Consider the following 72,089-nt stretch of genomic DNA (forward strand, 5'->3'; position numbering starts at 1 on the left):
ATATTTATTTTCTTTAGAAATTCATAGAATCTGTGCGAATTCAATATCGAGATGTTTGCGGGTTATTGGTATTATGCGCGGGCGCAGCGTTTTGTGCGGTACACAAAGGGAGCAACCCTTTGGCGACACAATGTGCGTCACTAATCTAGATCAGTGCACCATTGTGAGCTATTGTGCTGTATTGTCGGCCACATTCACGTCATACCCCCCTTCCTCTCCGCACACCCCGCTCGCCGTAACTCTCAGCGGGAAAAGAGCGTCGTTTCTGGATATCTCACTCGATGTCAATTTATAAGAAATTACTTCGCCGCCGCGGGGGCCAGGTAGCTGCTCCCACGGATGTGCGAATAATGCAAAAACTACGCTCTCAAAAATTTCACTCACCAAACAGGAAATGAAAAATATTATTTTTACACTTCCTAATGCTACCGCTTCAACGTTGTTTTTTTTTTATTCGGTTTATGTTAAAACTTTCGCTGCCAGATAAAAATATGTCAAAGAATATCTGGTAAATACTCATTCGTTTACCTCCCGTCAATCATTAATACAAATGGAACAATTATGTAAAAATATTGTAACCAAGCTCATGTGCAATTAGCCTTTTATTATTGGGTATCTTCCGGCGAAAACTAACGGTAGGATAGCTCTTGAGTAAGAAATCTGTAGAGTAGAAATTAGTTTTTTAATTTTAAACTTTTAATGCATTAATTAATTAAAACACAATTATTAATTAAAGTTAACAATTAATTAATCATTGTGTTTCAATTAATAAATAAGTCTAATAATTAATAAAGGTGTTATAGTACTTAGAAAACATCCTATGTCAAGTTTTATATTTGTTTCACCGTAATGAAAACCATAATTTTTTTACATATATTTCTATGTAACTGTGAGTACCTATTTTAAGTAAACTAAAATAAATAAATATATGTAATATTTAATAATCTTGGAAGTCACATCGAATATCAAAATAAACGTTTTCTCTTGCACGCTCTGTGCAAATAAAAGACACGCGGAAGCCCTAAGGATGATTTTGGGTGTCATCCTGCTTTGGTAATTATTTTATAACTCACTTTATAAATACTGGTTTTATAACTGTATTTCAGAGAAAATTATACAAGGATATATTATTATATTGTGTTACTTTAATTCGCTTCATGTTTGTTTTGAATGTATAGGTATGTACATTTAATAAAACAGCTGTATTGAAAATGAGGTTAGCCTCGAATGAAAAATCGAAAATACAAGAAAGATAAGAATGTGGGTAACTTACATTGACATACTCGTAATATTTTTGTTTGTAATTGTTTATGAGCGTTAAGACATACATATTAAGATAAATGTAATACCTACCCTTTACCTTTATGTGGAATTCATGCAATGGTGTTAAATTGTACATAAAATTACTCAATTTTACGCAATTATAGTACATGAACATGAAGTTTAGGGCATAATTTAAATACAAACACGAAAGTATTTTTTTTACTGTAGTAGCACGTTAAATTGTCATAGACGGAAGGTATATTTCGTGATATGGTGTTAAATTTATAACAACTTGTTTATATTGCGAGCAAAGGTGTGAATGAAAGATACTTATCTGATCTTGTAAGACAGATTGTTTCCACCTATGTCACTGAACATCTTGTTTTCTAATTCATTGATTTATATCAAAACGTTTTTAACTAATTGGAAACCAACGTTTGACGGATTTGCAAAGATGTGGTGATCGGAAAAATAATAAAATATTGACTTTTTAAATTCTCTACGATACTTTATTTTCTTCTTTATTTCGGTTAAGCCTAAAAATCAATGGTCACTTATTAAGATACCTTTAGATAATCGAATTTTTTTTAGCAATGACTTAATTGCTCATATTTCTATTTTTTTACATGAAACATCTAGAAAAAAAGGTTACTTCATGATTCCTGTGACATTTGAACTGGTTACTGAATATTCTTTGTCAGTTGACTACGCAAGCCTGCGGGTTAGACGCGTCCTTTTTATTTTACCTTTGTTACGCTTGCCGGAGAATTTATTTCTCTTTCGCGCGTTGAGTTTCGCTTCCTGGGCGGTTGTCGGTAGCCGCCGGCACTTAGCACCGACACATACGATCATACCTCGGTATACTTTTCGCTTCAGCATTTACCCATTTTATGAGAAATATTTACTACACATCAATGTTGCTACGGCTCAAAAAAAAATATTAACACATAAATATCAGTGTAGGAGCGCCGGTGGCTCAGGGGTTAAGCACTTGACTTGCAATCTGCAGTTCCTAGGTTCGAATCCTGCCATGTACCAATGTGTTTTTCTATTTTCGATTTACATATATACATTTTTCCGACGTTCTTACGATGAAGGAAAACATCGTGATGCAACCTGCACATATCTGAGAAAAAAAATCAATGATATGTGTGAAGTCAACCAAACCGCACTTGGCCAGCATGGTTGACTTATAGCCTAGTCACCCCTAATTTAGGGTAGGCTCCGAGCCACTCAGTGGGGACGTATAGTGAGCTAATGATGATGTTGATGAAATAACATTGTAATCTATAATAACAAAGCAGACACTGACTATGGGTTATCTTAAGCGAACCTATTGACGTAATATAATGTAACAGTTTAAAGACAGAACGCTCATGTTTACATATGAAATATTTGGGTACATATTGTTTATGTATGTAGCTTTAATACAAGTTTTCAACATACCACATAAAACTAGTAATTAAAAACGTTTATCTTTGCAGATAATAAGCGTGAGAATAATTTATAAGATTTTACTCGTACTTCCACTTCTATAAGCCAAAACATCTGTGCCATTTCGATACGGTACATCACATGTTACTAAATTCTAATCCGTCTTAATAGGATGCAAATCTAAACTGAATACTAACGAGTTGTCCAGACCTATTGCGGTGGTTTTGTATAATAAATCACGTGAACGAGATCTTACGGATAGGGCATTTCTCTCATAAAAAATATTCTAAAATGTGGGTTAAACAGTGGCCCTTATCCCATAACCTGAGGCTAACAATTTTTGTCTTTACTTTTTCTGCCCTTTCCGTAATGACTTTTATGTTTTAAAGTTGATTGTGTACGTTATTTATGAGATATGCTTTGAGATGAACTCAAAGGTTCGAGTGTTACTGCTATTTAGAAATGGACATATATCATACCATTATTAGGCATTGGTTAAGGATTGTTAGATAAGATTTACACTCACGAACTCTTTGTTTTACGATTTGCAAAGATTTCACATTGTGCATTGTCTGTTAAAAATATCACTGGCACACTGAATAAAAAATAAAAAAACCACAGGCTTTTTATCCATTTAGACAATTGCTCATTTCTGTTAACTTTAAGTATGGTAAATTTCTGTAAAGTTTTTTTTAATCTGTTTAATATGAGGTTACACTACGGTTGAGACAATTTAAGATATGTTTTAATATTAAGATAAAGAAGAAGCATTAAAATAGAAAAAAGAGGATAATAAATGATATAAATTATATTTGTATTTTTTTAAATGAAAGTAAAAAATGCTTAATATTCCTTTACTATTCATGCAATCCTAGTTTGCCTTCAAAAATTAATGAAATTATACTTATTTTGTTTGGTAAAATATTTTATTATCAATCATTACAAATTCAGTGATTTGTTACAGCAAGTACTGACACATCATTACAGTATAACTTACCGCCTCATTGTTCCATTACGTAGTCGTAAGTGATTTATCACATAAAATATAACTACAGACAGCTTCCAACGTATTCGGACGCACATAATTACCACTTTAACTGGCATAAATCTTGCGTTGTTGTTGTTTGATTTATAATCGTACCTTATGGCGATCGCAGCTACGAGACGACTTCCCACGTTCGCTTTAACATCATCGATTGCTAAAGAGGTAGATTGAAACCTTAACACATATTGCTCTAATACTATATTTTTGTGTACTGGAAAATTTGTTTATGAAGCTCAATGTCCTTGGCAAAAACAATGAGTATTATTTCGGGTCAAATTAACTCATTATCAACATGTAGGAATTTAGTAAATTTTTAAGTTTGAATGATACAAGATTTCTCATTGTTTATAATGTTGGCTTGTCTATTTAAGTTTATATTATATATAGTTTTAAAGATCTTATAAACAATAAGTCCTGTCTAAGTCATAAATAAAGGCTTAAACAACGATGTAAATCATTTATTATTGGTACTGCTAGTGTCTTAATTATTATGTAAGTTTATTTTCAACATTTATTACTTAACGGTCGCAAAATAAATGGACAAAAGCCAGGGTGGTCTGAAGCATAATATTTTTAAAAACCATTAATTAGAGGGCAAAGCCAATAGATTTTTTGCATAAGGAATCCCGTTCTATAGGAATGCCCTACGGTTACGTTCGATAAAGATGTCTCGACTGTTATCAAGGGCCAAGCTCTTTCAAGAATTGGCGCCACACAGATTAAGATATCTTCGCATTAATGTGTTAATTAAAAAAAGAACTTTTCTTTCTTACAAACGTTATCGACCACTTTAGCAAACTAAGATATGAATTTTTATACTATCACAATTTTTAACACTTCACAATCATTAGTAAGATATCTAATTCTTTTCATGGGATTTATGTTTCATACAAAAATATTTGCGACTACAAAATCAATTGTCTTCTGTAAAATAAACACTCAGAATAATAGATTCAAATTACAAAATACGTTTTTATTATTGAACTCGATCCATATATTATTTTACCTGATTATTGTTTTTTTTTTAATTACAATGATATTATGTCAAGTCTAATTTTCTGTCATTAAATCAAATGTATCTCAGGTTTGTTTTTAACAAAATTTACTTTTTTATAGAAAACTTAATTTAAATTAAGTCTGAGCAAGCAAAAGTATATAAAAATATATAATGAATTCTTGTTAAAGTAACCTTCTACTTAACCAGCCTACTGATTAAAAGTGATCGGCGTAAAGGCGATGAATTCCTTTGCGATGTAGAAAAATATATATTTTTTGCTTTGCTCTCTTGCGAATCGGTGCCTTTATCTTCTTGTGGTTAACATTCTAATGAATTTTCAATGTCACATCACAATCTATTTCTCCATTAAGATAACTTTGCTTTAGTGTGTGTAGTTCTTAATGTGTCGGATACATTTCCGCAAATGTTTGGAAGATAGAAAAAATAAATGATACGATTATTTCAACTAACTAAAAACTTAATTTTTATAAGAGCATATGCAACGGCATTTGCTCTTATAAAAATTACTATGAATTGTATAACTGAGACGGCATTACGATTGCTACTTATTGATACAGAAATAATTGAAAGAAAATATTAGTTTACTTGAAACTATTTCTATAGCTTGCATTTTAATAAATAAATGCTAAACCGCAACCCTATCTCTTTTTTTTTGTATGATTTTTTACATTGGCCAAGTTACATCTTTTAATAACGCGAAAATGGTTCTAGTATGGTGTGATTCCTACTTGATTTTTGGCAAATCTATATCTATAATTACAATAAAATTGGTATGTCTGTATGTAACAGACACCCCAAAAAGACACAAGTTTGCGCGTTTTCCGCCAAAAAAGAACCCTTTGTCGTCAACCTTAACTTTGAGAACACTCCCCTGGTTGCCTCAGCCAGCATTGGTATCCTCGGCGTTGACATATCGAGTGACGTCCAATTCCGTGGTCATCTGGAAGGGAAGGCCAAGCTGGCCTCTAAGAAGCTTGGTGTCCTAGGGAGAGCGAAGCAGTATTTCACGCCAGCCCATCGCTTACAGTTATACAAAGCGCAGGTTCGGCCACATATGGAATACTGCTCGCATCTCTGGGCTGGAGCTCCTAAATACCAGCTTCTTCCTTTTGACCGCGTGCAACGACGTGCCACTCGAATCGTCAATGACCGGGGTCTTACCGATTGGCTTGACTCACTGGCTTTACGAAGGGATGTCAGTTCCCTTTGCATCTTCTACCGCCTTTACCACGGGGAGTGTTCCAAAGAATTGTTTGGAACCATACCTGCCGCCGAGTTCCGTCATCGCACGAGTCGACAGAGCGCCAAATTTCATCGCTACCATCTCGATGGGTGGCATTCCACAACGACGAGGTTTTCACGAAACTTTCTACCTCGCACAGCCGCGTTGTGGAATACTTTGTCCTCGGCGGTATTTCCAAACAGTTACGACTTAGGGACCTTCAAGAAAAGAGCGTATACCTTCCTTAAAGGCCGGCAACGCATCTGCGATTCTTCTGGCGTTGCGGATGTCCACGGGCGTCGGATCAAATAATTCTCGGTCCGTTGCTCGTTTGCCCCCTTCTCGTATAAAAAAAAAAAAAAAATGTAACAACGAAATAAAAAAATCATATTTCGTGTACGTGGTGTTTTGCTTTATCTATAGCGAAAAATAAATTTTAAAACGTCACGTTTGCCGGGACTTTCACTGGAAGGTGGAATTGATGTGAGCAGGCATGTTAAAGGCTACTTATTTTTTTAATACTGCGCTGACGAAGAAATTTAACTTTATTTCATTTCATTTAGTACAATTCATTGTAAAACATCTATCGTATCGATGGAGTAATAATTCCATTAATTTTATTTCCAAAAACTTCTCTTTACTGCAACATCAAAGATTTATATTCGTTCACAAAGGTTTTATAGGTATACCGTCGTTATCACCGATGTAAATGTTGGGAGTCAAATATTCGAACCTCGGCCAAGTGTTTACTTTACGTCCGTGTTATTGTCATATAAATGATGACGTATTAATAAAACGAGCTATTAATGTTTGGGAGTTTTGATTTACGGCCATCGTAAAAGTTGTAATCCGTGGCGGTAAGCCACCAACCGTTTGTAAAATACCTTCCCATGCTTTAATTGGAGTTTACTGTTATAAATATGTATTTAATATCAACTTGTCATTCTATCTTTTTCTAATTATAACAGACGGACTGAAATTTTAAAAACTGGTTTTTTGATATAATAATCGGATATACATCATAAGTACGACATATGATTTTTATTTCGTTACCTACACACATTTCAATTTAATATGTGTAGATCGTTTGGTTGAACTTCATAACAGTCTTGAAAACTGTCTGTCTACTATTAAATGGGAAATTAAATCTTTGTTACTTTTGGATAATAGTTTTATTGGAAGAAATAATATGAAAATCGGTATAATACGAATGTCAATTTTCAAAATTTTTTATTCAATTTTATAAAAATTTAGCAACACTTTTTAACACTTGTAACACGCTTATCACTCTTGTATCACTCTTCTAACACTTTGTAACTACTATTCATGGAATATCACATGGAAAACTTTATCTTCCACATACCACATACATATTCATATAGAAAAGCGTTCTAATTTTTTAATAAAAGTATACAAGTGATTTTAATATGTGGCACTATTTTGTTTTATTTTATGATAATAATTACTTTTTCTCATTTTCAAATAAATGTCTTAGTATAACAAAGTTTGTGAGATGTGTTTTTATCTGTCTAGAATTTACGAATTAAAACCAATGTTTCTTTTTTTCATCATCATCATCATCATCAGCTCACTGTACGTCCCCACCGAGGGGCTACCCCAAGTTGGGGTGACTAGGCCAAAGTCAACCACGCTGGCCAAGTGCGGGTTGGTTGACTTCACACATATCATTGAATTTCTTCTCAGATATGTGCAGGTTGCATCACGATGTTTTCCTTCACCGTAAGAACGTCGGATAAATGTATACATATGTAAATCGAAAATCGAAAAACACATTGGTACATGGCGGGATTCGAACCCTGGACCTGCAGATTTCAAGTCAAGTGCTTAACCACTGAGCCACCGACGCTCTTTCTTTTTTTCGCATCTTCTTTATTCTTTCGGTCAAAATTATAGTTTTTATTGCTTTCTTCCTTCTTGTGAAAAGAATACTAAGTAAAAATATAACAAATAGTTTGTAAATTATTATTTATGATTATAGTTAAAGTTAGTCGCAGAATATTGAAGTGTGTCTCCTTTTGATCGAGTTTTAATAAACATCTGGCTAACTCATTGATATAACAAATCTATCGTGTTATTGAAAATGTTTCGAATTACGTGAAAGGAAAGGGTAACAAATAGAAAGTTTTTGCGCAAGCTGTCTTTCGTTTGACCGAAGCGCACCCGTCACATGTTTGAAGATTTCATCCCTTTAATGCACCTTTCCTCGAACGTATTTGTTGTGCAATGGCACGAGCTTTACTATTTGCACACACTCGAATACATCTGCTTTCAAAATAGCAAAAGATTTCTAAGCATATGCCAAAGGATATGAATGATTATGCATGGTTATAGATTAAAATAAAGTTTAAAAAACTTATATAGTTGTCATCGATTTACAGTTTAATAAATGAAAATACAAATTAAGTATTTCATGGTATGAATGCTTGTTAATTCATCAAGATTTAAAATTACTGCTGAAAATAAGTAAAGAGTTGAACAGGTTTAAGGCCTGTATAGATTTGCTCCGCCATCTTGAAAATTGGAGTAAATTTTCTTACCAAGATCATGACGAACTAGTTGCGGGTCTTTGGCGATGATAGATAGAAATGTCGGCGACGTGCGCTATATACACACACATAACAGCGCATTGCGTAAATCGTTAGACACTAAAATTGCCGAGTTTCGAAGATTTTAATTAGCCTTTTGTATGAAAGGCCTCAATAATTTTTATTAAATGAAACGGTTTATTTTTTTGAAATTATGATAAGAGTAGAATGGAACAAGAAGGAAATGCGTGTTTAAATATCAAGTAGTTGCGGATGGGGAAATCCATGTTGTAAGTACATAAATATAGAAAAGTACAGGCAGGTGTTTAGTATCTTAACTAAGTCATAAGTAATTTAATGTATTGTACGCGAAAGTTCTCTGGAAAAATATAAGTAAATAATTGTATTACTTTATTACGCGGGCGTAATAAAAACAATATTATGGGATGAGTACTGTCACATGAAACTGTAAATATATATTTTCATTGATTTTGTTTTACAAATATTAAATTTGAAGATAATTTTTGAAACGGATTACAACTACCTGTTCTAGTTTTCAGAAATACTACAGTTTTCAAAAATAATTACAATGAGTGATATAATGGCAATATAATCTAGGCGATTGATTAAGTCAAAAAATTTGACTTTACACCAATCCTAACATAAGAAAATTGCTTTCAGTAGAAAATTTCTTACCATCCGCAGTGGATCTTTTTGAAAGATAAATTTTTATTTATTTTATATTGAACACTTTTCTTCTTTCTTCACTTTTCTACTCGATTGTACTTTGGCGACAACTTTGTGGCTTGTGCCGACCGACGCGACGTTGGCACCTGAGATCGACAAACACCTTGTCTACCCGCAATCCTTTGACATCTGCCCGGGTGCGTTCACTTCTTTAGTTTAATGTATTACGTATACCCATCGAGTACCCAGATGTAACACAAAGATACATGAAGGAAGACAGTTAACGGGGAAAGCATTGATATTTTATTACTTTGTTTTAATCGTTTTTATTCCAATAACAATATGCTATTGGATTGGCATTCGAATTGACTTAATAAATTCTCGGAATTGTACATTGGCCAACACAATTATATTAAAAAATTGAATTAACTTTTACTGGTTTACAATATTTCGTAAACTTATTAAAACAAATAGAATCAGTTTCCCCGAAGTTGTGATTTTGGTTTGGTCCATGAAACCACATAAATGAGAAATCGGGTGTATGTTTTGTATTGCGCTCTTCAGTAAAACCCATGGCTATTATTTAGCTTATTCCATATCAATAATGGAGCGTCTGGCACAGGTGACCTGCAGGTCCTAGGTTCGTATCTGCGGAGAAATTCAAAAATATGTGTGAAGTCAACCAACCCCCTCAGGGTCAGCTCCGTTGACTATGGCCTAGTCATCCCTTACTTAGGGTAGGCTCCGAACCACTCAGTGGGGATGTACAGTGAGCTGATGATGATGATGAAATCTTGAAATATTGAATTACGCAAGGAACTTATCTATTTTACATCTTAATTTCTTACATTCGATATTCGTTTATTGTTTTAAACTTCACCCGGTGGCCAAACGTCGACTGCGTTAGAACCCGTTTACACTAGCGGAATTAGCCAAAAGACTTTATGCTTGGTGCGGCTGCTATGTCAGTCGGCTTGGACGCGATTGATCACAGTAATAGCATAAGCTCATCATCAAAGTTACTTAATGGAAATGAGGTATTAGTCTGAACCTCTATAACTCAGCCAATGCTACCAGCCGGAAACGGAAGTCTTAGTCCGTTACTTTAATTACTTTACCAGATTTACTTTAACTCTATCTTACATCACTCTCCGTCATTTAGTATATACAAGATAGTAACTCTGAATTATGGGAATTTTAATCTTGAAGTATTACCACGTATTTATATATTGTATATATTAACGTATGAGTGTAATATTTTAATGCATTACTGATTATATTTCAAGTTTTTATACGTTTTTATTTCATTTCTTGAAGGTTATCTTAGCAGTGTTGAGGATTAAACTTGCGAATTTTGTCCATCAATAATAATTTAACTAACAAAAAAAAACTTTTATGTTTTAAATGCTACAAAATACTAAAGAAAAGTAATTTTGTGTACTACAATCATTGACATTTTGTTTAAACACATTTATTGATCACACAATTGTATGACAACAATTTGTCAGTTGAAGCTCGAATTTTGATCTTATCACGATGCTATTGTTGTTTACTTTGGAAACAGATTACGTTTTACCGCATCGGTAGCTCTCTATTGAGATGTATTTAAATTGTTTTGCTTCTGGTAACCACAACACAGATATGAATCAATTTTAATTCTTCATGTTTATTATAACAATGTATAGAAATATTAATACAATAAAAAGAAATAGACCCACTGCAGCGATGTGGTAAACAATATTTTTTGTATTTGTCTAACCCTTTTTCTAGTTTAACGCTTCTGTATGAGTTTTATGTATAGAATAAGATTTTTTCAAGTCCATTATTCAAATCATCATTTTTTTGTACAAATATTATTGTTATGTGCTGGTTACACACATTATTTTTTTTTTAGAAATGCGTGCAAACAGTGATAGACGGTAACAACAACATCAGTTGCACGAATTGGCCGGCTTGAGCGGTGAAATACCACGACCATAGAAGAAAACAGACGTGAATTGAAAGCAATTCCGCGTTTCCTCTGATTCTTAACCTTCTCACCCTTTTCTTCTTAGAAAATGATAGGGGAAGAAGCGAATTTGGCAGAGCTTCTGTATTTAAGCGAATTTACATTAAAACCACGTTATACCTTATACTATAAAAATGGTAAACGGAGATTGAATCTTTTAATGCAATAAAATATGTGATTATTTTTTTAACTAACACGATATTAAACAGACTGAAACGTTTAATAATGAAGTCGATCTCGTCAATTGTATATAGTAATATTAATAACATAACCCAGTTAAAATTAAGCACGACTAATCAAGTTGCGTCTTTACTTAACCTAAGGCCTAAGTCTAAATATGCTTATTTATAATCGTGGCATCGTATTTGTGCCGCGGGCGTGCGGCGTCCGATCCTTTGAGCGCGGCCATACATCACGGATCCTAAGTAGACAGTATATCAACCGATATTCAGAGTAATTAGCCCTTTGGCGACGGACCTCCTGGATTTATTGTAGTAGGGCGTTAATGCGACCGACAGCCGTGATGCCGGCCTTTGTTCTCCCTCACCGAAATATTCAATTGGAATTTAACTACTTACCCGGGTCGCAACCCGACTTTTTATGACCACATCTTATTTCACTGATATCCCGCTAAAAATAAAAGCCTTTAATTATTATCGTACCTCACAGGAATCCATAAGATAAAACGAAAGGGTTAATCTACAATTGTTTTATATTCAAGGACATCAAATTAATTTACGATTTATTTAAAGTCGTCTTCGATGATAATTGTACTATACATCAGAGGGTCCGCTGTAAAATTTACTTATTTTATCTATTCCACTTTATCCTTTATCGTTTAAAAAAACTCATCAAATTAAAATGTAGCACTTTTATGGGTTACGATAACTATTTTGACAAAGGAGGTTGGTAGTCGCACAAAAAGCGGAATCATTACGGCCGGCTACCGCAATCCGTCAATTAATTTACATTTCAGATATGAAAGGCGACAAAGGGAAGGCCGAAAGGAAATCGCCACTGTCGTTTATCTATAAAAATTGAGACATTTTAAAGTAAACCTTAACTCATTGTCTTTTAATCACACTTTCAATGTTCGAGTGTTGATAGTAAAAACGAAATGGCTACCGTAGGCGACGGCGAGTGATAACGCAGACTGGCGCTACATCGTAAAACATCATTAGCGAGATAAAAACCCTAAAAGCTGCCTCGAAGAAACCGAGAGCGCAGGACGTTACGTCGATACATGCTCTTCCCTGCGTACACTGCTTGATTAATATTAAATAAATGCCTTTAATTTGTGATCAATCAAGAGCAAAAAAAAAAGAGAAATGTAACAATTCACAGTATTGACCAATTTTATTGGGAAGCATTTAATTTAAGACACTATAATAGGATGGTGTTGCAAGCTAACAATTTTGTTGTTGTTCACAAAAAATATTTAGAAAACAGTAATTTTCACATATTCACCCATTTTGTTGAACAAACAATCATAAATGAAATTATTGTGTCGAGGAAGTGGCGTGTAAAAAATATGTAGACAAAAGAATGTCCGTGTTAGAAAACTTAATTTTACACCCCGAATCAAAACTTCGGAGCCGTATTGTGTTTGCTGGTGTTAACCAATTTCTCTTTTGTTGTTACCCCGCCTACATTTATTATCAAATGCCTTTGTGGCGTGTCATTTTTTATCAAAACAATAACCTTTTTATATGAAAAAAAAAAACTATCGGGTCACACGTACGATAAGTAAGAAATGAATTTGTCAGAAGCTTTTATAGTCAAATAAAACATAATTTACGTGGAAGTATAAATTAGGAAATTGTGGGAGGATTTCTTAGAAATTTATATGAATGAATAATTGAACTGTTTAGTTAAGTAGTTTTTTTTTTTTGGTAAATTCAGTCACCGATACAAAATATATGGGCATTGGAGAATTCATAAAACTAAGTACAGATTGTTTAATAATTTTAATACTTATAACACAATACTTCTATAATTTTTTTATTTCACTAATGATGTTGGAAAATTAAAACGAAAAAAAAAAACAAATATTTTATGATTGGAGTAAACATTATAAAAATTAGAAATACATTAATCAAAAACAAATTACAGTCATTTGTCACAATAAACCAACGTTATGCGACAAATAAAAAATAATGTCAGTTTATCCACCCACATCGGATATAAATTAATAGAATCTGCCCTCATCCCCGTGACTTATAATAATACTTGATTGGTCTCGTGTGAGGTATTTTTTTCATATTCCTCAACATCTAATGTTGCTAAACATCTATAGGGGCAATATAGATGTCCGTAGAGATAACAATCAACATTTTATAACATCGGTGCTAAAATTATTATATCAAAACCTATCTTATAACTCTTCCGTTCTTACTGCCGCACTTAATGGTTATACTGCAACAGTTAATTAATATAGGGTTTTAACATTAAATCTACATATACTAAGTGTACCCTTTAGTCACTTAACAACTCTAAGTTTTTAATATATTTAAACTTTAAAATTTTAGTTAGAATGCAATTTATATTTTACACCGTCCGCGGGGAATTAAAAAAAACATAATAAGTAGACTATGTGTTCTTCCAGACTATGATCTACACATATGCCAAATTTCATTGAGATCCGTTGAGCCGTTCTGGATTTACCTTCAAACAAACATTCCATCCAAACATTCGCATTTATAATATTAGTAAGTTAGAAACTTTTGCATGGAATTATCATGTTCTTACCGCCTATCTATAAGTTCAGGCAGCTGAGAATAGACGATAATAATTACCATACTAATCTGTGGATTTCATTCAATAACCATTCAGATGAAATAAAAATCCTTAATCAACCCTCTCAAAGATCATTTCTAATCTCTTCGTTTAAGCAGTTTTAGAAAACCATAGATAACAAGGGAATACCTATAAAATCGAAAAAATAATTGAATTTAAAGATTAAAAGAGTGAGCATGGTCTTTATTTAGGATGACACATTTTATTAGGATTGCCGTCAGCTCATTTATCTCGGCAAAGAGAGCTTGGAACCTACCAAAGGGTGACAGGTCATAGTCAACCAGCTCATTGACTTGGTTGATATTAAAGATATCTTTGAATGTCGTTAGAGATATGCGCAGGTTACATCACGATGTTGTCCCTTTCTGTAAGAACTTAGGATATATTTGCGTATGAACTAGGAAAGTTGAGAAAAAAAATTGATACATGGAGGAGATCGAACCTGGATATGTAGGTTGCGGTCCATTCCGGTCAAACGCTCAACAACTGCGCAAAAGACGCTCGATAGATTGTTTTTAGGTAACAGAAATACCGGACGAAGTTCGTCTTTTCCGTCCAGATCCCATGAACTACTGCAATCTTTATATTCTCAGTCCACCGTGTGAGGGACCTATCTATACTTTTTTTAAGCTACATAATTCAAGCTAAATAAGTTCAATTATAAGGAAAGGAACTCCTTAAAATGTATAACATACTAATTTAATTAAGGTTTAAGTAAAAATTTAAGTTCAGAAACATAGTATTTACCCTAAATTTAAATGTGATTTATCAGTTACATTATTTAATTTTTTAGTATAGTTACTAATTAAACGGAAATAATCCCTAAGAAACTGTGAACATAATTTGTATAATAAGGTACGTTAATCTCATTCCTTACTTCTAGCAAGTTCATCGCGCTCTTTGTCTGTAAACTAAACATTCGAATAACCTAGAATACAATAATTCGTTATTTCAAATTTACAATTTATTTTCCGTACTTTTAGTTGGTCATTCCCGTTGGGCCTATTAAGTCCATAAAACCCAAAAATATTCCCATTGGCGAATAGGCCCAATAGGAAATACTCCTTCTAGTAAGTCCATCGTGCAATTTATCTTTAAACCAAGGAAAGAAAGAAAATCTAAGATTTACATAAATAGTGTCATAGTAAGTAATTACGATCAATAAACTTCTAAATTAGAATACAATACTGTTACAGTTGTTATTTTAATCTTTTCAAATTATTATAACAGTATATTGCAATATTAAAAATAATTAATCGCACCAAAAACACGATAACTGGGCAAAAATTAAACACACTGTTAACTTTAAAGACATAGTAACACATAATTATGATAAATACAAATGTCAAATTTTATTTTCCAAACAGCAAAGATTTGAAAGGGAAAAGAAACAAAAGCATTTTTAATAAATAATTTAATATTCTTGTTAAACGACGCCGTTTAATATTTACAATAGTATGAAAACGTCCTCACTTGTTCGCAATAGTCCGCAAGGTAGAGACACTTCGAAACAGTAGTTGGTTTCACTCACTCTGACCTCTTCTACGCTTATTTACTAAATGTCTATTAAGATTAAGGCACTATGGTATGACTAGAAATATCGAGAGTCTTTTCGTCTTCACAAATAATGCGGTACAATTTAATTAATGCACATTATTTCGGAGGGATTCGTCCAAACTTGATTCCGAACGTCGGTTACCTGTGGACAAAAAACACACGTTAATATCTTTCTCCGAGAACAAATTAATAATGCCACTAAAAGTATATTACAACAAAAAATAATTAAAAAATGATACAGCTTTTTAGTTAAAAATGTAAACTTACATGTATGCTATTTTTGTTGCCACCATGAGATGACGTCCAGCAGTTCGTCCTCGTCCATAGGCCCCAGCTGTTGCTGCGTCGAGACCTCGTATCGATCCACAGCTGAATAGGCCGAGGACACTCCAGAAGAACACTCTGAGGGCGCAGGGGAATCGGCTTTTTCAGAACACGGTGAATCATTGCCATAGAAAAATCCGTCGTCCATGTCCAGCGTAGTCGTTGGTTGACTATTACTACTTGGTATGTTCTCTCTATTTTCCTGATCCCGTGTTATTCCTAGAGCAGCGTCACTCTCGTCTAGCAGTTGTTGAAGGTAACGTATGTATTCGACTACCATTCTCAATGTGTCTACTTTACTAAGTTTTTTTCCGGAGCCTCTCCTGGCGCCACCTGACAGCGCGGCGACCACGGAGGCGGGCAGGTGACGTCGCAGCGCGTTAAAGCCGTCATTAACTTGTTTCACACGATTTCGTTCGCGGGCGTTGCGTCGCGCGATAGAAGCCGCCTGCGGCCCTGTGTAAGGATTCGTCCTAAAATGCACTTTCTTCCGATACTGAAGATTCGGCGGTGTGTCGTGTGTGACATAATTTTTTTCCGGAGCTGGAGCGATTGGTACCATTCTTTTCTCCATTGCTGATTTAGTTACGGTCGCTGAGGGATACCCGGATGAGACGACTACGTAGTTGGTTTGGCCTTGAACGAGTTGAATCTCTTGTAACATTTTACGTGTTCAGTGCGCGGCTCGAGTCCGATAAGCGCGCACGACCGGTCCGCTCCGTGGGCGGAAAAGCACTGGCGCGATAAAGGGAGGCTTTGCGAGAGCTTTGCGTGGTGGGCGAGAGCGAGTGGCGAGCGGCGGCAGTGGAGCTTCACGCACAAGTGAGTCGGCGGCGCACGCGCACGCGTTATATCACCTGCGCCGGCTGCAAAAAAATATAAATTTTAAAATTCTCTTCCCCTATTATTTTCCATCATCCCTTCCCTTTTGTACGTACGGGTCCGTACCTGGCGTGGTAGTTAGGGGAGCGCGGGGATGCGCGGGGAGGGCCGGCTAACGCGTGCCCAGTTTTTTCTACACTGACCACTGTATACATAAACAATGTTCTTGAAATATTTTTCTTTTATAGCTGAATAAAAATTCTACTTGAAGTTCCAGACTTTCAAATATGTTTAAACGTTTCGTTCTAATTACGAGCCATGCAAACGTGCGCAATACTAATAACATCAGATGTAAGTGATATAAAATATGTACATCAACTTACAAAGAACATTAAGTATTAAATGTAGACTATAAAATAATAATAAAAATAATGTTGTCAACATTTTAAAGACAGTTACAAAACAACACAGGCAACAAAGTTGTTGCGCTGGTAGCATACCTAAGCCAAAGGTATTATATTATCACACTACATTTCGTATAAAACTCCAATAAAATGCATTCATTACGACTTTGCATTTTTTTAATTTTAAAGAGCATCGGCAACTCGAACATCTTGGAACGTCGAATATATTTCATACAGCAATTAGTTAATTTAAAATCTTCATATTATAAGTTTCGAATCCGTAATGTATGTGAGAAAATAAGTTGAATGCATAATATAGAAGAGTTTAGTGGTTAAGGTGCAGCTGAAACGAAAATTCCGGAATGTATAGTAAATTTACATTAAAGAAAAAACACAATTTTTCAATTAAAACCATAACGAATACGTTGTGAATAACACCTCGTTGTGATAACAATTATTTTTAATATGGCGGGCGTTAGATCAAAAGTTTGTTGCGGCCTCTGTCGATATGACTGCACTAACTTAATAACTCCCATGCAATTCGTTCGGCTCAACTAATTTAAATGAAATGGCGTTTCAAACGGTAGTTGTTTTCATTAGCGGGCACTTAGTAACGGGATTGGGCATTGATTCATTCTGATAAGCACTTTATTGGGCGTAACGGAATTCCATAGGTACTCATTTAGTTTACGAACTTGTTGGGCTTCTGTTTATGAATAATGGGAAAGTTTGATAGAGCTCTGGTACTTGGAAACCCCCATTTTTACCTTAATGTACATTTTGACAATGCGACACCTATTTCATTTTTGTCAAAAACTAACCTACTGTAATTCTGTAATACTCTTACGGCCTTGTGAATCTTCACTAATCTGTTCTACATTTTATTAATTTACAATAAAATATTATGTAAATGAGCATATTTTAACGCAGCAGGTGGAATTCAATCGATTAGTTAAGCAATAGTTTTGGCAATGATATCAGATATTTCATGTGTATTCTTTCGTACCTAGGCTTAAAATTTCAATAAACTTTTAAAATGAATATTTTTCTTATAAAATTTGTGTTAGTTTGAGAATTTGCGATATTAAAAGTTTCATTATAAATAGCTGGAAGCTATGAATGGTCTTTATGCGTGTGTTTCGTAGATTCAAGACGTAATAGATATAACTGATATTTATAGTCGGCTACTTTAGTTTTTATCGAATATTGGATTTAAATTGGTCACGATAACAAGTTATAGTACGAGTCATCACGTGGGGTTGAACCCTGTGATTTTGTACCGGATATGACCTGCGGGGAAGTGTTAATGGGTTCCGTAAATATTTTTTTTGCTTTTCGAATTATTACATGTAATCAATGGATCAGCTCATTGTTCCATTAGGGATGGATGAGTAAGGATATTAGATCAATATGAATACGAGGGGTGTTTCACCCCTTCTTAGTCCTGTTATATAAATATTATAAATTATGGCTAAAAATAAATAGCGCGTTGAATCAACATTAAAGTTAATAAATGACTGAACGTAGTATACGTTGCCAAAATAAAGAAGAAAAAATTTAAAAAAATTAAAGAATAGATATATTATATATACTGTGTTTTTCGACTAAAGTGACACTCATATTGAGACACTTTGTCATCTCTTACATGCTCTTTGAAATAACAGAGACAACGACATGTATCACGGCTGCCGGAACCCACTTACTGCGCTGCCTAAGCGACTTAAAGTGGTTCTTGACCTCCGACACGAAAGATCGCCACCGCCGCCTGTCCTGCGCCGTCTGGTGCCAGACGTTCGCTTAGAGCTCACGCATGTCCATCTCGGCAGCAGTATCTGGATCAGCCAATCGGTTTCCAAAATACGCTTTTTTGTCACTATAATCCTCTTCCACTCCCAACTGGTGGCCTGTTCAGCGAAGTCTCTGGGACCACTTCTCCACCCAACCTTTCAATTTATAAACTTTATCGGTTTCATCGTGTCAGGCCAAATAAATTTTACACGTAAAGAACGTATAGTGGAAACATCTAGACAATTTTCCAAGTACCACTTGGAAGATTAGGTTGCGTGATAAAAGGAATAAATAAACTTCGACGACAGGCGATTAATAACACAAATAATTATGAAACATATTTCATCCGCTAATGCGTGATTAGTTCAATACAAATTACATTATTCATGGTGCTCAAATCCAATAAGAACATTTGAAATAGTCATTGTGTTGTTTGGGATGAATCGCTTAGTTACCACCCACGTGTTTTAATACGCTTGTTAAAATCTCTAGTACAATGGCGTGATCATGGAATGACGTTCTTGTAAGCTATTCTTAACATGTTAATAATGACGTGTCAATAGTTCTTTTATTTTTATCAAACGTGTTATTTTAAATTTGAGTTTATGTCAACCCGAGAATATTTTAAAGGCGTTGCAGCTTATGCGAGTGTACATTGATTTTCAATTGATTAATGATTAAAAACAATTATGTGATCGATTTATTTTTGACGAGTCAGTCGATGTATGTTATGACAGTTTCGAAAGAAAATATAAAACAGTAGTGATATTTCTCATGTGGTTGTTACGAAACGGTTATTGATTTCTCCAACATCCGAAGGGTGTTTGATGCAATAATTTTCGTGTGTCATAACAAACGTCATTTATTCCGCCTCCCGTAGAGCAATTAAGATAAAATAATTTTTCGTTATCAAGCTGTAAATCGACTACTTTATATCCACCACACCTGTTTACCGTTATTTGCGCATTATACCACAAACAGCTGATGCGTAAAAGTGGCATTTTCAAAAAAGACCCGTCCAAATCCAGTCAAACACATCTGTACTCCTTTTTAATTGAAAATCGCTAACTGATCCCTTGTCTTTTGAGTCGCTCCATGTATCTTGCTTGTTTTACTTAATACGTTTGTAACGACTTAAGCGGTAATATACGGTGGCAATAAAAACGAAATTATTGACAAGACCGGGAATTTGTTTAATCATATGGTAATGCGAGAAAGACTTAAAAGTAAATATGTGGATGTTTTTTCCAAAATCAATCGTAACTTTTTAAAATTTTAATTACCTATGTCCCAAAAGTAAAAGGGTAGTAAATTATTTTTTTTTATTATTTAAAAGATAGCATATATTGATTACATTTGAACATTGTATATTTAGTGTGTTAAAGAAAAGATCGATTTTTTGTTTTAATTACTAGTTAAAAGTCAATTTTTTTTTTTTTTTATATTACTGATCAAATTTCACTAGTAAATTAACCTGTGGTTTATAAGTGCTAGCGGTGAGTCTGAATGTGTCTAGTTATAACGGAAATTGTATGACATCCATAGTTGTTTGGACAATTACCCGCTGCATATAAAACAATTACGTTACAAATGACAGAGATGCGCCGTGACGTGGGATTCGGGGTGAGTTGTGTGATGATTATGGGAATAATGTCATCTGTGTACACTTTTATTTACGCTTCACTGGTGTGAGACTAAATTTATAATGCTTTCCAAATAAACAATGTTTGTTTTATTGTTTTATTGTTTTATCAACAACAGTTACAGTGAAATTTACAAATATATTAAATACAAGTTTCAATTAAGATATTTATTTTTAACTAAATTAAAAAAGACAGGAATTAAATTCTACAACAATACAAAGACAGATTTACGGATGTTAGAAGTGTTATATTTAATTGGTGATTAAATTAATTTTATTATTATGTGTAATTCTTAGTAATAGCACTTACATGACTTGCATGACTCATGTTTTATCTACTTAAAAATTAACAAATACATTATTAAGTAGACGTCGTTCGTCAGTAGCTCGTTTACTACCAGTTTCTTGTCATATTGAAATTTCAACCCCCTCATTAATTTCGTATTTAAAAATTACGTTGGTCTATAAATCACTAATGTTAAAGGTTGCCGACGATGTTCACACAATACCACTACCTGATTTGTATCCAATATCGATTGATTAACGATATGTTGAGTGACTCCTATTCATAGCGACGTCAAAGGGTGATGTTTAAACATTAATAGAAAGAATTTTTCACATTTCACCTAAGCTTTACCGCCTTACACAAAGAAACGCCAACACCTAAAATATTCTGAGCCGGAGGAATGAGTTGCGGATTGCTTTTGATATTCCAATGAGGAAAAAAAAAAGTTTTGATCCTCAAACACTTGGTCAAATTTCACACACTTTTTTTCCAACACAAATAAAATGCAAATGACTTGTCGTGTAAACACGTGTTACAAATTCTATCAGGCCATCGTATCTTTGGACTGTTCGACAACATAGCCTACGTCCGCAGTTGAGAGATTTTGGACATTTAGATGTGGACGTTTTTGCCTCCCGCCGTCACTTCGACACCGATTTCGACTGAGATTTGTTACACTGTGACACAATTTAGTATTCAAATCAATAGAAACCGAAGATCGATATTTGAATTTTTAGATACCGCCCAAAATGTAGTGTCAAGAAACACAATGTAGGTAATAATAAATAGCCGCTAAGCGTGAAAAAAAGTGTCGTATACGAAAATACGATACAAATTACTGATGCAAGTAATTAGAGTATTTCTGCCTTATCGTTGGTTTGTCAGACCAAAATCCTTATATAAAACATATTGTTATATCTGTTTTGTCCAAGATGATGAGAGGGATGACGATATGTTTTAAATAAGGATTTTGATCTCAGAAACCAAATATTAGAGAGATTTCGACTCTTGATAGTAGTAATATTTCAGGTTAGGTATTTTTATCACCAAAGTCGATCAAACAAAACTCAACGTAAAAAAGAAGGTTTACCTAACGCATGCCGTCTACCTAATGTTAAACGTACGATCTAGCCGTAATTTTAAGAAATAATTCTTCCGAATAGTTAACTACTTCCATTTTAATTGGACCTTTGCTTAATCAATACGACACTTCTATCATCGTTTTATTTTTTCGATGTATGTACCAAACTTATTTTATGAGGGTGTACTAGTCTATTATTTACTCTATACAAATTTTAACTTAATTAAAATAAATATTGATTGCTGCGATGTACTCTCATAATGAGGAAACGTGTTATATTTACTATATCATAACTCACAAAGGCTCCCACAATACTTGTCACACGTCGTTAACTCAATAAATAAGTCTATTCGAGAAATCTCAAGCCGCTCGCAGACAAACAAGAGTCGATTTATTCGTTTATAGTTTTACAACATCTCGTTAGCAACAACGATAAGATAACTTAAATAGATAATTACTATTGTTTAATTTTTTATATGTATAGAGATTACGTAACAACTTTTTGCGTTTTATTGATACGATGACGGCAACGTTAAACTTTAAAAGAGATCGACGAGATATAACGTTGGACATAAATAAATTTCGTGCGTTGATTGCCAATAAACAAAGTCGATATTTTGTGTCATATAATCAGATACGATATGCAAGAAATGAGGCTGAACATAACTCTCGTTAAATGTTTGTCGAAGTACAAGGCGGCGCGTGGCCGGCGCGCGCCCGGCCGCGGCCGTACGTCGGACGAGTTTGCTCGTTTTAAACCGTGCCTTAATTACAGTGAGGCGTTATCGAGTAAGAATGTGCACACGCGACATTGGTATTAATTTTAATGAAAGAAGTGTGCGCCGGACAGCACCTGCCCAAGTCGTCGGCTTACTGAAAACTGTGGAGGCGGAACAAGAAACTGCGGAGCCGCGATTCTCAATATATTTTTTTATAAGTGCTATTTAATCGTCGATGTTATGTTTTATTCTTTCATTATTGTGTGTTGTGTGTTATATATTTTTAACATATTATATATCTATATATTTTATCAAATTGAGTTTTAAAATTTTCATTTAGTTTATTTTTCATAAAGTATTTTTATATTTATAATTAAAGTGCATTAAACTTCAATCCCTATAAATAAAGATCCAATTAATTCCGTTTTGAAATACGTCTGGCTACTCTTTAACATCTGCGTTCACGTTAAATGTAGGGCCGTTTCCCAGATTCTGAATTACCATTTAAATTATGGTTAAGGCATAATTAGTATGATAATAAAATAAAATTTGTGATGTGACGTGATGTACGCGACCCAGGTTTGTGGTAAAATTTATGACCAATACTTTAGCATTCGGTAATTAAAATAGAATGCATCTGTATTAAGTGGCTAACGGAATTCGTCGGAACGAGCAGACTGACTGGCTTCGTGTGATGGCAAATGCTGTAATCACCCGTGCCATTAAATCTTACTAATGTTATAAAAGCGAATGTTTAGATGGAAGGTATTTCCGGAACGACTGAACGGATCCTAATGAAATTTGACACAGATGTAGAACATAGTCTGGAAGAACACCTATGTTGCTTATTACGTTTATTTGTATTTTAATTCCGCGCGGACGGAGTGGCGGGCGACAGCTAGTACATTTTATAGATTTTACAGTTTAGATTTGTCTTATTTACGAGTTTGTTGTATAACATGCATCTTATTGATAATTTGGTTACATTAACTTATCATGTAAAATATTTTAAATGTAGACTGTTGATTTGAGTTCGAATTTTTAAGACTACACAAAATAAAAGATGGAAGACTGTTCACTAAATTAACTAATATTTTAGATTAGGTACGCAGCTTAGGGGTCATTAATTAAGCAAGTGATGTTTATTCGGAACTTTTTAATACTCAAATTATATTACGTGACGTAAGATATTAGACTATCTCCCTTTTCTGTACAAGAAAAATGCATTCTGTATTATATTATTTTATAGCAATATCCGCCAAATTGTATTTAAATCAATTTGTATTTATTAAAAACGAAGGTTATTAGCCATTCATTAAAGTAGTTTCAAGAAAGAGAAGCTAATATATAAAGTAAATAATAAAGAAAGAGATGTAAACTGCTAAAGGGCAGGTGTCACAGTCCATCTGCCAGTACTTCGCGAGCCTCCCTTACTCCTCGTCATGATTTTTAGATGTTATAGTTAATTATGTATGTGTGACACACATTGATTAGCCCAACGGCTTCTGATTCAACTCTGAATCTTAAATTTTACACAAAGAAAACTTATTTAACTACATGAGCTTATTTTAATTTAATCGAGAGAAACCTGTTCTTTTTGTTAGCATGTATACGACTTTAAATGAAAGGAATTAAGAAAATATGACTGATAATTTCGACAAGTAAATAAATGAAAACGAAACAATCTTCGTCTGTACAATTAATACATTAATAATGCCTCCCGGTTACTGAAAATTGCACCGATTTGTTTGAGAGACGTCTACTTGCATACCTTAAGTGCATGCGACAGGTTAATTTCAAGTATAAATTGACGAGCGTCGCAGGCCGGTCACTTTTATGGTTCGACGTCGTGTTTATGCGAGAGAGGACCCTAATAGAGGTTTATGTTAGTTTCACACGAGGGCATAACAGTACAACAAACAATAGTAGTAGTAGTTTTGCCTCACTGTTATGCTCTAGCATTATGGTTGATCGGTATAGTTGCGATGTATTTACGTCACGTTAATGACCTTTTGAAATTGGCGGTTTTAAAGGTTAGAGAAGGTAGGTCGACTCATTTTTATTGTCCCGCACAAGTGGGTAGTTTCGAAATCCCTGTCCGCTAAAGACGGGCGCGGGCCTGCGAGGAGCTGTTGCGGGGAAGTCGGTGAGTCGGCAGTCGTTAAGAGTTGAGTGTCAGCATCGGATATCGGGAGTAAGTAAAAGAGCACATCGGACGTATCAATTATTTAGCGTACAGGGTTGTTAAGTTTACGGTTCCGCGTTCGGTCTGATAACGACGCGTGTATAGCACGCTTACGTGAAGCGATGCTTCGGGTGCATCAGGAGTGCAGCATTGCCGGCGCTTTTACGGACTGTATGACAGTGACTTATTTGACTCAACTGACACCGAGAGAGTGACCAAGCACCTGCAGGCGGTGAACGGGGCGTCGAGTTGGTAAGTACCACTTCATCTATTTACAATATTACACCATTCACTGCAACGCGTAGTTTAAGGGTGGTTGTGCCGTGGAACCAAACCCTTCGTATACGGCACCATGGTTCGACGTCTTGTTTATGAGAAAGTGAACCATATAAGGATTTAGTGTGCCCTGGTTGGGAATACAGCTCCCTTTGGTCGGAGACATTCGGTTTTTCTGGAAAGTAATTTGTTACAATGTTTTATTGTTGTAATATTTTATGTATTAAAAGAAATTTATTAAATTTATAGTAGTAAATATAAACTAAATTAAATTTTATGCAAAGCTAGAGGAATTCCTTGCTAAATGAAATTATTACAACAAAGAATTATCAAAGTAGCTGTAAGAAATTTAATAAACATAAACATTTTTAGCATTTTAATACACTTGATACGATTATCGTAAAACTGAGCGGCAGATCCAATGCTGATAAGACGACAAAAGTATCAACATGTATATAAACAACTATACTTATGCTGCTATTATCATGAAGAAAATATAATGTGTTGAGAGAAATGCGATCTTAGAGCAATGTACATAAAGATTATACTTAAACAATTTAATTTATTTACAATGTTCTAGGTAACATTGTTGATGTTAAAGTAGTAGATTTGATAGGGATCTCGGCTGACGCGGTTAAGCGCGGACACAACTGAACATGCCTGTAACTACTGATTGTCTTAAATGTTTTATTTGAGAATATTTGTCGTTTTATTTTCAGAATATATTTAATATTGTACGGACTTATGTTACTTATTAAAATATTTATCTTAAAGTTACTAGTTGTTAGTTACTTATGAGTTTAATTGTTAATTTTCTTTGATAAATGACAAAGTGACTTTTTACGCTTTTGGTATTTAGGTATCAAGTAATCAGGAATATTCTTTAAGTCTTAATAATGCTATAAATACCGCAATCAACTTGATAAATCTGTCGGGTATTCAAATAGCGTGGGCCGTTACGCTGCCGACATGTCTATCACTATTCCGTACTTTACATACTGTATAAGTCAATAGTATCATTAGGTATTTAAAGACGTCGATTTAAAATTTGTAAAATGCGATAAAAATACGAAATACATTGTTGTGATTCATCGCAAGATGGAATACAAGCGTATGCGTGATTTTTGTACTTTTGTTCGTATCCTACGAATGTTTTTGTTTTTAATAAATGCAGGTGGCGCTTCCAAGGTTTCGCTTTTGTTTGCATTTTGATTGATTGATACATATTTTATTCAAGGCAGAAATCGTGTTAAGGACACGCTATAAAAATCCACAAATGGTGAATTTTAAGCGGCCTTTGTTCCAAACACTAAGCCAGTTGTATATAATATGCTTGTGTACATTTGAGTCTTTTTTAAACAATGCCATAAGGCGCTATCGAGAGGCGGGAACAATATCCTTTATCTAGATCCGTATTGTAGTACGGCTCAATCCCGGCTCCGGGCTAATATAAATAAAATGTTATCTGCATGTTACCACTTACTTCCAATGTATTGTCTATTTACAGTGGTACACTCAAAAACACAATTTAAAATGTTTTTTTTTATTAAAAAAAAAACTTGAATCGATGTTTTCGTTACCTGTGAAGAATTGGAATTTAAAGTTTCAAAAGTATAGTGTTATGCGAATTATTCTTCTGTAGGATATTTCAATTTATTTAAACTTTGTTTTGTTATATCATTGCCTTATAAGATAATAGAGCTTATAAAACAGATAATTTTTGACTTCACCTCTTTTGAATTAAAATAGACATTTATCAAAGTTTATACATACAACTAATAAGGTATTTTATTTAAATAAAATATAACGTAAGTAATTCTGAACGCGATTTTACCGTACCTTGGGAAAGTAATAAATCGTTTAAAGAAATGAAATATAAATCAGAGCAATCGCAATCGATGAAACCCAGTCTGCGTGCGCTTCACGCAACGGATACGGCAATTTGTACGATTCAAAACAAAAACAATTAGCGGTTTAGCCACACTTACCATTACGTAGATCTGAGATAAGAATGTTACTGAGAAAGTGTAAATAGAATTAACATCGGCCGCGGTCGTTACACCGCGCAATAAATTACATTAAAAAGACAAACGAGACGCAATTTGTTGCGTAATTTTTTTATTTACATAAAATTTATGATCACGCACGCAAACTTAGCAAAGTAACAAGTATGGGTACAGGTTCTGGAAGATGTCCATCGACTGATACTATCAAAAATATGTAAATGTTTTAACTTCAATGTATTCTTGCAAACAGTATTTTCAAGCATTTTTATTTGATGATCACCGCATAATCATTTGCTCAATTAACTTTAAGTATAAAAAAATTAAAGTGTTTGTCGTAACAGCCGAGAGGATTTGGTCTGCATATAAATTTGGACACGACAAAAATTGGATGTTGTAGATCAATTACATTTTTTACTCACGTGTTATTTCGCATATAATACTAGATTTAACTTAGGTTTCTAAGACCAAAAATATCCTTTTTAAATATATTGTTATCTGTGTTTTGTCAAAGATATTGACAGGCATGACGATACGTTTTTATGTAAAGATTTTGGTCTCAGAAACCAACGTTAAATAGTCTGACGGTCATTAAAAGATGCACGTTACTTTTTTTCTTTTTAAACTTGAAAAAAAATCCAATGAATTGATTATTAGACAAGTACAATCAGTTGGTGCAATTTTTTTTTAATTTTTAAATGATTATAAGAACAAAGCCTAATTAATATTATTGTTATCTTCATAATATTGTTTTCTGCTTAAGGCAGGAGTCGTAATGATAACTATAAAGAAGACTATCATTGCGGGATTGAAATGCGAATTTTGATATCTCAATCTGTTGCGGGTCAGAGAGGCCGCGGTCACGACACCCTTCGGTGGTCACGACCAGCGACCGCTTATTAATTAATATCAAACGAACAAATTATCTACATTAAACGGATGTTATACCCTCGAATTCATAGTCTAAACGCGCTTTTGAATTCATTTAAAAAAGTTTAAGATTTCCGTAGTTTACAGCGCGAAGTAATTTAACTCAAAAGCTTCAATTTTAACCACAGCTTTTTTGATTATTTATAATAATTAAAGTAAGATAATTTCATGTCACACTAGCAACACATTTTTCTACAAAAAATAAATTGTTAGATTTCTGTTTCACCTTTTGGACGTTAATTTAAGAAAAAATATTTTTGATACCATTTATATAAGGATATATTTAAACTACGAATAAGGCACTTAACACGCGCAGGGCAAAAGGTCTCGAACTGATATAATTAAATACAGAACACACTTGCCTGCGGCTCGGATGCGGTAAGATGTATGTAATAAGTGATTATTTCGCTTTAATGATTTTACAATAATATCTTTAAAATCCCACTTCTCACATGTAATAAGCAACAAACTAAGAAAAATTGCTAGATAAATACATATAGTGATAATTAGATTATATTAATTCATGAACTCGACTCTGAATTTTTGATAACAGAGTATAAAATTTAATCATGACACAAGATTTATTTTGAAGACGAATGTAAAAAAAACAAAACGTAATTAAAGCTAATGAGTTAGTAATTTGGATGGACGCTAGGGGTGGTTCGCGGCCGGCGGTCCTCCCTTACCTGGAATGGTCCATTACATCATTATAAGATCATGAATATGTGAACGATATAAATTTCTTAAGCCATAGATATCGTTGCTTATTAAGACCAATAAAAATGCATTGAGTATAATCTTAACAAGTTGTCATTACTGTGTAACGAATTCACCAAAATTGAAATTGAAAACTGATAATTTTGATTTTCTGATCGGTATTAACTGTTAATTTTTCTTGATAAGACAGAATTTATTGGACGTTACGAAGTTGTATGGATGCCGAAGCGCCGCGTCGCGTCCGAACCGAACGTCGATTGTCAGATTAACTTTGTCAGATTTGACAATATTACCGAAGCCATTAAGTGGTATCCATTATATTCGTCTGGTAAAGCATAACTTGAAGGTTTTTATCGGTACAGTCATAAAACATAAAAATAATTAATACATTGCAATTATATTTAAGCAGAGTAATTAGAGTGCAGTAGAAATATCTATAGATACTGTATACATATTGACAATAAGACTTATATATTTAAAATCTGGGTCAATGTTTTTACAATTTATTTATTAGTATATTATATTTATGATACATGATGTATAACTTATATAGACAGCTATTGTTTATTAACTAATGTCTCAAAATAATGCTGATAAAATATTAAGTGTGTTTTTGCTGACTTTACTACTGCAAAGTAAACAAGGAAGTAAATGGCAATCGTGTCCCACTAATCTCTATGCAGGGGTGTCCAACAATGGATAGCATTGAGATCAGTTCATTGGCAACGCAGGCGCGTGCCGTCCACCCACGCAACTCAGATAACAAGTTGAATACATCTGCCTGTTCTTGCACGTACGTGAAGTAGCAAGTACCTATCGTCAATAAATTAGTAGCTATTTTAGGTGTCGCAAAATGTGCAAAGAGGTGCCGCTGCGACTGATTTTTAGGGCTGTCACTCGCGACAAACTTTGATATCTGTACATTTTTAATTCTTATCTTTTTATTGAATCGGTTTCTTTGCGTAGTTATAGTCAATTTTATTGTAGTTGAAGCTGTAAATATAAAACCTAATGGACATCTTTGAATTTTAATAAATATATTTAATATTTAGGCCAGGCGAAATTATAGAGATCTTTCAGAATATTTCGTAATATGATAATTTCATAGGATACGTTCTCTATCAACTGTGCGTCATCTTGTATTATACAGGTGGTTTTGCAATAAAAAAAACGTTATTAATGATTCTACAGGATGTTTTATAAGTCAACTTTTAACACAAGCAAAGCGAGAACGATATAATTCCTCGAAAGCAGTCAGGGCCATGCCGAGAAAATTATCTAAAACTTGTGTTTAATTCTATTAAAAGGGTTCCGGTGTCATTATAGCCACTTGATCGTCGTAATTTTGTGAAGGATTTCAATTTACTTTACTATCTATTTATTTATGCGTAATCTTTTAATAATGAGTGATTTCCCAAATTTTGGACAGAGACAACTATAGAGTAGGTGTTAATAATTTATTTCGTAATAGTAAAAATGTTAATGGTTTATGTATTAATGTAACTGAATTTCCATTTAAATATTTACTCAGGCGCAACTCGCGCAAGTGTGATGCAGTTTCACAAACTATCCGCGAAAAATATAAAAGATATTATGACAATTCAAGTGATATAGTAAAATTAATACAGTTTTTAATAATTTAAGTACAATATTTTATTTATTATTTACCAATCCATAACAAATATAAACGACGCATCCATCAAAAAACATTTTATGATCATTTACTACTCATGTCGTTTTCTGTTCGTTGAACAAATACCAAATTTAACTGAACCATTATGTGTATTATGTTTATAGACAGGAATGGACCGGCGTTAAGTGGCTCTAATAGAAAACGTTTACTTTAATTTTAGTTTTACAAAATGTTTGACCTCGCAATTATATGTTGTTAATAGTTTGTCAAGAGATTTTATCAAATAAAGGTTTTATGGGAGAAAAAAAATTGATTTCTTCTTTTGTTTTATTATGTACTAGCTGTCGCCCGTGACTCCGTCCACGCAGAATTGAAATAATTAAAAGTAGAATTAAAAACAAAACTTAATTTAACAAAGATTAATCATTTGAGTACGATGAACTTTATTATTTTAGAAACAATAATGGAATGTGCAAAAACCCCTAACCAAATAAAAATAATGAGTGAAATTTAAAAGAGTATTTCAGCAACTTTTTATATACTACGAAATTATGAGTTTCATTTTACGCAAATAATATACCATTAAAACACAATTTCGCCCGTCAGCAAATATGATGATGGGACTTAATGTTTATGAATTAAGGTTTAAAATAGTGGGATAATTCTAATTTATTTGACCCTTAAAGACATTGTATTACGATGCTGTCGAAAGCCAGAAGGTATCTCAAAAACAAATAAAACGTAATGAATAGCCTTCGTATTTTCATATTCTTTCTAAATTAAATTTGGGCGTGATTAACTCACTCGAGGCGTTTTCTCTGTTCATCAATCAAAATGTAGGCACGTAGAACTGAGGCGCTATTTACTTCCTAACAGCTGTCTCCTTTCCGCTTGCACATTTATGTACTCGTTAGACAGAGACAAATGAAATCTTTCGATTAGACAGTGCGCAATTGTAATTTTCAGAGTTCACACGGCTGCCCCGCAGCGGCCCGACTTCAGAAGCCCTGGTAATCAATTTTATACACAAACGGAGGGCATTAATTGATTTTTTTCTCTCTAATGACCAAAAATAACATCTGCCAAATCAACAGGGTCGGTCGTTAGCGTAGGTGCCAAAAATGTGCTTTTTTACAATATTATACGAGCCACGTTTTGTTTTCTGCTATGCACGTGCCAATATTACGTTATTGGAAATTTGTTTCTTAACAAAGTTATATATAGAAAGCTAATCGCAAACTAATACTGACAACATTTATAACCTTTTATAGAATAGGAAAGAATCGCACGTGGTCGTTTAGTTTAGTCGCGATTATAATAGTACGAACGGGCTAAATATTTCCCGTCACCTTAAGATACTTTTATCGTCGTCTTTAATGTTAAAAAAAAAATACAGTCGAATTGATAACCTCCTTCTTTTTGAAGTCGGCTAAAAATAGGATCGCGGTCTATTCATCATATCCTAACCAGCTACTTACTTAATTCACTTTTGTCGTTCAAACTAAAATAATAAATTAACTCGCCTTAGATTCAAGTTAACTCGCTACTGTACTTGTTAAATAACTTAAATGTGTAAATCTTGCTTAAGAATTAAATTGTTATGTATGATAAAGTGGGAATGTAAAATGAATTAAAATATTCAAATTTGCATTTACTCCGTACTCCGCTGCTCACAAAGAGTCACAGTGGGATAGTGCCCTTGTTTGTTTTAGACCGTAATAAATTATACCCTTTACTATTGGAACCCCGTGCAGATGACACATTTATGAGAGTATCAGGCTTGACCTATGACAAATATCTAAATAAGATCGTTTAGGCGAAATTAGATTAACTGAGATTATTCAAATATTCGATCGAAGGAAATAAATCTTTCTTTATCACTTCCTATCTAAGACATCACGAGAAACAAAAAAAAAATTTTTTTTTCAAATAATTCATTTATAGACATTATTTATTTGCCTGATCTATAATTATTCATATTTATATAAAAAGATTACTTTTATCTAGTTACCATTTATCGATCATATTTAGCTCTTATTAAGGTTTTAATAATACTACAATATAGGTGACTCGCTTTTAAATCTTTTTTAAAGTTTTTACGTCACGGAATTTATGCGTGTCACGTTACCTACATCTTAGCAATGACATATTGATGTAAGATTGGCCTTATTTAAATTTATTACTAATAGTAAATTTAATGTCATCATTCAAATTCGACATAGATTTATATCTGCATATCGATTTGATGATTCGAAACAATCGAGTTAGATAGAAATCATTGATAAAGTTTATATTGTTTTGATTTTCATGGGATACTCAGTTTCATCGGGATGTGTTTTGTTACCGTGAAACTATCGTTAAACTTGTATGGACACATATTGTTGTCCTTGTTTTTTGTAAACAGAATGAAAGAGATGGTAACATGTATTAATAAAACACTGCAGTCTAAACCCGATGTTGAAGCTTGAGACGTCGGGTATCCCGCTCTCCATACGTCGTTACATCAAGATTGCTATCGAAGATAGATTTACAAGAATTGTCGTCGACGAACCGTTTCCTTTGCGTTTTGCGGCCGGTTTATTTGTTTATTATAACTGTACTAAGGATTAGTTTATTAATTCGCTCGCATTGAAATTGTTTTACAGTTTAATATTTGACTAAGTTAGTTTTTTTATTATCTGATGGTGTGAGAGGTATTTTTTTATTAGGTTTTGGTATTTTTTTTATATAAAGTTCACTAAAACAGTTTTTGATAAATTATTACATTACTTTGCGAGCTCGCGATTTTTGTATGACTGTACCTTATAGTCATTTCCTACCATTTCATATAAAAAAACAGGTAACGTGATGATTCCTCATAATTGTTACTAATTCTATTGGTCAGCAGTATTCATGTAACATCGTGTTTCTAGCTCACTTACCTCTTTCTACGATAAAAAGGGTTCAATTTTTTTATATGTATGCCTACATTCGTCTCCATCGATAGTCTGTTTTCAACACCTATGGGTGGGCGCCGGTGTCCCGCTAAGAATAAGGTCAGAAACATGTTTTATGGTTTAATAGCTGTGATAATTTTTATCGAAATTAGTATAAGTTCTAATTTCTATAATATTGAGAATGCTCGTAATTCTCTTCGCAGGTATCGTTTGATTAAAGTTGGTACTATAATTTCACTTTCGAATGTGTATAATTAAACCTATATTATGTTAATTAAGTTTTAATTAAAATATAATTTATTCAAATGCTCCAATAAAATGTTTGATTAATTTTTACAGTGTTTTATACTTTAATTAATAAAAACAAAAGTATTTGTTTAATAAGTTGTGAACTTCAATTATATTCGATAATACTCTTTCGGATGAATTGATGTATCTGGGGGGCAAAGTAATAAGCGAAGTCGCTAATCGCTAAAAGTCAAAAATGTATGGAAGTGCCAATAACTTTCGATATGTCACGTATTTTTCCTATACATTTAGACACATTTTGTGGATTCTACTAGCGAAAGCGATAATCGAATGTTACATTGTCTAGACCCGCAGTTCGCCTTTCAAGAAAATATATAAATTTTGACAGTATGATCGTTTTTGACAGCATGTTACTATGATTTTATTTTTGCTATATTTCTTTTATTTTACAAGATGACATGCAAATTACTTGAATAGGGATCAAAGTAACATTTTTGGAAATTATGTCTTCATTACCAAACGCATATTCGTCTGTCATATTGTGAATAAAACCTTGTATCGTTTAAATATCTATGGATGGCTGATATCCCGCAAGCAATGAGGTTCAATAATTTTGTTTATAACCTACTTACGATAATTTTTTTTTAATGTAAAATTATTTTAATCATTAAGTCATAAGTCACTTCACAGGTATCGTTTCATAAATGTTAATTAAGATATTAGGACTGTAAATGTTAACTACTTTTTAATTACTATATAATTTGTTGGATTAATTCTATAAATTTATTACAAAAGTATATTGACGATGTGACGGTGTAATAAAAATAACAAACATATAAACGATGCCTTGTAGTAAATAATGCTTAGTAATACATTGTTTACTGTAGTATTAATGTAGAAGAGAGAAATTTACGTTATTACAGTTTTTTGTTCTTTGATTACTAAAAAACGAAAAAAAAAAACAATTTTTTAAGTTTTACGACAATTTTTCCCGACATATTATTCGGAGAGGCGATGATCACATAAATAAGAAAGTAATGAAATCGAATGTGAATGGCTACAAAGATAGAGGAACATCTAAGAAATGTATTGTATGTCAGAGGATATACATAAGAAGGGAAGTGAATTTTTAGACGGCTGATAGAGATATGTACATGAAAGAGTAGTACATACTGCTCCCACCCTTCGTAGGGAAAGGCTTAGATACAGTTTTTCCTGTAGTTAATATTCTTGTCTAAAGTAGTTTCAGTTTACACGAATTGTCTTCACTATCCAATACTCAAGAAGACAACTTTCTTTTTAAATATAACAAAGTCGCAGTCTCAAGATAAAGTGCGATAAGCGTAAAATTATGACGTTTCATACAATTTAAAGAGCTCGGTATTCACTCTTTCGTTTTGCACATCATTTTAACAAAAGCATTTCCGGATTGCGAACACCGCTCCATACATTTCAACACAGGAAGTTGAGATGCTTCATTAAACGTATACAAGAAGGTAATATTGTGTATAAATCTTTTTGAATGTACCGACAAAATTACCGTAACTTTAATAGTAATTCCCCAAGATATGGATGTCTTTTACATGTCTTTATTAGTAATAGGATGCACATTTATCAACTGAAGTAATGTCGTCTATGTTTAGATTTTTAATTCGAATGTCAAAAACATACCTAAACTTTTTGACAACAAGTTGTCGGACTATATAGTCATCTCATGGTCTTTTAGACGGTTACTATATTACTACAAAAAATACGTTTAGACACTATTTCGTTAAACAAGTGTTAACCCTTTGACCGTCAGTGATTGATATTATGGATGTCAACGTGGTGATAAATGAGTATGTTTTACTCAGAAATATGTATCACCAAAACTGCTTCCGGTATAAGTTATTTGTTATTTATTTGTCAAGATGGCATTTCGGAAGACTACATAGAAACATATTTTAATAATATTAATTTCTGGTAATATCTAATGTTTAAGGTAAAATGTAATTGAAACACTAAGTTTTATTAAGATTAGATCTTTAATTTTTTGCTAGATATTGTAATGTGTGCATATAATCTTGATCTAAGATAATAAAACCAATATACTAATTTAGATGTCTTAACAAATAAATTCGTTAACTTTGTTGTCACATACAAAAAAGTATCGAAACGCATGTCAGTGTAAAAACAAAAGTGAAGCAGTGGTTGGATCCGCACAAGACGCTTGCGGGTCGTCGTTAATTAAAATGCGGAGGCAGAATCGTTCATCTAGTTCCGTCTCTTACTTTTTGTTCAGTGCTGACTAAATTATGTCTTTATAGTGACGGTGTCTTCTTATCGCCGACCACCATCTCGAGTGATCGAGCCCCGTCTCACTAATTTGTACCCGAATATATATTCAACGCATTTCGATGAGAGTTCCTTTGATATTTATAAAGTTTAAGGCTTATGATACACTGCTTGATAATTTCGAAGAAATTGGGAATAAATTACATAAAGTTATAAATTTAACAAATTAATTTTAATATTAACAAAGTATATTCGTAGTATTCTATAACAGAATCGCACTTTAAAAAGTTAACAGGACTAATAAATACAAACTAAATAAGTTGCATTTTACAATAACCTGATTTACTGATTAACCACGGAAAACGAGATTCGAAAATTTAAAAAGTTAAAAATTTCTATGAAATACTTACTAACTACCCATTTGTTATTCGAATATAAAAAATAATTTTAGTAATTACAAAACCTACAACAGTGTGTCAGATATTTACGAACGCCTCCACCAGTTCGGGAATTCCGTTTCTTGAGACATCTTTTTTATTGAATAAGATAATTTTATTTAACATGGGAACTGAAATTCCGATCTCGATACAAATATGTGATGTATTCTCGTTTGGTAATTGTGGATATATTTAGATAATTTAAAAAGGCTTAAGTTAACTCTATCGCAGGCAGTAAATAACTAGCGTATAACTATAAAAATTAGTGACCACGTTAAACATTTTGAATCAAAACAAAAATAAAATGGACAGAATGGTTACATGAAATTCCGATCGGAGTTTAAAGATTGTTAAAAGGGACGAAGCGAGGTGGTTTAGTGGGTGCCTAAAATGGAAACGGACTTAAATATGTTACGCCAATGTGTTTATCTTACCATCAATATTTCTTTATGAATATACTAGCTGTCGCCCGCGACTCCGTCCACCATGAACATAATAAATAGCCTATGTGTTCTTCCAGACTATGTTCTACATCTGTCTTAAATTTCATTAAGAACCGTTGAGCTGTTTCGGAGCTACCTTCAAACAAACATCCATCCATCCAAACATTCGCATTTAAAATATAAGTAAGATGCTAAGTGCAATTTTTTATCGATCATAACTTCGGTACCTATAGTAAAGCGTTACCACGACCAACTATAGGAAAGTCATTTATCCCACGAGCGAGTGTTTGCTAAAATGACCATTGTTTGAAGAGCTATCAAATAACAGGCGCCAGTGGGCAAACTGCAATATTTGTTTAGGATTGGTTGCCAAGAATATTATTAATACTTTGGAAGCTAGCAACATTATTTCAAATTTTTAATAACCTTTTCTACATTTGGTAAATTCTAAATCCAGTAGTATTACATTAATTCTCATTCTTCCGAACTTTGAGTCATTAAGTGATCGCTAAGTTCATACTTAGCGATCACTTCTACATTTAAATCTATCTTAAGCTTCTGTTAAGTAAAAAATGAGTCTCAGTGACTGATGATTTAAATTTTAATCTAATCAAATGTTTAACCAATCATCTCGAACAATGATTGCAATACATGTGATTTGCACACGTGCTTTATTCGACAAGGGTTTGAATAGTGTTGGGTTGCGAAAGGTGACCGTGGAGTGCCCCTATGTGTTGCATCCCGATGCACTCCACCCCTTTATGCCGTCTTATTGTGCAACCGATACGTCATCTGTCAACGCCGACAGATAACCCTTTGAAGTTCGCCGACGAGACGATTGCACTGGACAATCTACGGTTAACATTTTCTTTTCAATCTATATAACTAGTGATTCGTAAAGTTGTATTTTGTATTTTTTTTAAATAAGTAACAATACGAATTATTTATCTAAAATTTTGTATTTATTTTGAACGATTGCAATTTCATAAACTACTATCATATCAATTTTCATAAGAATGTATCTTTTACATAAAATTCTAACGACAGTAATTTCGCAAAGGCTTTGTAACACAAAGTGTCTACCGTATGAGGCACATGCCATTATTCATAGACGAGCACACCTTGCGGCTGCATCTGTAGAAATCATAACAATAATCACAATAACCCTTCACATCTGCGTTACGAATTATTATTAATAATTATTGATAGGCGATCGAAAGATGTACAAACGAAAACAGGACAAGGTACCACCGAGATATAGAAATTGTTCAGTTGTAGGGAACGTGCCAAAACGATGCATCCAGAGTCACCTTTATGAATCAATAGAATATCGCATTACGAACACATTTCGAAGATAAAATTAAGGACTCCGCATCACCTTGTTGTGTCGCAATTGTTCGCAATAAGGATTATATTACATTATCTTTATAAACGTGCCCCGTAATTAAGCGCCCACATATAACTTCAAAAAATCTGTGTCGAGAAAAAAAAAATAGTCCGGAGCAGATGCGAAAGTGCAAACAGCGTCCTAAAAACCGAATCAGTTTTAAAAGTAATTCAATAACGTAAGTTTCGATGCCGAGTAATAATGTATTACTTCCTTCCACCTTGAAGCGAATCCTCGCATTGCTCGAGTTTCGGAACCTTAGGGAGCTGATACAGTTATGTCAAAAAACTGTAACACTTGAACGTTTTTGTTTGTCATAACGGCACCGATCAATACACTTCTTATATGAAAGGGCAAACAAAAAAATAACGGTGTATCGTTTTATAGGGACGTAGAATCTAAAGAGGTGGGAATAAAAAATCCGTAAGGTGTTCGTACGGTTTCGACGGGTCCGTTATATCAATAGAGATTAGAGGCACGCGTCTTTGCTTCAGCGGTGCCAAGATCCGGGCGTATTGTCGGCCCCGTACTTTGATGTGGCTGCGAAAGACGCTCGGCTTGGACAATGTACTTGCTAAAACCCAACATATTAGCGTTAAGTATGATACAAAGCTTAGGATTATTAAGTAGCTTTTGCTTGAAACGTATATGTTTTGAAATCCTATGAATTTTACATGGTAATTTTTTTACCTTTAATTTTTTTTCATGTTGCATGTAAGTTTAAATATAATGAAATCGTAGTCACATTCACGTTTACTTACTAAGTAATCAAAGACAACTGTAAAGCAGTTACGAACGCGGAAGATTAAAAATTTGTCAGACCAAAGACAATCTCTCATTTTCCCAGCACCATGGTTGAAACTTTAAATTTATTTATTTCGATACTCGTTTTGACGTACGTGCATGTGTCTAATTAGCAGAATCATCTGATAGATATCGATTCATGATAATATAATTCCGTCGCTGACGTTGTTTCAATTACTTTCATCCTTTTAATTGAATTTCAGATTGCTTGCTGCTTGCTGAGACACGTATTAAATTAAGGCAGTTTGATCAAAGTGTCGACTATACTTAACATGTGTCTGATAAAAACGATTACCTTCGTTAAGTAAATGTTAAGGATAAAGCCAACACTTCTTGTTAAATTCAGTCGAAGCACAAAAAAAATGTTCAACAAAATAATCTTAGTGGACTAAAGTAACACTTACAATTTATATATTTAAAGAAATACTGAAATAAAATGTAACATAAAACATTCAAGATTTCGTCTAGTAACAGGACTGAGAATCGGTCGTTAACCATAAAGAAAAAAATAGATTCTCGTGAGTCCCTTTCACTATAGTTATCACTTTACTTATTTCAACAGCAATCATTCATAGAATTAATTTCGATAACTACGACGCCTCTCCGAGATACAGGAGCCGATGCTTTTAAGAGTAATCTACTGGTTTAATTTATCTGGTTTGAAATATTTTTTTCTACAAAACGAATCGTGTGACTGAAGAACTAACAAGGTGTTGGTTTTATTCATTAATGTGGTGAATTCACCGCGAAGTTACACCTTTTGTTTCGTCGTGTCCCTTTGTCATATATTATCTAAGATAAAGATCGTGTGATACAATTTTAGAACATGCAATCTTGTTTCCAATTTGGTCAACGATTTTAAAGACAAAAAATAGATTTCTATATAATTCTGTTGTGGAATACTGATAAAATCAGTATGCTAAAAACAATTTGTATATTCGGGTTACATATAAAGAGACATTTTTCTAAGTTAAGGCAATTTATGTTGAATGTACTGCTTGAATAGCTGAATCAGTTTTTGGATACTAGCTGTTAAAATCAATTTATATGACCATAAATTTATCAGTGTAATTTATAATAACGCTACTTTATCGTCCGCAGCCGTAGAAATTTACACCGAACGTGAGGTAACGACTTACCAAAGCCGCAATACAATAGAATTAGTGAAAAGAAAACAAACAATAACAGGATTTCGCTTTAATCTTCAATACTTACCAGCTTAGGCGACGCCTAAAAACGTTCCGTATATCGATATTTGTTTAAAATCAGTTCTCCGTTCAAAACCTATTATAAATGCACTCGGAAACTTCCGGTCTAATGCGTTTCGAATAATTGGTACACCATTTATTACTTCTCCGGGAATTGGGCATTATTGTGTGAAATTTTAGAGTTCCAAATGAATTTACGGTCTGTATTATACTAAAATATAAATCTCCCTAATGGCACGAGTGCTGCAATGTGAGGCGTGAGCGATTGTAAACATCACATCAATATATGTAATGGCGTGTGTCAACCGATTCTTTAATTATTTGTTAAGTTGTACAATATGTCAGACATTGTACAATTTTTGCGAATTGTCACAAATATATTTGTAAACACAATAAGAGCAGGAAGGAACCACTCCTGATTTATTATCTGTACACTATTGATCGTTTATAACAACGGTGTGAAGAGCCAAAAAGACTTCCGATTTTTTTTGTTATCCGAAATTTTTAGCAAATGAGATACGTACCATGATAACCATCCCTTTCATAGAAATCATTTTTCACAATAGGCGTTAATATTGGAAACTTTGGCAAGCAAAAAAATCTTTGTGCTCATTTCACGCCTCTTTTATTTTATGATTAACGATTCGGTTTACTTTTTTTGCATCATCAAGTTATCTCTATGTAAGTTCTCATTACTACTTCGATGTTATGCACATTAACTTGTATTCTCTGCTATTAATTCAAGCTTTTTCTTTACAGAAAATTATGCTATAAGATTAAAAGGGTTGTCGTCTAATTGTTGTCAACATTATCGGATATGTTGCTTTGTGATTGCACAAATACACGGACAGATCTGCCGACATTTTACCGACAATGTGTAATCGGCTAATCGGTTAAATCGGCTTATAATCTAAGACTTTTATAACTCTTAAATCCTTTCAGGCTTACCGTAAACTTAATTTAGAACCCTACAGCGGTTTTAAACTACGTTCACAAAAAATTTAACAAAAACTAGCCGTGCTCTATTGACCATAGCGCAACTATTGTTTAGCAGTTTGCTGAGGAAACCCTTAAGTCCATCTTGTTGACTTCCACGCGAAACGAAATTAAACATGCGAAAAAAAAATCCTTCAACTTGATGGTATTCATTGTGAGTATTGTGTAATGTTACACGACGATACTGTACCACTGTACACATAAGTCGAAACATTTTTCTTATGTTTACGATTGTATCTACGAACGTAACTTTGGCGCTGTCTGTACGCAGGTAGGACGCCTTTTGCACAATTCATGGTAACAGACAACTGAGTCCGGCCCATTTGTCGCCACACTTGTCTCGCCGACACACTTCAAACTCCACCAATTTCACGTTCGGTTAACCGTCAAAAGCGTGCTATTAATTTTGTCTAGAAACATGCAATAACAGAGCTTGTGTTGAACTTGATTTATGCTTCAAAGCTGCTGTTTATAAATCGGCGTGAAATAGTCGATTTGTAAAATGAACGGCTACCAAATGTATGTAACGTAGTTAAATAATAATACGTATTTGCATTCTCCAAATATTACATACAGGCAAAAAAGCAGTTGTATATAGAACAGTAAAACTAGAAATGGCTGACATAATTTTTAATGTTATATTAACAATATTTTAAATTTCAAGGGTTAGTATATACACTATGTAATGATGTTAAAAATAATAAAGCATATTTATTTACGCACTTTATTGTAGACCGTTTAAGTCTTGAGTTGTTAAACTCATCGCAGTGTAAAGGTATGTTGCTTCGGTCAAAATCCGAAATTATTTTCACACGATCGATTGAGGATGTGATATTGGATCGAGCGATTTCGAAATATCGGTTGCGGCTACAAATCATTAAGAAAATTGAGTTTGAATTTTTTCAAGTGGGCAAAAAGTCGGCTTGTTTTAAGGGTGGGGCGTGGTGCACTGCGCCTGTGAAAATTATGGCAATTTTGACACCTAAGAAGTGCTAAGCTCTCAGCTACCCCTGTAATTTGACCGACGTGTGCTGACGTAACGGAAGGCACGATACCAAAGCACGCGGTTTGTTTTGTTCTACCCAGAACCATACGTGCCTCACCTAAACCGCACCCCAATCGCGACTCTCATGCTTTATAATATTCAAGTTGTGCACAGTCATCCCATTTTAATGAGGAATTCAATGTTAGAGAATAACTTTAGTATAGCGCTATGTAATTTGTTATAAAAAATCTAATACAATTACTAACAAATAGATCGGTTTAAGATACGTTAAATTAGTATAATTACAAATAACAACTATGATTCTTGAGAAAAAAGGTTACAGGTCATAATTGATTAACTTTTCTTTAATTTTGTATTTTATTGAGAGTTACTTAATCCTTGAAGGTTGACATAGTTAGCAAATTTAATTCTGATATACAGGGTGTCCAGTAATTACGTTTACAACTCAGGACAAGGTTGTTTTTCATATCTGTACAAAAAGACAATTATCAATCATTAAAACTAGCCAAACATTGTTTTATGTCGTTACGACAAAGTTTTCGTTAAAACATCTACTGAATTCTTTGTTTAATTGTATCCGACCATGGGCATCGAGTAAAACGAATTTCGTTTCTGGCCATCGTTTTTTATAGTAAACAAAAAAACAGTAGCAAAATAATGCTGATTGCTCGAGCGCTATTAACGCGGTATATAATTTAGAAGTAAGCCTATGATTAACGAAACACTGCCTACCTGTTAAATTAAATTAGGCTTTTTAAGGGAGGCGCCCTGGCAACATTCTTTGGTCTTGATTAAAAAAAATAAAACGAAATTATTCATTTACAAACTCATCGATAATAAAGCGTACACGTGTTAATGATTTTTATTACTAATGTTTTTTAACTGTGGCAGTGGTTTGTAAACCCTTTTTTATTTTTAACCTTGTATCTATGTATTTTATGATTAGTATTTATACATCATTGTCATCTATTATATTTTTTTTAAATTACAGAGCATTATTTTATTATTATACTAGTTGTCGACCGCGACTCCGTCCGCGAATAAAAAAAGTAATTAGTAGCCTATGTGTTCTTTCAGACTATTTTCTACATCTATGCCAAATTTCATCGAGATGTCTTGAGCTTTTTCAGAGATACCTTCAAATAAACATCCATCCATCCATCCATCTAAACATTCACATTTATGATATTAGTAAGATTAAATGAGTTTTTACTTTTATTTTAGAACAAGAAAAAATAACTTTTAAAAATTATAAAGTTAATGAAATTGCATTCTTACAAAAGACATAATAAAATGAAGAGATATATGAAATAATAAACGACTTACAAAAAAGTAATGTAAAACCATAAAGAGGATTAACCAAGCAATTGAAGCTGAAATTTTATTTCACGTAGAGACCATCTACTATTATTTATTATTATGAAATGTGACTCTTTTATACTTATTTTAGATTCAAGTGAGTAATAAACAATGCATAGGAAGTGTGATATATCGGACCTAGAGAAAGACCGGTTTTGCTTACCAACTTAATGCAAAGGTATGCCTACCCTTGGGCGAAATGTAGACGATCGCCCGTACAATCTCGACGCAACGTAATCTCGCAAATATTTATCGAGTGTCAATACAATATGCCAAAACCGAATGCTTATTATGGTTTTTACAAATGTGAGAATGCTGCGGGGTTATAGCGGAGACGTTGGTGCAAGTTATAAGCTTGTTAGGATTACATTTTTTACGAAAATTAAAATAATTATTTTGGAAACAAAAGCGCCTTTAAAATATTGAAGTAGGAAAAACTGAACAAAGTTAGTATATTCTGATAAGCAGTAAAATATCTTTGCAGTTAGCAAGCAGCCTTTGAAGTTTTTAAAGCTTATAAACTGGCCAGCACAAGTCAAATCATACTTTAATTGGTCCTTATTAATTCTTGCCTAGATTAGAAAGCAGGACTTAATAATTACCTTTGTTTTTAAGATAATTTTTTAAATCTTAATGACATGTCATAAATATATGAGTATCTTCACACAATTTACTAACAAAATTTCTAGTGACTCCTTTATTGAGTTTCTCATCCGCTATAAGCGTATGACTTGTACCAACTGTAAGTCTCGTTAGTAAGGAGTTACAATGTATTGTCTGTAACAATGGAAGGAGGAGCTACCGCTTGGGGCGTCCTCGTGGCTAAACAACTCGAGATCTTGTACCTCTGCCCTTGCATATCAGATACATGAAAAGATATATCAGTTTCCTCGTATTTAATAGTATTCGAATCGATCTCTTAAACTCTTTTTTTATAACTATCTGGGGTCGTAACAGAATTTAATACGAATCAATGTTTAGTTGCTATTCATTAAAATTGCGAAGAAAATTAACATTGCCATTTATTATTCTCAGTCAGTTGTTGTTATAGTAGCTATTAAGTATATTTAAGTTATTTGAAGTTATTTCACGGAATAGAGAAAATGATACGCGGGAATTATTTTAATAAATAGACAAAGAATAATTGATCACGAGTGTTTTGTATAATCTACATAAATTATTTAATAAAATGTTTTTTAGGTTATCACCAACAACAACAACATAATTGCGCCCGTAAACCAGAGGGGTAAGTAGAGACCACGAACCCCCACCACCACTATCACCATATTTTATAAATAGAAACGTGTTTGAAAACAATTATATAGATCAGTACTCGTAATTACATTTCACTTGAGTCGCTTGAGTAGTGCGGGTTTCGATTGCGTGGTAAGATTCGAGATTCCATGTTAGCTTGAAGCTTGCGTGAGAGAGGCAGATACAATGAGATACGCGGACTCGATTATAACTATTGATAAATTAATCACACACACGCCGGATAGCTAGCCTAGCGTGGGAATAAATCTAGCTGATAACATTTAACGGTATCGTTTTTTAACTTAGTACATTTTTAATTCGCCATTTGGGAAACATTTTTATTATTACCTTTTTACCTAGCTTTCAGTAATCTTGTGTTCTTCGCTAGTAGTGTCCATTTCATTGTAAACTATTGCAGCTCAGTTTAACTGATTTTCAAAACTAAAATTGTTTTCGTATTATTTTATGGAGTTTCACCGTCAGTCGGGCTTATTTTTTTCAATACAACCCTGGCCTTTGAAGTCTTTACTCAATATATTTTACATTGAAATAGAAGTTTTTGCTTGAACTATCTCGATCCCTTTACTATTCGCTTATCGTCTATATTACGGAGAAAAACAATATCAAAGGTACGGCATTGATCGATCTTCGGATTGCCCTAGATGGCATGAGACTAGACCGGCCAGTCATGCTGCCAGTTCGTTTAAATGGTCATAATTGGACGGACTGGCTTTAAAAATGGAACTCTCGGTCATTAGAACATTGTTTTTAGCTGTTTAAAACGTGTGATGAACATACTATAGCTACTCGTAGATCAACTCTCTACGTGATGAATGTAGCTAACATTTAATTTGTAACCTAGTCCATACAAAGAGTTGATGGAATTCGCAAAATTTAAACTTTGCTTTTTTTTAATTTGTAAATATCTGTTTTGAAGTTAATATAAGCGTTTTAATGATTATTTTGGCTATTTTTAAGGTAACCAGTTTTAAGATTACGTATTCAATTTAGAGACTTAGACAAAAATGAATGCGATAATATTTTCCGAGTTCTTTTGCGTGAGCACGCTCTTTTGTGAGTTTTTTTTTTTCTTCAGCGAAGTTTTTTAATTACAAATTCTTTCTTTTAATTTATTCTTGTGTTATTAAATATCTTGAACAGGAGCCAAAAAGAAACGTATGAAACTAAAAGCGTAGTCGCAGAAATCCCGTTGAAAGATGTGCGTGACTGAATATTCAAAAGTTACGCGCTGCGCTGGTCTCTGTATGTTAAAGTACACCGTTGTCGGAGCGATGAAGTGATAAAGATGTTTATTGATGATCTTTGGTTGCATTAATTGCCAGCAGCGGCGGCGCCTGTTACAACGTTGTCTCGCCGTCGACATGAGCGCGAATGACAAAGATTCGACGATGATACGCGTCGCGAATGCGGGCGGTAGCCTTTGATCTACCGTATTGATGGGTTCGATGACCAATCAAAATATTGGTGTGAAATACTTTATCAATTATTATTATAAACAATTTTAAGTTTAAATGCCATAAGAGTATTTTTATCCGACTGTCAAGAGGGAGGTTTTTCGCGCGTATATTTAATTAAAATTAATTAAATTAAAAATAGCCATGAATACTTTAGATATGTAAGTTATCTTGGGCATATTTTTTAATCATGTGTCATTTCTGATCTGATTTTAAGATGTGTGAAAGTCGACTTCCCACGGTCGGACAAAATAGACGAACTGCGACATGGATTCAGATCGATCAGATACGATGCAAACTAAACAGATTTTTATATCAATCTTTAAGGATTTTTATATGTAAAATTCGATTTTTTGGTACACAGCAATTTAAAAGTATATGCATATGAGTATTGGTATTGCTTGGAAGAATGTAAAAAATGTAAGAAGCACTGTAATTGCTGCTATGTGTAATATTTAAAACAATAAAAATCGAAATCAATAAGAAGAAACTAGTTTATTGAAGCTTCTCCACCAGTCAATATTTTTTTCAATGACTTAGCAAATGTTGTCAATGCAGTATAAGGACTGGGAATTTCGTGGCGGGTCTAGGATTTTTATTTTAAACAAAACGTCAAGAATGGCGGCCAGTATCATACCAAAAAAGGCGGTGAACCGGAGGGCTCGTGGTGAGACGAGTGCGCATTATAAAAATGTCTCGCCAAGAATTAATCTTGGCATTTTGATGAAGGTCGCACTGGTTTTTGCTACTGTCGAAAAAAAGAGTTCAATACATATCACGATTACTGATGGTAATGCCTTTGTGCGATTCTCGAATTAAAAAATATGTTGACAGGGCGCCATATTGGTCGTAGTAATTAACGTGGCGCACGCCGAGCGGGCGCAGCGTGAGTCGCACGCGCGTCGCAGCGCGCCAGCCGTACGCTTGCGCCCGCGCCGCGTTGACGGGTCACTCACACTGTCCGCGCACTTTGCTGCCGGCCTTCGCGAAGGACACACGCACACAAACCGACACCCTTTTGTTGTAATTTATATGGCATCTATCAATTCATGCTATCATCTAAGATACAGACCAAGGTATAATGTTAGTATGAAGCGCAAAAGTCTTTGGATACTTTCTTTGTATCTGAATACAACTTCTAAATATAGTATTATCAAATTACGAAATGTTTTCTGGTAATTGAAATAAGTCTAGTGATATTTCATCAACAATCGCCCAAACAGACTTCTAAATTTAGATAAACATTATATCAGAAAGTTATTGCAAATTTCGTACAAGTTCGTAGACCAATAGGATATTTTCTTATTATGCACATCTTCATTATAAATTAATATTGTATTTTTATCTTGTTATTGATTTTTAATCGTAGTCGATAAATGACATCGATGGTGGTATGTAAACTTGTTTGAGCTGCCATTAGCATAGTTGTAATTATAGGATTTTAACAGGTGGATCTCCTTAAGCGGGCTGGGTAATTGTACGCACGTTCGACCAGTCCATGTCATGCCGATACTTTACGATGTAGTCAAGAAAAATGTTGCGTTGTTAGATGGCCATAAATATATACATTTATTCACTTATGTTTAAAATATGTTGAGATGCATCTGGCTTATGTCCTAATCCTTCAAAATCAATTTCTTTGAACTCGTATATTTTGTGAATAACTTGGTAAAACTTGTCAAAATTTCCATGCGACATTTCTACGACATATTTTGTTATTTATTGTTAGTAACTTGTTAGTACCACGGTAGTGCCCGAATATTTGTACTGTCCAACGCTACTTTGTAACTTAGTCTCAAGTAGTCAGTAGAAGGGGAAAACCCGCCGATAATTAACTAGTCACCGCCGCATATCGGACTCAGGATATAACTAACATTTCCACTTATACTTTTCACAGAGCAGGGAAGAAGTGAAATTAACATTTATACGTTGGCGCCAAGATTATAGTTACAGTCAGCTGCTACCGACTGGTTTAGTTTTGCATAGTGTCAACCACAATGACCACTAATATGGCCATCACACTGCTCGACTATAATAGATAACATCATAGAGACCTTCCAACATCACGATAGATAATTTCTTTTTAGAATTGCTTAATTTTGTTTCTTTTTTTGAAATTAGCCTAAATCGGAGATGAATGTATGATGAAATTCAATTAGGAGTGTTACAAATGTATTAATATAGACTTTCGATGGCAAAGTGGTAAAATCTGAGGAAAAGGAAATATAAATAGTTATATAAATATAAATAGTTATAAAACAAAGGAATGAAAAAGCTTTCTTTCTTAATTCTAAATAATATTTATTCTTGAATTGCACAAAATAAAAATACGTATAATATATGTAACCCAAAAATGTATACCTAGTTCATACATGAATTTTATACTTCGTATAAGAATTAACATAGTAGACAGTATAAGAGTTGACATATAACATATACACAATAAAACACGAGTTTTAAATTGCAAGTTGACTCAAAGCTTCACATATAAATAAGTAACGAATAAAATAGTAAAGTGCATTTCATGCACGAAATGAATGTATGTATTAAAATATTTAACATAATCGAAAATTCTAATATATTTAGTATCAAGCAACTCTATTTCTCGCATCATCCTAATGCGACTAGATCCTAACATTATCCAACGTCTATTTTTTATTCTTTAAATGGGAATACGGGCAACGGGTCTGTAGGTGAACTGCGCTAAGTGGGGAGCGGAATTCATATACATGCAGGTAGGGACGGCTATAGGGAACTAGCCTGAGCCCGCATTATAATTCTCTTTGAAATAATATGCTGCGGCTTTAACTATTGTTAGATCTACTAAGCGTTAGAAAAATTATAGAAAAACAATCTTGCACTAAATAACTGTAAGCCACACTCAGAGTTAAAAATTATGGATTTAATGTGTGATTTTTATTTAACTATTAAGTGACTGTCATGAGTGTGGTAGTCCAATGTTATTTAAAACTGCTTGCATTTATTATTTACTAAAACGTAAGGATACTTACTTATAGACCCTTAAACATAACATGTATTAAGATGAAAATGATCCAGGCAAATTTTATATTGAAGCTATAATAATTTACATAAAGCTGACCTTAACGGTCTTAATTGTGGGGTTGTATAAATTTTTTATTCCTTCGGCGAAAATACTTGAAAAACAATATAAACAACGGAATATCGTCTTTCGGGTTTTCTGAAAATTTTCTTTCACGTGGACGAAGTCGCGATCTCTTTCAACTGTTTGTACCGTTATATCTCAGAAACTTTGGCTCGCTATAAAAAAATACATAGAGAGTTTTTATTAGTAAGTTTATGTTATTTTATTCCATCTAAGGTATTATTTAGATAAAACATACGTTGAATATTTTTTTTAGATAGTGACTTTGCAGGGTTCATATATAATAGAGTTCCAAACGTTCCTATCAATTACCAGTTATATACGAATTATTGTAGTTTCAATATTTAATTTGATCGAATCATTAATTAATTTATTAAAATAAATAAGATGTGAAATTACTTTTCACGAGCACATAATTGTTATACTCGTAGTTTGGTTGTGGAGCACTTAAGTAATTTTAAATGAGAGGACCTGTACGCTTGTTTGCCGACCTAAAACCATAAAAACAGGACCTGTACAATTATAAAAGAAATAGCCCGCTATATTTACAACACTCAAAGCGCTACTTTTCTACTTTGCCGCAAAAGAAATTATCGTGCAAGTTATAGCAGGTAGTAAATAAAATCGCTGTAAGTTATAACTAATAACTAGCTTATGTATAAAGTCCGTAGGAATTTCTTTAATCTTTATTTCTTCTTCGTCTAAGCCGTGCTACGGACACCTGTGAGATGCGAGACGTTTATCGAAAACATTTGCATACGCGTGCCAAATAAAAATACGTCAACTTGTGTAAAGCGTGCATGACTAATTGATACTAGTTATATTTATAATGTTTCTACATGTATGTTAAATATTTTCATAGAATAAATTGACATCTTGTTGCATGTGAGTTTAAAAATAAACTCGTCATCGTTTGCTTGTCGTCTTATATATAATATGTAATTAGTCAAATCTTTGAAAATCATAAATGTTATATTATATTTATCATAAAATTAATTTACATTTCTGAATTTCCCCTAGTAAGACTTGAGTTTAGATATTTGACTGTGATTTGTTTAAGATGTTGATGTATAGCACTAACATGAATTTCATTTTAAACCATTAGGTACGAATTCGTCATTAACTTTTTATAGCATCAGAAAAAGTTGCCCGCATTAAGGAGCCAATTCGAAAATCAAACAATGCTTAAAATATACCTTTTATTGTGCTAAAATTAAGTTAGCCCACATAAAAGAGTTTGTTTAAAACATTAGTAGTTTTAAGATTTTATCGGTTGCTGTTTGGTGTCAGAATTCACGCATCATGCCGAACACATTTACGGGGATCGATATTGATCTTTTCGCTTTGTGTTCGACGATAACGTCGTAAACAAGAATAGCGGGAGTCCACATAAATCATTTTATTATTAATAAAAAACAAAGTTTTATTAAAAATTTTGTGTGTCAGCTAAAAACTATGAGTGAGTGCGGGTGGGAGGTTAAAAAAGATACGTTTTATTTTATAGTTCACCGCTGAACTTGGGACGCGTTGCAATGCTACCTCAATCAAAAACTCTAAAATAACAGACTATTGTGAAAGCACTATTTTTGTGTAAAAAATGATATTAATGGTGAAAAAGTGTATTTTTGGCGCAACACTTTCTAACTGAACACTTGTAATGTCTTATTAAGAATAGGTAATTTGGTTAATAAAATTGTTGAAAAAACGCAATGTACATATACAAATAGAGGGGAATTAAAAAACAGTAAAATATCTTAGGACTACTTTGTATTGTATGAAAAAACTTTCAATAGTACTAAATACACACCATCATATGGAATTGAATAAATGCTGTAATTATGTATTCTTATAGCAACGCACTTAACTTAATAGGGATCGATAATTATTAGATACTTATTAAGTGTTTTTTTTAGATTCCGCGCAGACGGCCACTCAGGCGACAGTTAGTCACAATCGTTGTTGACAAGGAATACGTAAATAAGATGTTTAGACACTCATCTATATTTGTCTGGTGTCGGCACCGACTAGTTTTGAGCCCATCGGAGGCCCTTCATCAAGGTGAGTGGGACTGGTATTATTTCGCGAACGCGGCCCGTCACTCACTGCGCCGGCGTCTTCAATGAAGTTGATACTGAAGCGTTACTGGTGTTGCTGTTCAAGTTTCCAGGGGCACAAAATGTACTGACTATGTCCACAATAATATCGTCTTCAGCACTTGAATAGTTTAATTCGGTTGGCTTTTCTGACAGTTAACAATTGTTCTGCAACATGTACAAGTTAAAATTAACTTAAGTCATGAAACTTGTAATTACATATTGTCTTCTGATTTCTCGATGACATGAACAATAAAGCCAAGTGCTCCACACATAATGATCATTATCACTATGAATCCCGTTGAACTCTTTTGTATGGAATATCTTCAACAGTATGGACATTAAAAAATGTTGCATTTCATTCAGATTCTAGATTACTAGTGATATTGATTATAATTGAAGTTGTACAATAAACATTTTACGAAAACTATTTGATAACAAAAAAGTCCTGCCAGAATCACTCATCCGAGAAAAATTGATTATGCTTCCGGAAAAAATTCACCCCAAGGGTGCATCCAAATGAACAGCATTCAATCAAATTTTAAATATTCGTCTTTTTCTGTTTACAATTCGAATAACTATAATTTTAGTAGGGAACTTACTGTTTTCAATATACCATCAGTCAGCCTCGGGTAACGATATAATTTTCATAAATTTTGAGTTTAACTTGGAATCAATTTTGTTTGTCATAGAAAATATTTGTTTAACAACATCTTTTACTAATTCAATTACAAATTGACGCTGAAGATAAGGTGCGTCGAAAATATATTTTTATAGTTTAAATCCTACACTATTAAGTATAGAAGTAGAACTCTATTTCAGAATCCTGTAAAACATATTTAAAATCAAAATTAAAGTCATTTTAAGCAATTTGTTTATATCATCATCATCATCATCAGCTCACTATACGTTCCCACCGAGGGGCTCGGAGCCTACCCCAAGTTAGGGGTGACTAGGCCATAGTCAACCACGCTGGCCCAGTGCGGGTTGGTTTTTTTTTTTTTGCCGTCTCCGTTTCTTCCTTGCATGGCAAGGATTTGTTTAGGTTTTTCTTTTTCTATTTGTTTGGTTTATTGTTGGCCGTTTAAATGCGGCGTGTGTTATACTTTCGTGACTCTACTTTTAGGACTTGTTTGTTTTATTTATTCTATTGCTATTTTATTTTACATTAAATTTTAATTTCAAGGTTGTACTCTATTTTTAGTTTATTCTGCTTCCGTTTCTCTTCTTTGCAGCCTTCAATATCGATAAGCAGAATCGCTCCAGATGTGGCCTGGAGTCTGGTCTGGATATTATTTCCGATATCGTTTTTTCATTTACTTTAAATCCTGTTCTTAGTTCCAGGTCACATCTGTCGCGGTCGTGCATCGGACACTCCAGAAGGAGGTGCTGCACCGTCTCCGGGACCGCCGAATCGCACGCGCATGCCGAGTCGTCTTTCAGTTTATATTTATGAAGGTACGCGGCGAATCCTCCGTGACCAGTCAATATCTGTGCCCATGCTGGTTTGTTTTCCAGAGTCTTTATAATTTTATGTGCGCCGGCAATATCGGGAAAGAACATTTTTGTGACCGACGCTGTGGCCCCATTGGTGTATCTATCGTTCCATTTTTTAACTACGGCCTCCCTTATTCGTCTCTTGACGTAAGATAGCGGGCATTTATCGTACGCCGGGGCAACTTTAGTTTGGGCCGCTGCCAACCTCGCCAGCTCGTCGGCACGCTCATTTCCGGGGACCCCCACGTGAGCTCTCACCCAGAAGAGCCGGAGGGTTTTACCATTCCCCTCTAACTCCCTTATGTTCTGACGAATATGGGTAGCGAGGGGATGGCGCGTGTCCGGGTTCCGGACCAAATCGAGCGAGGAGCGAGAGTCGCTGAGCACCGCCGTGCAGTCGAAGCCGCGCAGGATAGTAGTGCGGGTTGGTTGACTTCACACATATCATTGAACTTATTTTCAGATATGTGCAGGTTGCATCACGATGTTTTCCTTCACCGTAAGATCATCGGATAAATGTACATATGTAAATCGAAATTCGAAAAACACATTAGTACATGGCGGGATTCGAACCCAGGACCTGCAGATTGCAAGTCAAGTGCTTAACCCCTGAGCCACCGACGCTCTTTTTGTATGTTTATATACTTTATGTAAAATACTAGTTTAGTTTCATGAATAGTTATTAGTTACAAATATAACATAGTATACTTTGAGTTTTCATTTTAATTTCTTGTCCACAAGATACTTAATAGCAACTTTTCGTGATAATTTTATAATTCTTAACTCTGACCTAAATATTTTTTTCGTAAAATGAACGGTTCTTATTCATAGAGCCCGTACAAATTGTTGCTATTAGTTTCGGATTAAATCTCAACATGGAGCCCGTTTTTTTATACCGGGGACATGTTGCTTTAGCAAAAAAAAAAGAGAGCGTCTTTAATTTATTTTTAATATAAAATCTCTTTTACATAATCTTATTATCTATGATGACTCCTCGGATCTATCATTTTACCCTTTTTGGATTAGTGGTTATTCAGGTACGTGGTTTTATTAAATTATTTATATCTTGTACGATTAATAAAGGTAATTATCAAATGACGATGAAATAAAGATTGCGTTTATTCTTAATTTGAAATGTCATATTTCATTTTAAGTTTTGTTCATCGTCTGAAATACAAAATGGAAAAATAACGGAAGTTAAACATTTAAGTGAGACTGAATTCTAAAAACTTTGTCCCATGCAAGGCTTCAATCGTCCAATTTAAATTTACATAATAATTACTTTGTCTTCAGTGTGTGTGTTTTTTACGTTGTAAAAAGTTTCTTAAATCATATGGGCTGTACGTCCGTGTTTACCATACACCTGCGTCCGGCAATATTTGATACACGGAATAATAATACATTGATAGCCGCATTTATAATTGATACTTCCGACTATATATTGATTGATGATTGATAACAATTATGCATACTCGCCGTTATTTTGTGCAACGAATCTACTAATCTAATACAGGTAGAATGTTACCATGGTTACCAAAGCTACCTCGTTAACGACAATAAAACGCAATTAAATATAATTTTGATGAAACTAGTAAATAAATAATAAAATATTATATTGATTCTTTGCACAAAGTAACAACTTTACATAATAAACATTACTTAAACTTCACAGTATAGTTACTTATTTAGTTTACAAACTACAAATTATGTACTTAACAGTGGTAGACAGTGACACTAATGATACTACGACGTGACAAAAAGTCAGGCGTGAGTATGTGTGGCGCAGACTTAATTTTATTCCGCCTTCCCTTTCATAAGGAAAGGACGGGAAAGAGTAGTGATTTTGCGGAGGAGGGGATGTACAGGAAGAGGAAATATTCTCTCTTTGTGCGTCCCCTGGATTGAAATTAGGTAACACATCTGCTTCGCTATTCTGGCGAATTCAGGTTGCCGCTCACTGGTTTGCCACCTTATGATAAAACATAAATTAACAGTTAAAATTTTTTGCCAGTTGTAACGACCGTTTAATGCTGTGACAGCTTCCTGAGTTTGCTGTCATCCTACTCTGTCTCTAGCTAGTCTACTCTCAGTTTTCCGAATTAAGCTCTTCCTCTTCTTCGTTATACTACTAACTAAAGTTTAAATGCAATACATTCAAAATATTAAAAGTTCGACCACATCAAATTGGATTTAATATGTCTTTTATACCAAGCCCTGCTTTGTTCTCAGGGCACCTGTATCCGTTGACTACCCCTGACAATTAAAGATTTATGCCATAGTGCAGTGTTGGCAAAGAGAAAAGCAAATCATGTTTTTAAAATTTATTACGAAGTACATGTAATCAGTACTGTAGCTATTCTATTTAATTTTTGATTCTATAACTTACCAAATTAAATATTTTAAATTTTACCAAATTATATATTTTAAAGAAAACTTATGTAACAATTAAGTTGTTTTTTTATATATAAATGTTATACAGCTCTAGTTGTCACCTGCGACTCCATCAGCGCGGTATTTGAAAAAAAAAACGTAATAATTAGCCGATGTTTATGTTCTACATCTGTGCCAAATTTCATCAAGATCCGTTGAGCCGTTCCGGAGATATCTTCAAACAAACATCCATACAGCCATCCGTTCGTCCGTCCATTCATCCATCCATTCATCCTTTCATCCATCCATACATCCAACTAAACATTTATAATATTAGAGAGATTTACATTTAAAAAATCTGTTATAATAAGCACATTTACTTATTTATTTACACTTTAGGTCAAAATATTTGACAGCTGTTTAAAATATGAAATACAAATTCCATACATTGCGGTAGAACAGTGGTGAGGGAACGATGCGAGTTGGCGGCTTGTTGCTACACTCAAAAACAGACATCAATTAAAAAGTGATGAGCGCGAGTGTACATGAGAATGACGACTGCCAGTGAAGGGTTTCTTTCGGAAAAATAATCAATTTACAATTAATAAAATTGAAATGTTTGTATGTCATATAAAAAAGTAATATTTCGTGTACACGATTGCTTATAACGAAAAACTTTTTATTTTTATTTTTGTCTATCTGTCCGCAAATACGTGTTTGTTTCGGATAGTTTTCGAAACGGCTGGAACTATTTTGATGTGACTTTTACTGGGAGGGAGCTGATGTGTGCGGGAGAACTTAGGCTGATAGACGAAGTCGTGGGCAATCGCTAGTGTAGAATAAATATCGCAAAACCAACGCATACTTATAAAAAATATCTTTACCATACCTACTCTTTATAAGAACTGAGACTGCCCTATAAATGCATAACATCAATTTCTGTGATAAAAAATAACGCGATAAATAAATTTTTAAAACTATGATTTATTACAAAAAATTCTAAAATAACATTTAAAATACATGATACTTGTAATGTTGCAGAAACAATCGTTATATTATACTACTAACAAATTAAAATATTGAAAATAATATTCGACAACCCTAGCAAAGGATACGAAACGCCCAGATTTGACGGTGTGGATGTTGGCGCCCGAACACCTCCTGTACGTAGTTGTTATGCATTCACATCCGAGGTCGTTACGCATGACAAATGCTGACTTTTATATGTGAAAGGCGATTGTATATTTTCATATTACACTCTTACAACTTGAAGATACTTTTTCGGTAATAAATAGTGACTTTTTGTGCAGAGTAAAGACTATGGAAGTTTAAATTGTTTAATATTGAAATTCATTGTGGATGCAATATTATGTATTTGGGGTTTATTCGGTGAGTTATATGGATTCACGTCTTATAAGGATTTCTAATATTATTCGTACAGTACAATAAAAGTACGTACAGTAAAATTCATACGTCATGCAACGGTACTACTTGCGTCGATTTAATCTTATTTTCCATAAAAATATAATTGCCACATAAACTGGAGAAAGTAATTTTTAATTACTTATCTTATGGGGAGTTGGCGTAACGAAGCCGAAACGATTTTATGTCGCCCATAAGAAATCTTAATATGTAATCCAATTCGAATTTCGGAACATTTAATTGTAAGACTGAACACGATCAGATTCCGGACGAGATTAAAGTTATAGTATGAGCCGTATTTTAAGTTAATGGTAGTTGTCTCACAGTAATCAGGGAGATGTGCTCATATTAAAATATAAAAGCTATGTAACCGCCGTCCACGATTTTAAATTATACCTTCGAAGCCATCACCGTAGCTATAAACTAAGTACTCCCTTCATTAAGTAATTATGTATTGACTTTGCGAAAATATTTGCTTAAACGACATCTTAATTCCCTTTAATAGTGAATGCTCAGATGTCAACTTAGCGTCGACGTTGGCTATGTCACATGCCGCACTTAACGTCAATTATGTAAATATTTACATTTCTTAATCAACTTCAAGACTATTATTTTGTATGGAGAATAATTTCAAGAATTTAATTTTAATACTGGTTAAACAAATGAAGGCGATACTTAATTCTGTTGTTTGTTTTACTAAATCGAAATATGTGAAACAAAAATTCGTGCATTAGAGTTATTTTAACAGATCTAAAGCTTACCAGTTTTTATAATTATCTAGTACTTGTAAGAATAAAACATATCATAGCTCAAAGATGATGCTCTCACAAACAATAAATGCGATTATAACAATAACAAACATATTTACTACTCGTATTGACAGCTTCCAACTAGGAAATAATTCAAAATTCTGTCAGATGTTGATAGGTACTGTTAGCCTCTGGACACATAAATTTAGAGCAAACTCAATTATAAATGATCATTAATGTAACTCCGGTTACAGACGAATGTGAATCACCAGTTTTATTAACTCAAAGTTAACAGAGATGAAGAGTCGAAAATAACTAACGTTCCAACCATTAAGACACTGACTTCTAAGACGTATAGAGTTACTTGTTCCCTAATTTTATGAATGATCGTAAATCAGATGTTTAACCACCAAGTTACCGTAAAATCGAAGTATTTTGATATTACCTATTTCTAATTTTATACCACATACACGAATGTATATAAACTCTTTTAACACATAAAGTATGAGTAGAATCTTTCTAACATTATATAAATGCGAATGTTTGGATGGATGGATGTTTGTTTGAAGGTATCTCCGGAACGGATCCACAGATCTTGATGAAATTTAGCATAGATGTAGAGTATAGTCTGGAAAAACACATAGGCTACTAATACAGTTTTTTTTTAATTCCATGCGGCCGGAGTAATTATATGTTTAAGTTTTTTGAAGTAAATTGTTAATAAATTATAATTAATAATTTATAATGTAGCCGATTCAAATACCTCCTTAAAAACAAAATAAATTGTGATTGAAATTGATGTATCGAAACATTCATCATGTAATCATTGGATTTGCAATTTCGTGATCTTTCTTCATTCATTCATACCTAGTTTGCAGGTGTCAAAAGTTTGACCGAAACATTATCGTTACGGGTAAATGAGCGGCAACTCATTGAGAAAGGTTATTATTAATTTCGTATGCCTCAAATGCAATATTGCGACTTAAATAACATTAGTAACGCTCGTTGACGTGATGAAGTTGTTAGTAACGTTGGTTTTTATATTGTGTTTGATTTGAATGCGCTTCTTTGAATCGAAATGCAATGTATGACCGCACGCCTCGTGTCCTCATGACAACACAAGTCGGCTCGTTTTATGTAACGACTGAAATTTAATAACAATGCTGTCAAATTATTATTATAAATTTAGATTTGTTTCTTGATGAGCTTGTTAGTTACATGACTGACATCATTTTGTCAGTGTCTTTACTTTGAATAATATGTGTATTTAAAATCAATTTACGAATAATTATAAAATTATTTTAAACAAAATAAACGTATTAGAGAAATGTTTGACAAAGTAAAACCTATATGTATAGCGAAAAAAATTCAAGTAATAAAAATTAATAATAACGTAAACGAATAAAATACACTTGACCCAGTTGTGGAAGATTGAACCATATATGCACCTAGATTATATTTGAAATATTTTTTTAATTGATTCGTCACAAGTTCATATGACAAATCACGTCGCTGTGAAAAGTTGCTAAAAGCTTGTAATACTTCAATGTCGCTGATGAGGTAGATAATCGTGTTTATTGATCGCGTCCGTTTAAATTAATGGTTCGCATAGTCGACTCGGTGCTTATGGTCCGTCGAGCCGGACAGACCGATTTCGCGATACGAAGTTTGAGCTCTTTGATCGTCGGAGTGTCGGCGCGATCGTTCATCTTAATGCCGTGGGAACTACAAATTCAATATTCAAGTGATGATTAAATATTAATTAGTGTCCAAAAGTCAACGTACTGTACTGTACGTGTTACTATTATAAAGAGAAGTAAGATATTTTCGCATATTTATAGGGATTTAGGTATTATATTCTGTGAATTTAGTCTGACATAATTAAATTAAAACGGCTACAGTCACCTACACTTTTTCCGGTGTCAGCACTGACAAATTTCGGGCCTGAAATGGTGAGTGGAACTGAAGAAGACCTGAGAACTTGCCCTGAAGAAGAGATCACGATAATATTAATTAAAAAGAAGTGCAACCTGCATTACCACTATACAGTCAAATAAATGACAAATACGACGTGACATGTTTTTTAATTCTAGATGTCTTTGTCTTTGTTCTTTTAATATTACATCACATGTTTTAGGTGCATTTTCTGTAAAATATATTTGTATTTTATAATTGAAACATAATTAAAATAAAAGTGGTGTGGGCCCTTCGCGATGACACCGATGTTATCTCCAGTCATCGCCGTCACGGCGCGACATCTCAAATGACTGAGTGTTGACGGCGCATCGATACTTGTCTCTGATCTCTGTGATGAATTGCCCCTTCTAATCTTTTGAAGTTCACAATTTTTTTGACAAATTAAAACAGAGATAAAACTGTATTTTTTAGTATGATGAATTATAACTATTTATCTGTCCATATTAGGCCATTGATTGCAGTTAATGGTTTTAAATGACTTGGTTATATAAAAAAATCACAACAGTAATTTTAACAGTGGTAGATGCCAGCAACAACTTCATCTTTTACAAACAGTTCATCTATCTCCATTACATTATTACTTTAATGTCTTCCCTAAGTGTAGAAAGATTCCCACTACTGCATATTATGCAAATTCAAAGTCGTAAATTGTTAATACCACTTACCCTATAATTTAAGTTCATAAATAACCTTAGAAATTTCTTAGAGGTAATGAATAGCAACTTATGATGGCTACTGTTCCTCTTAAATCTTTACGAGCGGCACAAACAACAACAATAAAACAATTTATTTTGACTTGATTGGTATTTTATCGTTATGGACATTGTTTTAAACGTGTACTTTGTATCGTGTATCCGTGCTCATGTCTGATACAGCGATCGATGTAAAAACATTGTTGTGATAAATGTTCACTCGATTACACCGCAATTTACCAGCGATGGAAAAGTAGCATTATAAATATTTATTATTCTTTATATTCCCTTACTCCAAATTATACAGCTCGCCGCGAAAGTTTTTAACATAACTTCAATAACCGTACGTGCCACCGTGTACAATGGCGGAGCGGCTAGCAAAAAGTCCACGTCTAGATACAGTTTTTTGCAGCATTTAAGTTTAGTATGCAATAAATTTTGTTTGTGGAATTTTAAATGATATGATACATGATCTTTAATTGGACACAAGTCGTTCATCTTATGTTTAAAATGTGAGCACATTGTATGGAAATAATTATTATTGCAATATGTTTTCAAAATGATTTGTAATAATATAATTGATTAAATACATAACAATGTAATTGTTTTCATTGTGTAATAAATAAACGATTGTAATAAAATAACTGGGAAAGTAAGTATAAAAACAATAAGTTCAAAGTAATTAATTCAGTGTTGTAGTCCTATACCAGTATAAATAATTATTTGCCCATTTAATTAATGAAAAGTTGTTCAACTGAAAACAATAAATATTCATAGTATCCTTACGAGACACATTTTATGACATGTATTCTTACCATTTAATTTTGTTTCATAAAATTGTCAATGAATTAAGAAAAATCAAATTTAAATACCTCGAGTCTCACCCTACTTTCATACATTGTCTTTTATTCATATTGAACTACCGATATACGTGTTTTAATGTTTCGTATAGAATTGCGTTTGAACAAATATTAAAGGCCGTTTAATAAATGTTCACATCCCACGCTATAAGTTTAGATTTTTAATCTAGCGCTAGCGGGAGGTCGCCGGCCACCCAGAGGTGTGGACATGTCTGACCAAATCGAATTATAACACAACAATTATCACAAACAACTGTTAAACTAAGACCATAATACTTATAACTTAAGAAATAAGATGTAAAATTGAATGAAAGAATACAAAAGTAACAGAAAATAAAATATGTTTCTTAAAAATAGTCCAACTTCAATAACAAAGTACGTTAAATGCGTGCATAGATACTTCGTGTTTTTACATTTGAAACCGCTTCTAATGAATGATGTATATCGATTAATTCTATTATCTGCTATAAATGGAATCAAAATAAAAACATAGAATATATAATTTCCATTACATAAAAACATTAATTCTAATGAATAAATTAGTATCCGTTTAATTGGATTTCATAAACATTCATATAAAGATGCATAAAATTACCAAATTATAAAAATAGTAATAAATAACCGCTTTCAGTTAAGTCGTGAAGTATCTATTTTTTTATAAGAGAAGGGGGCAAACGAGCAACGGGAACACCGAGGTTATCAACTACACCCACGGACATCCGCAACACCAGAGGAACTTTAGATACGTTGCCAGTGTTTAAATCTAACAATGTTTTTGATATAAAAAAAATATTAACATTTATAATACATAGTAAACCTAGTTCTATTAATACATTGTTTTACATTAAGCACACTATTTTAAATTTTCCTATATTTTGCTAAGTAGCAAAAAAGTCAACTTAAACTTAAAATTTACTTAAATATTGCATTGCGTTGAACGTGCTTTGAAACAAGTTCATAAATATTATATTCATATAATCCTTTTGCAGTTTTAAATTTCTTTTGGTAAATTCATGGATATCTACTAAAATGGTTTTTTCGTATTTTTTCTTATAAACTCAGTAAAGTTACAATCGTTTATCATTTTTATTGGAAGTTTGACGCATATACATGGGATCATGTGGAGCTGGAATTTATTGGATTTGATATATAGAGATTTAAAACAAACAGGATCAATATCCCGCTGTGTGTAAGAACACAGAGAAAGTAGTGTTTTTTTTAATATTACTGTGTATGAAGTCTTATAAAAATATCAACAAGATACGTATAATCAAATTCGGAGAAAAGAGTTTTCTGCAAATGCAAATTTTGAGGCAGAATGCAAAGTTTGAGATCACAGTAATACTTTGTGATTATAAAATTTCTGGTTAACCTCGAAAATATGTTTTTGTTGGGAGCTCAAGTCTTTTTTTATATTGGAAGTGACAAATAATTCAAATAATTAAACAAGGATTCCACTGAGTATTATGATTCAGAATTTAAAAGTATCAAACATGTCAATCTGTAACCGTCACAAGGTCCCCCCTGATCTACAATGCCACTGGTCTTAAGACGTATAGTCCTTGTTAACAGTCGACGTGTTGACACCGTCAGAGCAATTTGCAACCGGTCAAATTTAAAATTCGAAGGGAAATCAGGTACTGTAAATTTCTGAGCAGTGCCGTTCCTTAGTGTATATTTGTGCTAAAGAATTGTTTTATTGTTGATTTTGATTTGTTTTTTTTTTTTCGTTTATTATGTTTTTACGTATGACGTTTTCGATCCAAAATTATACAATCTGTTACGAACAAATGTCGAAAACGTCAAGAACAATAACTTTTATGATAATTTTGACTAGAGTCCAGCGACATTCTGTTTGTTCGCGTTGATGTCCATTTCAAGGAAGGTTTTAATAAAGTTGCGAAACTACAAAACATTTTTTCAATTTTTAATTTTTCACGCGTAGGGTGACAATAATTGAAATATTTTTTTTTGTTTTAAGTTTCTATTTTATTTTTGTTTATAAGCAATAAACGCTCAATATATATATATATATATGTAGAAAGAGGATCGGACATAGTGAAAAGAATGAAGCTCCTTTAAACTTTATAATCGTGTATTCAACCAAATAGCGAAATCACAGGACTAATGACAATTAATAGATCATTAAACTAGACTATGATATAAATTAACAATTTAATAAATTAGCCTTAATTAACAATCGGGTATAATTAGTCTAGGTCTAGTCTAGTCTATATCGCCGGAATAATAATTAAGTCGTTTTCCCTTAATTATCCAAAGCGTCTAGGTTAAGCAAGCGAAGTACAACGAGTGCACCGAGCCACGCCAGAGCCAAGACTGCCTTTCAAATAATGTTGCACGTCTTTTATAGCGGCAGAGCTAGTAGTGGGGAGAGTGGGGGCATCGAATGACGCGCTCGGTGGCGTGATCGGTGCACGTGTTGTTTACAGTTTCGCTCAGGTGGCGCGCGGGCGCCGACACGGCCATGCTGACGTGCGTGCGCCCTCGCACGCGCCTCTTTTGACTTTTATACATCTGAAGAAAGAAAAACATCGTTCGATTATCCTGACAATATTATAAAGTCTGGTCCGGTCCAAACTGACCCTTCAGAGTTATGGTAGTTAGTTTTGGTCCGACCTGAGGTCCTGCAAAACTTTCGTTAGTAGGCTAGGCCGGAATGATTATTCCCTGTAGCATTTGCTAGACCGGAATTAGTATTCCCTATAGCCTTTGCTAGACCGGAATTAGTATTCCCTATAGCCTTTGCTAGACCGAAATTAGTATTCCCTTTAGCATTAATGCTGGACCAGAATTAAGATTCCCTACAGCCATATTGTTGGACCGGCGTAAGCCCTTCAATAAAATTTCAATTACATTCATTAGGTCTATGTACTTCAGCTTGTACCACTATATTTAAAGGTTCGGAATATACAGATGTTACATTAGAGCTAGCCGACATTGTATCAGATTGTGCCGATAAGGTATCAGAACTTGCAGTAATGGTGTGGTCACTACTTATCGAGATAGTATCTGAACTATCATCAGGTTGGTTATTAAATCCTATATTATCTAACGGATACTCGATTTCATGGACAGTGTTATTTAATTGATCCGTCATCTCGTCATTATCACTACAATAGTCAGACATTTCAAGAAATTCAGTTGGACCCCGGGGCACTTCACGTAAATTTTCGTGGGAATATTTATAAACTCGATTTGAACCATCAATATGTCTCAATTCATAGCGATCGTTATCTAATATAGCCGTTATTTTAAATGGACCTTTAAATTTTCTATCTAATTTTGTTTGGTGCCTTTCTTCAGATTTGACAAACACGAAATCACCTAGTGAAAAAGGTCGTACTTTAGCTTTGCCTTTATTAAATCGGAGAGAATCTGCTTCTGAGGACTTAATGATATTGCTGGAGGCACTAGATCTAATATCATCCAAGTTTAGTCTGGATGTATCGTCGTTAGGTGAACTAGAAGCTACTTTAGATATTCCTAGGGAATTTCCTTGTATACCAAACATTAGTTCGAGAGGGGTAAATTTAGTGACTCTTGAACGGGTACTATTAAGGGCTAATTGAATCTCACCCAGTTGATCCTGCCATGTACTATCGGTATCACATTCAATTATAGTCAGCAAATTTTTTAAGGTACGCATTACTCTCTCGACCTGACCATTAGCCCTACTGGTTCCCGTGGCAATGAGGTGTAATTGGATGTTGTATTCTTTACAAAATTTCTTAAAGTCAGAGTTATCATATGAACGACCGCGATCAGCAATTATACGTTTAGGTGTGCCAAATAGGTTAACTATATTTTTGACTGCTTTGATGGCATTAAATGAATTTAAAGTAGTAACGTGTTCTAGAACTACGAATTTTGTAAAGGCATCTATTGCCACAGAGCAATATTCTTTTCGTGCGCTCTTTCCGCTTAGCTTGCCAGTTAGATCCAAATGAACAGTTTGCCAAGGGATAGCTGGTTTTGGGATTGGATGTAATCGGACCTGTTGAGCACCAGAAGGACCCTTAGATGCCTTACAAATAACACAAGAATCGACATATTTCTTTACAAATTTTGCCATATTGGGGAACCAGTAAAGGTCATAAAGCTTATCGAGAGTTTTTTCATATCCGAGATGTTTTATTTCATTGTGAACGTGACCGATTAGAGTCCATGTCAGGGATCTAGGAATCATTGGCAGCCATTTGGAATGCTTGCCACGTTCAATTTTACGGTAAAGAATACCTTGTCGTAAATCGTATGTGTGCGATATTTCTATTGGAAAATCATTTGTTCTAAGTTTTGATATGATATCCTTAATTTCGGAATCCCGTTGTTGTTCTACCAATAGCCATCCCCTCTCCAATTCTGAGAAGTTAACTATTTTGGGCACTTGTTTGGCTTTTGGAGATTGATTTCCCAATGCAAAGTTACGGGATAAGAAATCAGCATGAGCCATATTTTTTCCTTCTTTATATACTACATCAAAATCGTACGACTGGAGAATAGCCCACCAACGGTGCACTCTCGGTGTTAAATCTTTTTTTGAATGGGATGCTTTTAAGGAATTGCAGTCAGTAAAGACTGTAAACCTGCGGCCATAGAGATAATGTCTAAAATGTTCCACAGCTTTGACTACTGCCAAAGTCTCAAGTTCATACGAGTGATAACGACTTTCTGCATCATTCGTTCGATGACTAAAATAAGCTACTACGTGTGGTAAGTTGTCAACCTTTTGTATTAGCACTGCTCCGTAACCATCACTACTTGCATCTGTATGAAGCTCGATTGGTAAGGAAGGATCAAAAATTTTGAGAACAGGTTCGGTTGTTAAGCAATCACTTATAATTTTAAGAATTTTATCATGTTCAGGTGTCCATGTAATTTTTCCTTTGCCTGCAGCAGTTAACGGATATAAGGGCTTCAACAATTTTGAAAAGCTTGGAATAAATTGGCGGAAATAAGATGCTAACCCGATTAATTGTCTTACTTGCTTTACAGTGTTGGGAGCTGGCAACGATTTCAAAGCTTCGATTTTGCGTGGATTTGGTCTTATTTGTCCAGAAGATATAACAAACCCTAGATATTCAGTTTTAGTTTTCATAAATGAACATTTTTTTAAGTTAAAAGAAAAACCTGTTTTAGAAAGAGTTTCCAATAGTTTATCGAGTCTGGCTAAGCCTTCTTCGATTGTTTCTGATGCAGAAAGTACGTCATCCATATAGACAAGGATTTTATCGTCGTCGAGTTCTTTAAGAGATTTATTTATAGCTCTTTGGAAAACCTGTGGAGCATTTCGAAGACCAAATGGCATTTTCAGATACTCAAACTGACCGGTGGGGGTAACAAATGCAGTCTTTTCTATGGAGTCTTCGTCAACTTTAATCTGGTGAAAACCAGAGGCCATATCAATGGTGGAGAAAAAATTAGCTCTATGTAACTTATTTATTTGGTCACTAATAAGAGGAAGGGGATAGCTATCAGGTCGTGTGTTTTTATTTAATTCCCTATAATCGACACACATACGATCACTGCCATCTTTCTTCTTCACTAGCAAAATAGGACTTGCGAATGGTGATGAGCTTTCCCGGATAATTTTAGCGTCTAGTAGTTCCTTAATTTTGACATTGACTATATCTAGTTCGATAGGAGATAATCTGTAGGGGCGCCTATGAACTATTTTGCTGGGATCAATTAAATCTATCTTTAAGACACCAGTACTAACTTGTGTAGTCGGCAATTTATCTATAAAGTGGTCAGCGTATTTATTTAAAATACTTATCAAAATTTCTTTATCGTGACCTGTTAAGTCAGTATCTATATATTGCGAGTGAAAATTATATTTAGAACAAACGTTACTAATTTTGGTTTTAAAGAATATCAGTTTCTCATTGTTAATTTCAACAGATATTCCATTTTTCAGTATATCACGGCCTAATAAAATCTCTTCGCTTAAATATTCGTCTGGTAATACGTGAAAGACGATTTCTAGAAGAAACGTTTGAACATAAACCTCACATTTTATTTGTAAAGAAGAGATAACGTTGTTACCGCCTATTCCTTTTAAAATTACTTGTTCATGAAATCTTTCACCGGTCAATAAGTTGCTTTTACTTTGTTTTATAAGACTACATTCTGATCCTGAATCAAAAATAAACGACAGTTTCATACCACTGGTCTCTAGAGTCCCACGAGATGGTTTGCTGCACAGGTTGACTTGCTTGGTGCTTGAAGCGTCGTCTTCTTTTTTCGTGTACCGCTTGGGGCAGGCGCTGGCTATGTGGCTGGTGTCGAGGCAGATGTAGCAGTAGGTCTTAGTCTTCGAAGAATCTGGTTTAGTTGACATAGAAGTATTTTTAGTAATCGAGCGATTTTTATTTCGACACTCGTTTCCCCGGTGTCCTGGTTTACCGCAAAAATGACAGGAACCTTTAAATGGCATAGAAAGGCGGAACTTTTTTTGTTCTATTTCCGATGTGACAGCGTCATCGTTATACCTCTTAAGTGTGAAGCTTCTCAAAGTACGAAAGAGTTGATGCTTATTATTAATAATTACAGAGTTTAGCTCGCGACGTATTTTATCATCACATTGAGATAGAATCGAAATTGCAAAACCTGTTGTAACTCTTTCGGGTAAGTTTGCATCGGGGATTTTTTCTATAAGCTGCCATAAGCGTGTTCCTGCTTCAGCTGGGTTTTCTTTGTTACCAAGGCGAAACTTAATGACCTGATCAAAATAGTCTTGCATCATCATTGGCTTTGAAAATTTTGAGGTTAATATTTCCTTAATAGCATACCAGGACATGTTATCTGGCCGTATTTTCGTAAGGCAGGTCGCGGCGCGACCCTTAAGAGCGTGAGTGAGTGCAATAATGAGGTCTACACCCTCCAAGTTCTTTTTTTCGATGATCATTTCGCTTAAGGTACACCAGTCTTTTATGTCGGAATCTGCGTCATCGGGATCGAATGACACCAATTTAAAAGGGGTAGGTGGATTGACGGGATGCTGGTTTAAAGTATTTGATAATTTTAATAAAATTGCTTCCATTCCGGAAGAAAAAAGAGACATTTGCTTTTCCATGCCGTTGGTTGATTTGGTTTGATCGTGAGATGGAGATGGGTCCGATCCCACTTCTGATGTAGAAAGAGGATCGGACATAGTGAAAAGAATGAAGCTCCTTTAAACTTTATAATCGTGTATTCAACCAAATAGCGAAATCACAGGACTAATGACAATTAATAGATCATTAAACTAGACTATGATATAAATTAACAATTTAATAAATTAGCCTTAATTAACAATCGGGTATAATTAGTCTAGGTCTAGTCTAGTCTATATCGCCGGAATAATAATTAAGTCGTTTTCCCTTAATTATCCAAAGCGTCTAGGTTAAGCAAGCGAAGTACAACGAGTGCACCGAGCCACGCCAGAGCCAAGACTGCCTTTCAAATAATGTTGCACGTCTTTTATAGCGGCAGAGCTAGTAGTGGGGAGAGTGGGGGCATCGAATGACGCGCTCGGTGGCGTGATCGGTGCACGTGTTGTTTACAGTTTCGCTCAGGTGGCGCGCGGGCGCCGACATATATAATAGTTATTGTCTAAATATTATTTTGTGCTTCACACCTTATTATATTCGTCTTCGCAAGGCGGCACGTTAGTATATTGCATGAACATTGTTAGCGCGACTGGGACGATATTTGCATGCGCTCGTTAACGCATTGCTGTACTGAGTGACACGCGTCCATACTGCTGATTGTCTACAACACAAGCCTGTTGCTTGCCTCTTGACGTATACAAATACGTTGTTAAACACAAAAGCTTACATTAGGATATTTTTACAGTAACTCTAAATTTCTGTTTAAAATACTAAATACTTAAATTCCAGTTATTGTTACAACTCTTTAAATATAACTTAATTATTTGATTACTTTGAAAAGTATCTAAATAAAAATTAAGCTTTTAACGAAAATTGTAATTTCGCAATTTTTTAACTAGCTCGTTATCTCCGCAAAGGCGTTAAGTCCGGGACACAGGCGCCGGCGCAGCTATGGCTAATAAACTTCATTGCCGTTTCGGTGCCGCTTTGTGTTTTACTGCATGGGATATCGATTGCCTGTTCGTAAATCTTATAGTGTAATGCACCGAAACTTAACATGTGAAATATTCTACCGATATTTTTATAATATTATTTTTTAATTTATGTACCAAATGCAAAATCAGAAGAGAAAGAAATTCTTGACATTTGTACGAAAACATTATCATATTTCCGATGAAAATATAAAAACATACAATGAAATCATTGTAAGGTTATGCTTAACTTTTAGTTTTTTTCTTTTTTGTATTGACACAAACGTATAACTTATTCATAAAATACTAAAAAAGGTAAGTAAAAAACAAACTATTTCAAGTATTAGTATACTCGTAATTCATCTAACTTAATAAATACATTTAATTAATAAAATTTCGGCTTCGAATTAACTTTACAAAGAAAAAATCAATTACGTGAACAAAATAGTGCCAAGGAAAGGTTAATGTAACTTTTTACGGTCCAATTTAATCGGAAACTTTATAGGCTATCGTCAAAACGTTACAGAGACATGCTCTAAATTAAATTAGGCTGTACGTTGGTCACCGTTTTAGCCTCTTTTGGTGCTCAATCCATCCAACAATTTCTACACATTAGTTATTGTGTTATTTGATGACATGGATGACAGTTAAAATATTCAAACACCATTTTGAGATATATTTTTTGAAGAGTGACAATTCTGTCAGAGTAAGTTTCGTCAGAAGTACAATAGTTTTGCAATATTTTTCCTTTAGTTTAAATAATGCGATTTCATTTTAATTATACTTAAGAAGTATTATCGTAAGACCAGAAAAATTGTTCTAATAATAAAACAGATTTCAAAATAAAATACGTTTTGATGTTTATTTTGTTACTAAAAAATAAAACAACTTTAATACTTGAATTACTTACTACTGAAGGTTACAGTTAATAAACTATTTTGAAATCCATTTTGAAAACAAAATTGTTTCGTCTTTAAATTTTATGTCAGTATTAAATTTAAATTTTATGACTATTTTAGGGAAACTAGAACTATGTAATATATTTGAGGTGAATTCTTGTCCGTGTTTTAAATCGTTTTTATTATCTTTCAGAATCGTAAAGCTCAGATCAATACAACTATTAATTTCCTGCACCCCTTCGCGCATGAGATTCGGACCGCCTACATAGAGCTTCCCTAACGAAATTACACACTCATTAGTTCTACGGAATGTTTTTTACAACCGACGGCGCCGAGCACACCTTAAAACTAACAAAATTAGTCACAGCCAGAATATCAATAAAGGTTTATTGGGTCACCGAAAGATGTTTTAAACGGATGCGATGGATGGGAAGCAATATTTGTATTTAATTAGCGGCAACACGGTTCCGCGGCGTATCACAATCGTATTATTAAAGTGGTAATTTTTCATTCAGCGACAAGCGACACCGCGTTGTCGCAACAAATCCGCAAGTCCGATTGGCGACGGGGACGGCGACGTATGAATAAGTGCGTATTGATTGCGGTTTTAATGGGCGTTAATGGGCGGGACAATAATAAACTCGTCGCCGGCGGAGATTTTATCGTCTCTATGAGCTGATAAGAGACTGATCGCCGGCAGCCTCAAAGGCAAATTGCGGACAACTGTCGCGGCTGCAGAGACGCACCGCGGTGGTCCTCACTACGATATACAGAAAACTAAAACAAATCTCCATATGTTCTTTGAACAACAATTGATAAGAGAATGTCTCAACGTTTCGATAATAAATGTTCCAATGCACAAATAAATTATTTGTACGATTTTAAAATCACGTTAGTATTTATAACTTTTATAAATGTTTTAAACGACGTATTAATTACGACGTATTAATTAACTTTCTTTGTATCTAAAATTATTTCTTTTTTGAAATGACACATAAGCAAAAAAAATATTTTAAATATTTAAGATTGATTAAATTATAAAAAGAAAGTATTTATTTCAAGTAAATCTTAATAATATTATACATAACTTTATAGTATTGGAAAAACAGTAATATATGTTTTATTACGGTTAATTTTGCTATTTTGCTAATTTTTAACCCACATTCATAAATGGCAGTTCACACAAGCTACATAAATCGTTAACGGATAATGGTAACATTGCGTTAACCCTGTCAATAAACCCAATCACTGTTAGCGTTGTCGTCCGTGGGAATTTATGTCCCAACGCGGATACCGCTGCTTATACTGATCACTATAATGGAGGGTTCAGTGGACATTTGCACTAGTAAAAGGGGTCGTAATTGTCCCCCACGGCGGGTGTGAAAGTATTTATAAAATGTTTGTTATTTCCTGTATACTGTGTAAAATTAGTTTCGTAAGTCATTTGATAGGAAGTGTCTGATACTAGTAAATATTACTGATTCTTGTTACTATTTCTTTGTATTGGGGTTTCTTGTTAATTTTTGTACGTGATTAATGATATGTTTATTGATAGTTTTTATACGAATAAAAATATAATAAATATTATGTTATTAAAACTCATACATACATACTCGTACAATTACGTACTAGATCTCTATTCATCTTAAAAGTTTAACAAATACAATAATAAGTAATTTCAAAAATATAGGGTGTAATATTTTGTCGCTAATACATTATCGCGATACTGCAGTTACACAACAAACATCTCCTCTGTATCTTTGATAGACAATTATAAATGGTCAAGTACGCTCGCACCTTTATCTGGCATGTATGGTTCTGAGCTGGGTGTTTGATTTTGTTGCAGAGACTAATGATTACAGGAACTTCGTGTCCGTTGCTGACCTTTTTGTACATTCGTCACACTTTAGGGTCGTCGAATAGCCGTTTGTGATTTAATGACAGCAATTTTGTAACCGTGAGAATAAATACAATGTGTTGATTTGATATTACAAATATATACGTAGTTCGAATTAGATTTGGTCAAATTTTATTGTTTTTATCACCGACTAGTACCTTATTGTATTTAATATAAACTAACCTCGATTAGGTAAGAAGAGAAAAATCTCTTTT

At 33.7% G+C, this 72,089-nt stretch overlaps 2 protein-coding genes across 2 annotated transcripts; both read right to left on the reverse strand.

Annotated features, from left to right (window-relative positions):
• Positions 1-15,491: 15,491 nt before the first annotated feature.
• LOC106713535 (achaete-scute complex protein T3) lies at positions 15,492-16,741 on the reverse strand. Its single transcript, XM_014506347.2, has 2 exons — positions 15,844-16,741; positions 15,492-15,718 (listed from the first exon to the last, which is right to left on the reverse strand). Exon 1 carries the CDS (start codon positions 16,562-16,564, stop codon positions 15,851-15,853), a length of 714 nt encoding a protein of 237 aa, XP_014361833.2. The 5' UTR covers positions 16,565-16,741; the 3' UTR covers positions 15,492-15,718; positions 15,844-15,850.
• Positions 16,742-52,631: 35,890 nt separating this feature from the next.
• On the reverse strand, positions 52,632-54,331 carry LOC123721026. The gene is made up of 2 exons (XM_045678040.1): positions 54,285-54,331; positions 52,632-53,361 (listed from the first exon to the last, which is right to left on the reverse strand). Exons 1-2 carry the CDS (start codon positions 54,329-54,331, stop codon positions 52,632-52,634), a joined length of 777 nt encoding a protein of 258 aa, XP_045533996.1.
• Positions 54,332-72,089: the final 17,758 nt, after the last annotated feature.

The sequence above is a fragment of the Papilio machaon genome, chromosome 5 (assembly GCF_912999745.1).
Source record: "Papilio machaon chromosome 5, ilPapMach1.1, whole genome shotgun sequence".
NCBI lineage: Eukaryota > Metazoa > Arthropoda > Insecta > Lepidoptera > Papilionidae > Papilio > Papilio machaon.

Excerpts from the sequence above, each read along its gene's own strand:
- LOC106713535 (XM_014506347.2), bottom strand. The coding sequence starts at position 16,564 with ATGTTACAAGAGATTCAACTCGTTCAAGGCCAAACCAACTACGTAGTC.
- LOC123721026 (XM_045678040.1), bottom strand. The coding sequence starts at position 54,331 with ATGTATTATTATTCCGTGTATCAAATATTGCCGGACGCAGGTGTATG. Across the intron at positions 53,362-54,284 it reads TTGCCGGACGCAGGTGTATG|TCAACCAACCCGCACTACTA; the intron begins GTAAACACGGAC and ends ATATGTGTGAAG.